Consider the following 72,089-nt stretch of genomic DNA (forward strand, 5'->3'; position numbering starts at 1 on the left):
AGTTGTGCCAATGTCTCATCAACTGCTGGCAGTATGTGTCTCTCCCTGCAGACACTGTCATTAAGTCGGGTGAGGTCCACACATATGCGAGGTTTTTTGATTGGTTTGGGAACCACCACCATTCCTGCGCACCATTCTGTTGGCTCCTCCATTTTCCTTATAACTCCCATTGCTTCCATCCTGTCTAACTCATCTTTAACTTGGTCTTTCATAGGTAATGGGACTCTTTGGGAGCTGAGAGAGCATAAGGAACTGCTCCATCTTTTAGTTTTATCTTGTAGCTTCCTTGTAGCTTTCCAAGCCCTGAAAACACTTTTGGGAACATAGCTCTGTACTGATGGCTCTTCTCTTGTTTCTCCTCCTGAACTGAAGCTACCTGTTGAATCAGGTTCAACTTTATTAAAGCGGGGAGTCCCATTAGTGGCATCACTAGGTTTGCCACCACATATACATTTTCCCTTGCTTCTTTTCTTTCAGTTTTAATGTGTGCTTTCATGATGCCCCAAACCTGTAATGGACAGTTATCTGGACCTTTAATCTTCTTGGGTGGTGTCATTAGCCTGCCATCACGTGCTCTAGAATACATGGAAGATGGAATAGCTGTGACTGAGGCTCCTGAGTCTAGTTTGAATGTTACCTTATCTCCATTCAAGCTGATTTCTTTTATCCATTCCTCTTCTGTTCCTTCTGTATTAACTGTCCCCATGAAGGCTATTTCACTTTCTGTGTCGCTATCCCTTATAGCTTCCACTCTTTGAGATGATCTGCAGACCACAGCGTTATGTCCCTTTTTCTTGCATTTACGACACTCAGCCTCTTTGGCTGGGCACTGTTTCCATGGGTGTTGTGGCATTTTACCACATCTCTTACATTTCTCAGCATAGTGTGGCTTATCTACAGTGATTGGCTTGGACCTAGACTGCTCTGGCCTGCGTGGGGGAGCTTGCCTATAATGTGTTCTGCCTCTGTTTGTATTTATGGCATCCACATTAGCACCTTTGATTCTGTGTGTGTCCCTCTTAACAGTTGATGTTGTTTCCTTACATCTTCCTGTTGCCTGACCTGCGTTATAGTTTTTGCCAGACCACTATGCGGTCTCTTATCATTTCGTCCTTTAAGGCACCGAATTTGCAGTGTTCTGCCAGTTTATGCACATCTGTGATGAAGTTCTCCGCTGACTCGCCTTGTAGTTGTTGTCTGCTATTGAACTTAGCGCGTTCATATATCATGTTGTGCTTACCAACAAAGTGCTCACCAAAGGCTTTTGTCACCTCTGCATAAGCTGCCTTCTGTTGGTCCGTCAGTGGTAGTGTACTGAGAATGTCGTCGCTCTTGTCGCCCATTACATACAGGGGGGAGTTGACTTGGTAATCATCTGCTTTTCCAGTTAGCCCTGATGCCAGTCTAAACCTCTCGAACCGTCTTATCCACTGCGGCCATGAGCTGGGCTCATCAAAATTGAAGTTACCAGGAGGTGCGATGGAGAATATTTGATCCGCCATCTCCCCGTCCCTCTCCGGGCTCCGGTGCAGGTCGCTGCTCACACTCGTGTGCTGTTTAGCTTTAGCTTAGCCTCCGCGTCGGCCAGGTAAACAATGCCTGCCTCTACCGGACTATCTCAGACTTACTCCACTCAACTAACACTGCCTAGTACCTACTTTATACTCACAGTAGGTTCGCCTCATTCAGACACCATGTAGAAGGGTTTATATTCATATGGACACACTCGGGAGACTTCCTGTGAGTTAGCCTTTTCTCGGCATCTTTATTCTCTCTGCCCGGTAAACCCACACACTCTTCTTCTCCTTGTCAACACCCTGCAAGCCAACTCCAAGGCGCCACCTAACGGGCACATGAGGTATAATACTGAACATCTGTACAGTAACCAAAGAGGTTACTGTCTGCTGAAAGACACAAGATAAACTGCAGGAAAAGGAGACTGATCAGGAAAGTAGATCTAGGATAAACCACATACGGCATGCCTGAGGACTCCGAGAGTGACTCAATGATTAAGTTTGTGGAAGACCTGTTAACCACGCAGCGCCCTCTGCCCGATGGCATATCCCTCCAAATACAATGCGCTCACAGAGCTCTGTCCAACTTCTTTGCGTTTGTGGCCTTCTTGACTTTTCTTTTCTTGCTCTGTTTGGCAGCACAAGTTGCTGTAGGTACAGCTGATAATGAAAAGTGTGGCTGTACTTTTTCTGCCATTCTTGTCTGTAAACAATGAGCTCATTCTGCCACAGTTGCTGCATAACACTGGTAGACTCTGGTCAGGTGGGGCAGGTAAGGACAGATTGATGGACAAGTAGGCTGCACATACAATATTTTCGGGCCGTTTAAATTGATTGGATGAAGTTATTACCGCACTATCGCTTCCACAGAACATGAATTTTCCCAAAGCATATTACATTTTGATTGATGTGTGGATGCTAAGAGACTTTACACAAATATAATAAAAAAGAGAATAATTCTCTTTCCAACCTCTCATTCCAAGAATTAAAAATACATTTGATATGTGGCTCTTGAGAGATTATCGTGTTTAATTTTAGTGTTAGATGTTCCTCAATCATTTACACATAAATATAGGAGGGGGGTTTGAAATATTTAACTTTATGTATAGTGAATCTAGAATATATGAACGTTTTGCTGTATTTGTATTCTAAAAGGTTGCTAGAAGCAGTTCTTCCACAACAATTAAAGAAGTATATTTTCAGGAGTATTTAGTGTCTATAAGTCAAGTTGCAGCAGCTTAAACATCTACGTCTATCTTGTCCACAGCTTTTACCAAGTTGTGGTAACATTTCTGTTGCTATATTTCATAGATTTGGCTACCTACAACTTTTAGTATTTCTTCACCAGACTTTTGAATCTTAGAGGTGTGGAGAAGGTTATAAGATAATAATTTCTCAGAACCATTGCTTGAAAGAACATCATGTACCATGGAGGGAAAATAATTTTGAGTCTGTTTTGTAATTACAGTTCAAAGTTTACACACAAACACGTCTGTTGGAGGTCTTGCTTGCCAGATTGCCCCCCACATACACTCATTGTAATGGTGTGAAGGAAGCATACTAACATCCCTGCTGCAATGTCTACAAAAGGTGAAGGTCTAAAAAAATGAATATTTGTTCTAAGGCTAGATCAACTGGAAAGTTCCAGGGGTTGGGAGTGGGGTTGCCATGGCAGATAGCCAGGCTCTTCTCAGGAAACCGAGGCAGGCAGGGAGGGGTTCCTCTACCCTTATCCTGTCCTACGCTCTAACGACTCTGATTGACGTCATCAATCAGCTTGAACAAACCCCACAACACTTATGCCCCTCCTGCTGAATACAGACTCCTCAGATTGATGGTTGTGCTTGCAAAGTCCATTTCCTCAGCTGTGAGTGGTCAACTGAATGTGACTGAAATACACAAGTTCATTGGGAGAAGAGAGGGAAAGTGCAAGATCCTGGTGTTTCCATCTTTATTCAAGCTAATATTGTAGTTACACTGTGTCTGACTGTCAAGAACTAGACAAGTTATTATATACAGCTGTTGTAAAAATGAAAGTCATAGGAGTCCAGGTCTGCTCCAAATGTTTTGTTGAATTATCCAGTGAACACAAGTTACACAAGTTTACACTCTGATGTTGGAGATCAAAGAGCTTACAGTGGCCTGACAGGCCCTTGAACAGAGATTGCCCAAACTCAATGGATTACGTTTTTTGGCTGTGTCTACACTAATATGTTTTCATCGTAAAACAGCATTTTAAAACAAAAATTATATCTGTCCACAATTAGTTCACAATATCAGAACTAACCATCCACACTAACCCGCATATCACATGACCATACGCAACCAGCTTTGACAGCAAGGTCAGCAATGCCTGGAATTTGTTATCTATGTTAAGGTGATAAAGTTATGATGTATCAGGGAAGGACATGGGACTAACGAGACCCAATCGGGTATCGAACATGGGTATCTGGGCCCCACAAAGTAAAACTTGTATTTTAAAACAGCCCAAATTTGTTTGGATGTAGCCTGTGGCTGACGCCAGCACTGAAAGAACTGGATTTAAGCTGCAGTCAGCTACTTTTATAGATAACTGTCTTTTGATGATTGCTGAAAAATCTAATGCATAATTCTTTTCTTTAAAAATTGTTAGATTGTGTGTAAAATGGAAGGAGGTGAGATGAAAGGAGATGAAATGTGATTTAAAAATTCACAGACTTGCAGGTACTTTTCAGAAGGTCCCTAACATAATCTGGCCATTTTCCTGCTTGCTGTCAAGTTGTGCAGGATTTTCAGAAAGCCAGGTTCACTATTGGATTATGAGCTTATGAGCTTGAACGTGTCATCAGTCCAAATTGCATCAAATTCACCTTCTCCTCAGCCATCCTTCTCTATTGTTACCAGGCTGCATGTGTGATGATACACACACACACACTGATTTTATTTCTCCTTGTAATAAGAAAACTATCCAGTCTGATCCCAATGTTGCCAAGACACATAGTTATAATGTCAAGCACTTTCAAGCACTTTTCAGACCTTGAAAACACAACATTGAAATTCAAGCACTTTCAAGGATTTCAAGCACCCGTACGAACCCTGTCTAAATATATTTCAAAAAAGCAAGCAACAGTGGCATCATCCTTAAGTGTCATAGATCCATGGACACATTCAAATCTACACCTTTCTAAAGTGGAGATGTTGAGACTGACAGTACCTATTGTGCCTCAGATCACCCACCTTCTGTCCCACTAATCCGATGTTAATTAGAGTCCAGGATGAAAGTGAGGAGTCCCAGTCAGATTCAGTACAGTTCCAGGAAGTCAGGCAGGCTGATTTGGATGTTTGGGAACAAGTGACCCCTGAAGCCCCCTTGCTAATGTGCTAAAGCGTATTGGTCATCCTCCAGCCAACGGCCATGGGTAGAGGAAGAGGCTTAACCGGGCACCCCACCAAGCCCTGTGTGAGCTTTGTGTAATGGAAAATATACAGGGCCACTGGGCACACGGCCATATTATAGTGAAGGAAGGATGCTGCAGATGCAGGAAGGGCAGAGCATCAACTGTGTTCAAAGTCAATCCCTGATTTCTGCTGTTCCGTCTATCATTTTACTGTTACTGATACACCCAGAAAGCTTGATGATAAAAAAACATTTTACTTTATACATTCAATTTAAAGTTCACCTCCATTATTGACCAGGAGGCAGTGTGTGTGTAGTAATTAATGTGCACGCTCCACATCACTCTCCAGACCCACCAGAAACCCTAAACAGGAGAAGTGAGTTTAAATAAATCTGACCATTAAGTGTTTATGTGCTTCTCCCCCAGCCCTTCCTCACCCTAGTCCCATGTCTTCTTGTGTTTGTGCCTGGTATTGTTCTCAGAACAGACCCAGTGTGAGCCAGAACTGCCCCCACTGAACACAGATACCATAACCAAAAGTCAACCAAAGCAGTAATACATGTGAGAGACACTTTACAGAATACAATTGGCAATTTAGTTTTAAGTAAGCTGATGTGTGATGCAGGGGTTCACTACCTGTAAGATGGTGGTTCTATACCAGAGAATTTATCAGGGCTACAAACTACTCGTGTATACGAATATGACTGTATACTTAGCTCCAGTAAAAGCATGTTGTTTGTTTCACTTAGTAAGTGGCCCGCCTCACCTATTTATCTTCCTCAGTGGACTAACTAACTAATCAGCACTGATAAGATAAACAAACAAAACACTGATTAAATCACTTTCCTTTTTTAGCTTTATTCCAAGTGAATAAAGTGGATGAAACATGGATATGAACACCCTGCTAAAGACACAGGAAGAGAGAGTACTCAACATATTTCTTAAATATGTAAAATTATTCTTTTGAAGCAATATTTAATTTCTTTCACTTTCAGAATTGTACAGAATTCTGTCAGTGTCCATTTTAAAGTTAGGAAAAGGACCATTAAAGTGCACTCAGATGCTGGCTCGGCTGAACACGTTGACATTTAGGTGAGTCTGGCTCTGACACCAACCTAGCTCTGAGGTTTGATGCTCGACAGGCAGCCTAGGATTATTTATGCTGAACCAACTGGGCCTATCAATCAACAGAACAACACAATTCACATTAACAGGGAGCTTCTTTAGTGAGGAAGTCACAGCCTACCTAAGCTAACGCCACCTTTTACAGCCACACAAGGATGATTCGTTATTAAAATCACCGGTTTTGTCATTAACTGTTTACCCTTGGTTTATCCACTTTCCTTCCATTTGTTCCACTATGACATTAATGGAATAAAAACTGAAGAACATTGTGTTGGGCTAAATCAACAGCTCAGTTATCGTATTACAGAAGTAATGCAAATGATACCCAGCAAGCTAACATACCTTAACTGCCCTTAGCTCACTAGCTAAATCTTCAGGTATCAAACAACACAGGCAGGCTGATTTAATATCGCCAATTACAGAAGCATAATTCTGATTGTTGTTTTCTCTAAACTACCTTAATCATATCTTTGGCATTGATGCACTTGTTATCTAACAACAGTAACTATTAGCTGTTGCATGGTCTGTAGATGCAAATAACAGGGGTACACCTGTTGTACAGGAAATGCATTAATTACTGCAGTAAGTCTCCAATCTGGAAAAGAGGAACAATCCATGTCATACCCTGACCTCGAAACAGTGTGCCTGCACTGCATTCTGGTCTTTGGAGGACATTAATCTGCTATTGATATTAGGGGTGTCAACGTCTACACGTGTAAACGGGTACACGCATAACAAATCATAACCGTTTAGAAAAATCAATAACCGTTTACACGTCTTTTTTTTCCTCCTCCTCGTTCATTTCAGGGTTTCCCCTACATGTAATTGACTGTAGCGCACCGCCACGGAAAAATAAAAGCCGCCACACCTTAAAAATTCAGGCATAAATAAATCCAGTGGAAATATTTTACCGTCGTCTTCCACCGCAGTCTCTGACGTTAACTAGCATGTTGGATATTTAGCTTGATAATTGGCTAGAGGATTAAAATGTTCACTTAGAGCAGAGTCCTGCACGGGTCACCGCATCTGACCCGTTTTCCGACAGTAGCACAGATTATATTCCGTAACAGAGCCGACCCGCTATAAATTGATACCGATGCCTGAAGGAAAATTGGACGGACGCAATTTTTAAAAGTGAAAGTAAGATAATGTTACCTGAAAGCTTCAGATAATAACATTAACTAACTATACACTTAAATGTTCCCACTAGTGCAGTTATCCGCATACATAATAGATGAATGGGGCACAATGTTACGGTGATATACAAAAAATAAATAAATAAATAAAACCCGCAGCCAGTGTCGCGTCACGTCACTTATAGTTGACCGGTGGACGCGATGGCGGCGGTCAACAAGTGGAGCACTGTGTGTTTTTTGAACAAACTGTCAGTGGAAATCAAGTTGAGTGTAGGCTATGTCAGGCAAAGTTGGCTTACAAACAACAGCACGGGATCCATGCTAAACCACCTGCGATGGAAACACCCGAACAAGTTGGAGGGAGAGACTGCTGCTGGCATCGGTGCTACCACAACTGCGATAGAAAGAGATCATAAATCTCCGACGTGTAACCTGGTACACGTCGGTTAGAAGCCCCGTTTACACGTGTAGAAAAAAATGTAAACGTTGACACCCCTAATTGATATCACGCATGGATAAGGTGAAGGCTCCATAATAGATCCTTGCTCTTTGTCATTCAGAGGGATTTACAACAATGCTCAATGTTAGATTTGATTAACATTTTCTGCTCTCAATGTGGATGGGAAAATCCTGGGTCGACATCAGGCCACAGGAAGGTAGGTTCACTGCCAAGCAATGAATCATTTGACTTTCATTAACAGCCATTTTGAACAATGTTTACATGTTTTAGGGCCATTGCGTATCCAGTTCCAGTTACTCATCATGTAAACTTGAAGACCAAACTCCTATAGGGCAACATGGTTATAAAATACTTTGGCAGATAGACAACTTTGTTCAATTTGCTCTTTATGATCCTGTCTACAAACTTATCACAAGCCTTGGTAAATACAAATATAAGACTGATTGTTTCTAAACAAATAAGCAGCAAATATTGTGACAATAAACATAAAATAGAGCAGTCAGAGCTCATTGTCCAACTTTAAGAGTTCAGTGTAAACTTCATAGCTTGCTGTTGTGCAGCATACTACTGGACTTTCTTCAGATGGACTTGTTGCAGATTGCATTATTTAGGTCCAAAGCCCACTGGGCAAAATCAATCACACTGTCCTCTGTGGCAGCCAAACACTGGCTGACCTGAACAAACAGTTCCACTCAAAGGACAAACTCAGCCAATGAGACTTGGAATGACAGCCAAATGACGTGTCATAATGGACCAGCAGACCACACGCTGCTTACAGTAGTTCTTGTGAAGCTTAAGATCGAGTTCACATATTATATTTCCCTCTGGTACAGTGCATCATCTCTTCTTCTTCTGTTGTCGCAGCATCTTTCTCCTCTTCATAATCATGGCGTGCAGCTTCTCAAGACCTTCCTGTAGTCCCTCACCGATAATGGCACAAGCAGGCTGAAGGTGCCAGGGTGTGGCAGTGCTCAGCTCTCCCAGAGCCAACATGCTCTCCATCTCAGCCAAACTGAGGGAATTCCTCAGGTCCTGTTTGTTAGCCACCACCAGAACTGGCACGCCCTGGTTCTCTGCCAGCCGTGTGATCTTGTGCAGCTCTGTTTTGGCTTCCTCAATGCGCTCAGCGTCCACCGAGTCCACTACGAACACAATGCCATCAGCACAACGCGTGTATGAGCGCCACAGAGGTCGCAGCTTCTCCTGACCTCCTACATCCCAGAAGTGGAAGGACGCATACCGTCGGCTACCTGCAAGTGACACTTTGATCTTCTCCGTGTTAAAACCTTTAGTTGGGACAGTGTTCACAAACTCATTGAAACGCAGGCGGTACAGCACAGTGGTCTTCCCTGCACAGTCCAGTCCCAGAATGACGATGTGGAGCGCCTGTAAGGATGGCAGGAATGGGAAGTGCAAGTGATGATCTGATAATCCGTTCCCCATCTTGGTATAAAGAGCAGGGAGATTTGTCACCAAATAATGACCAGGCTTCTCTTATTCCACAGGGACTGCAGCGGGAGCCTGGGGAGGGAAGGGAATGTGTCAAGACCGTATGCATAATGACACAATGCACACAAACACCTAGTACTATTGCATTACCACACCCAACAAGTGCATATCCTACACTCACATTATCCTGGCACTGATAGATGAATGATAAATAACACAGTAGGGTGGATAGCAGCCCATTTGCACCACACCAGCCAACGATTCATATGCTAATTCCTATTCAGTACGTGAATCTGTATACAACAGGATGAGAGGTTTTGTATTTTTACCAAATCCCAGATTCGACCATCATCCAGTGCTCAGTAACATGGGTAGATAAGAGGAGGGCTATTTATTTATTTTCTTTTTAACGACGGAGCAGACTGACATGGAGATATAACAAAAAAGGCGTTGCTCGGCAACATAGCCTTCTCGCATGCTCAAAGGACACGGGGAATTTCAATTCCAAAAATCTGAAAAAGAATAAAACCTTGCTTATTAGCGATATACAAGAGTCATAAAATATAATCCCTCTGTTGTTACAAATCATACAGATGTTATGTTGTATTCGGCATACATATGGCCCCCGTTAATGCACTCAATTGAAATAAATTCATGGGTTTTGTAATTGGTTTACAGCCACTGCTCCGCTCCAGCCCACGGCGAATTATTGAGGAGTGGGGACACCATACACACGTGAATTGTCAAAGTGGTCATTTAATTGAAATCCACAGTAAATCTGCGTATAAGATCTGACCCGAATTGCAGAGCAATCAATGGCATGCAAGAAACATCAATACTTTTTTTCAAATATGATGGGTAAAAGCTAGCGTTATACCCGTGGAGAGTCAGCCGCGTTTATCTGCAAGTTTTTTAAATGGAGTCTGGCACGTACTTTTCTCCAAGTCCTATGCTAGACCGGACAAGGCTGGGCTCGCAGCTATGATGCCAACAAGTGTTGAAAAATCATAAAAGTTAAACTGGTTTTATTTGGCCTAGTGTGGCTGACAGGGCCTGCGTATAATATCACGTTAATGAAACGCAACGTTAGCCAACATGGCACAGGCTAGTGGTTGACCGTACTTATTTCTTTCAGACAAATGTATTTTTGCGCCATATAACGTTAAATGTAATTTTGACAGCAGTTATAATGCTGTGTTCTACACTGATACAGGTAGGAAACTTACCTTCGCAACAAAGGTTAGTCCATTACAAACTGCCTGTATGTCCGGCAGGGTTGTGCTCTCCTTTCTCTCCTTAATCATGTTCTCACTCATTAATACATCTGTCGAGCGGACTCCCTGTGTATTCCTCAGCGGCGTCAAGTACGACAGGGTAAACAACACAATTTCCGCTAAAAATTTCAAAATAAAGCCCCTTGCTGTGTTAACCGAGGCTGCATACAAATGTTCGGACTTCATCGCACTTCCAGACTCGCGCTACCCAAACATACACTTACACAAAAAACACAACCCACAGTTCAACAAGGGCTCTCAAGCGGACTCGCTTAGACTTCAAGAGAGTCCAAGTCCAAGACTTCACCGGACTTCATTCATTTAATATTCAACAGTTCATATATTTCATACCACGGAAACAAAAATGCCATTATCTATATATACCTATTTAAATCATAACAGAACTTAAACTTGTCGAGCGTTTTAAATAATCAATAAAGTGAAACTGTAAATGGCACTGCTCTGTTAGCGGAGAGACGCATTGTATCGTGTATTCTTGTAGTGAAGGCCACTATTTGTGTACTTGTTAATGGTGGTTTGATTTCATATAGCCAGTAATCGAATCAATCCTGTCATATGGTGGACAGGACTTTTATTCTGAAGGAGAGATGATAATTCTTCGTTTTTTACGCGGGTGACTTGACGCAGCCCTATTTCGCGGTGAACAACGCCTGCCGCGGTCACGCGCACACGTGAAGGTGCACAAACAGACGCTCACACACGTCACCTGCTCCTGTCACTCCAACAGTTAGCCCTCCAAAAAAGTACACATTGAATCGAGGCTACAATCCTTTTTTGTTTTTCTTACATTTGTCTTTTTTTTTTTTTTTTAGATGTTTGACTAGTAGCCCTGTTAGATCCTTTCTGTATACCTGGAACACAGGTTCAATAATTAAACATATGGCAAGTGAACCACTTGCAGGTCCTAAGTACTGTATCATAGGCAGCTGGACTTGTTTCTGTTTCTGTAAGACATTTCACCTCTCATCCAAGAGGCTTCCCCTGTTGTAACTTTCTGGAGGGGAGTTGGCAGGCTTTTAAACTCTGTGTGGGAGTGTACTTTCAGAGTCCTTAGGGTCACCTATTGGTCATTGACCCAACCAGCCTTTCATGTGGGTTGCTAGTAGCCCAGGTTGTAAATGGTTGTTAAACTGTCTGGGGAGAGAACTCAGTAGCCTACTGCATTGCAGGTGGATGATTAGAAATGCTGTAGGCCACCTCCTCTGTTCAAAAGCTCGATCTCTGCTCTCTTGACTTTTTCTTCCCCCTTTCCTCTACCTATGAGCTAAAAACCGCTTGAACAGCGCCAACTAGCTGACACACCTGATAGATGAATATTAGAACATTAACATTACTGTAAACACTCAAGATTTCAGCAATTACATACTAAATTTACAGCATTTTGGTAACATATTCTGTTTTCACTTACAAAAGAAGCACCCTCTCACTTCAAAATAGCTGAACTTCCCACAAATGCAAAGAGATTAAGGTGCTATAAAAGTAGAAAGAATACTAAGGGCTCTATCTTAACGATCTGAAATGCAAGTATCAAACGCAAAACGCAAGTAGCTTTGTGGGCGGATCTCAGGCGCTGTTGCTATTATGCCGGCGGGATAAATGACTCTTGCGCCCGACGCAAATCTAAAATGAGTCTGAAGTAGGCTAACTACATTAGTCATAGGTGTGGTTTGGGCGTAACGTGCAATAAACCAATCAGAGCGTCATCTCACATTCCCTTTAAAAGCAGGCGCGCTTGTTCCATGGCGGATTGCTATTATAATGGCGATTTTGCCAGGCGCACGCCAGGAGCGGTTCACAGCCGAGGAGACTGACGTTCTCGTCAGGGCTGTAAAAGACCGAGAAGTGGCATTGTATGGGGATGGGAGAAATCCATCCAAATTAGCTTTGGTTAAACGGGCGTGGGAGGAAATTGCCACAATTGTTTCTAAGGCTGGCAACCCCATGACATAGAACAGGTGTTATGCCGAGAAGTGCCTGTACGCCGGGATCTGCATGCCGGTCGCAGCATGAGGGAGATGCAGTATTCGGCAGAGCTGGTGTTGAATTTGCCAAGATATGCATCCCTGGCTGTTTAAGACAGACACACTGCTACATGTATGGAGTCCATGTTCGTATGAATAAACACTCTTAATTACAATTTCTGTAACCTCATAACAGTGTTTATTCATATGAACATGGACTCCATACATGTAGCAGTGTATCTGTCTTAATCAGCCAGGGATGCATATCTTGGCAAGTTCAACACCAGCTCTGCCGAATACTGCACCCCCCTCATGCTGCGAGCGGCATGCAGATCCCGGCGTGCAGGCACTTCTCGGCATAACACCGGCCTCGGGAGCAGTGCGCACGGGCCGAGCAGTGCGCAACGGCCAGCTGATGAGGGAGCAGCGCAAACACCAAGGTGCAGAGGATCCAGACCCACTACACGCCGTGGCAGCATTGTCAGACCGGACCGCACTGTCCGGGATGCGGCAAGGTATTAACGCCCGTCTTGACCGGGTGGCGATTTTGCTGCGGCCTCTCAGGTGCATCGCCTCAAGTCTCCAAACGCACCACCTGCTCCTGTTGTGCCCCTTCCTCCTCCTCCCCCAACTCCATCTCCGTCCACCTGCTCCACTAGGAGCACATTGCGCATTGCCACTCCCGGACCCCCACGGCTACGGCGGGCGCGTCGCATATCAGAATTAGTTCTTCTGTTTAAATCTTTTCAACTTTTTTTGTATGGTTTGCAAAACCGGGAACTGCTTCCTTGTAGATGAGAGAAGCAAAGTGTATGCACGTTGAGCACACGCTACATTATGGCCAAGCATGCGCCCTTAAAATAGCATCTGAATAAGCGCCACTGACTTTAGACTATTTTTTTCTGGTCTGTTGCGGAATTGTTTTCTGAAACAGCAAAATAGCACCAGGGAACGTTTGCGCCGGAACACGCCTCCTCTTTTCGCTGAACCGCCCCCAGGAGCGCAAGTTCATTCCCTAATTTAAGGACGTGCGTCTGTGGAGGGAAAATTCCAATAGAGCTGTTAAGCTCTGCTGGGGAGATGATGTCAACCTTTATTCAAAACACACCATACAACCAAGTAGTTTTAGCAATTGGCCACATTTTAGGACATTTAATTATGACCCAGAAGAGATACAAAGGACATGGCCTTGGTGTCCTCAAAGGTAGCTATGGGCCAGGGACCTTATTCACAAAGACTTTTATCTTAATGTTAGGAGTACTCCTAAATCGGCCATGTCTGCCTAATAACAAATTATATATCAGCTATAGTGCTTTTCATAATAATGGTAGTACAACAAGAATAAGGTTTGTAGTGGGAGACTACTTTCCTTATCCGTCCATTTATTCCACTATCAGACCCTGTGAATCTCCTCTGATCAAGTCCAAGATCAGAGGAGAAACAGCTCTGAGTCTAAGTCCAAATCAGAGGTGGAAACTGCTCAGAGACTAAGTCCCAAAATTGCTCAGAGACTAAGTCCAAATCAGAGGCGAGGCAGCAGGTCTTCAGTCAAAAAGGTGTTTATTCCAAGAGAAGTTATAAATCCATTAGGTACCCCGGGGCAACTGAGAAATCTCCCCGGATCACGCCCTTTTATACCTGGGGTCAATGTCACCAACGCCCTTCTTGGACCACCCCCCTCGTCATGATCACGCAAGACTATCATCTGCATTTTTTAATGTGTTCCTTAATGCCTACAAATTGTCGAACCCATGTCCCTATTTGTGGCCTTGAGTGCTCCCTCACTCCAGCCTTGTTATTATAAAGGGAGCATCTGAACTTGGTCTTACATCAGGCTCATATTCACTGTTAGCACACAACTGCAAGGTGTATTTCTCAAATCAATTTATATGCATGATCATGACCCAGTTTATATTTGCCACTACAGATTGTGTACATTGATGCATTATTTTTCCAATAAAAAAGCCCAGCACAGATAATCATGTTCTAAAACTTTAATTGTAACACCAAAACAATCACTATGAATGAAAATGACCAACAAAAGGTTTAAAATGACATTAGAGGTAGGAGTCTAAAATAGCTTTTCAAATTTTAGATATTAATAGGGATTGTTAACCAAGTCAAGGGTGTATGTCAGACAAAAAAGCTAATTATACTTGTGCTTTACTTTATATTGCATTCAATACAAATGTAACTCTTGTAGCTTAGCAAAGTTTGTATGAAGATCTTCAAAACACAATTTCTAAGTATTTACAGGATGTGGACATAAATCATTCACATTTCTAGATATGTCAGATGTTTTTTTTAGTTAAAAATAGGTTTATACAACAGGATCATTTTCCAGTAGAGGTTTGAAAAAATATACAGCTTTTCAGAGTAACATCAGATGTGAAATGTGTGACAAGATATTCCTATTCATATTTTTAAGGTAGAAACCTTAAAAACACCATTCCCAAGGACAGACCAACACAGGTAAAAGAATGTGAAAGTGATTGGATAGCATGACGTGCAAATCAACATGAACATTCATAACAGCAATTAAATTACAGGGTGCCCTAAAATTTAAGATAAACTCTTGTCAGTAGGACAGGTAGAGCAGAATATAATGACACATTCAAAAAATGTTAGAAAGTTAGAATTCTGATTTCATAAATTTTACCACAGCAACTACAACTAATAATGATAACTATAAAATTATAATTAAACAGCCCTTTATGATTTATTGACCTGAAGACTTCAGTGGTCTGATTTTCTGTCACCATGTGTGCATTGTTTCTAACATGTGACATATACAACACTCTAAATATTTATTTAATTTCAAATGCTGCACAGCCTTAAATAACACTGAAAACCAAAATGATAAAAAACATTTGAAATGCAAATCATAATTTGTTGGAGGTGCACCAGGACTTCATGAGTAGTTAATGCACCGCTTTCGATAATTGATTAATCACAAATGTCAAATATTTGCCGGTTGTTGCCATGTAATTGTGAGGATTGGCAATTTGTCTAACAGATTAATCATTAATTTAAACTATTGTCAGTTGTAGCCCTACACCAGTCCGCCATTTTAGAAAATACACTTGTTTGCCATCTTACTCTGACTTGGGGAAACTGCTAGCCTAGCATTCTGTGATAAGTTACAAAACCTATGCTAATCAAAGAGTAACTATCTAATAATTGTGCTTAAACTACCAACTAGTGGCAATGTCATGCTCTTGGCACACTCTGTGCAGCATTGATGTTGTATATCTTCTCTATCTACAGTGGAGTTCATACCTGCTCACAGCAGAAAGTGACAATGAAATTCATCCTCATGACATAGGTGGTGCTAGAAGCATAGTGACTGGTGGTTACCTGCTGGGGTAGTTGAAATACAAGCTAGCAAGGTAACTGCATGCCAACAAACAAAGACATTCTAATAAGTCTTAAGAGCTCTATAGCCATATGGAATGTGTTCATGCCTATCTCACTATAGTCTATAAACCATGCCTCGTTTGTGGAAGAGTTTTTACTTCTTTATATCCAAGTGCATGAAGCCACACAGGCTATGAAAACTTCCCTGCTCTCCATTTCCTTAAAGATCAACCTTTGTAACATAGGTTGCCATTATTCAGTTGTGCAAAAACATTTGACAAACTTCATCAAGTTGGACTGATTCAAAAGCTTTGCATAAAAAGTGCAAAATGCACATTTGTCCGGGTTCCATTGAAATTAAATTATTTTACTCTGAAATATCTTTGTTTTTTAAACCCTGATGTGACTGTCCGTTAAGTCTTTGAATAGCAGACATTATTTTTACAAAAATCTCAAATAAGTAATCATAAAAGAAATCTAGAAAACAAAAAAAGCGTGTTTTCCAAAACGTCTAAAGTTAGATCACAGGGCCTTGGTTTTTGGAAACAAAACTAAAACCGGGGGGGGGGGGGGGGGGTGAGAATAAATGGCACTATAGAGGCTATAAAGTGAGCACCTGACAACAACATACTTTAGTGGTTATGACAACAGATTGCACACTTCATAATAGCAGACAGTGCAGTCAGAAAGAAACACTATAAGCAACATAAGCTTATCTCAGAATCAGACACAGCGGTAGAGCAGAAAACTCTTAAGCATGTAACAACCCCACATTTTGTTGATTCTGTGCCACAACAAACTGTGTCGGAGGAACAGGCTTCAGAAAGCTTGGGGTTACCAATGGAGTGTGCATTTTAAACAGACATAAAGGGCACTATGGTTTGGTAGGTGGTCAAATCCCATCAAGTTTTTCTTTTTTTATTCCCCCACATTGCTTAGGTGTTAAATTGACAAATCATAAATCATAGATCAGAGATAAAGAATAAACACAAGAAAGCCAAGATATAATTTACAGTATCGTCACGATAACTGAAATGAATCAATAATATTCAACAAAATCCATACAAAATCATATCAAGGCAGGCCTGGTGCCAAGATGAAGTGACTGAGGGTGCTTTTTTGTTATAATATAAAATTAATCAATTTACTCTTGCAGTGAAAACAAAGAATTACAGCCAAAAAACTTGGCTGTAACTGTACAATTATGTTTTCGTAATGTCATAGCTAAGTGTCTCAGGGAAAAAAGACCACAAATATAGCCACATGGTAGAAGTTATTCTTATTCTTAAACCAAACCAAGAATCTTTGCCATTTAAATCTAACAAAGTATTTCTGCTGCTGAAACCCAACCAAACTGCAACAGAAAACTCATGGTGATCCATACACGCTTGACTTGTGGACCCTGACTCCTGTCTTCCAGCCACTTCTGATTCACTGCAGACTTGCTTTTTGGTGGTTTTTGGTTGGCTCTTGACCATCCTGACCAGTTTTCTCTCAGCAGCAGGTGATGGTTGTGTTTTCTGATCGTGGCAGTGACACAACTGTGCCATGTACTTTATACTTAAAACCAGTTGTTTGCACAGTGCTTTGAAATGGCTCCAAGTGACTTTCCTGACTTGCTCAAATCATAATGCGCCCTTTCAGATTAATGCTGAGCTCTTAAGACTTTCCTATTGTAGTGTTTGTGACTGAGTCTATTGGATATATCAAACAAGCCCTATTAAAATGGGCCCAGAGAAGTCATCAGCTGTTATCAGAATCACTCAGAAGACGAGGCCATGCTACAAAGAACATGTGACTCATGCAATTTTCTACATCACCAACGTTGGTCATTCGACTTTTGAGCTAGTAGACTTTGATCACATTTTCAGAACACCATAATATATTCAGATTTCAAACTTCATGATTGATTTTTGTGACAAAGAAGTATGTGTTCCACTCATTCCATCAAAGAAAAACGAGAGTTGACGAAATCGTTGTAACTGAAGACTGCCGTTATATATATATATATATATTTTTTTTTTTTCCAACCTTATATGCTTTTTTTTTTTTAAACACAGTTCAATACACTGAAAGTAGCAGGACTGTAGCAAGAAGCAGGTCACATACCTCATCAAACAACATCCAGAAAATCCAAGTCTTAATTAATAGCACTCGAAAGTACACACGTTTTTTCTGGAGCTGACAATTGAAGTTGCTGAGGAGTCAGACATCTCGCTTCTTTTTCATCTCTGTTGAGAGGTGCACATGCACAGTACTGATCAGATAGCTGACAAGCTCATGTAGTGACACAGAGGCCAGTGACACTAAAACAGTGGTTACTTTTTAATATCCTTTACTTCAGTCCCCTTTAAATACTCAACGCAGACTAAACGATGTATGAGCTGCTTAAACAGAAACAGATGGGAAAGTATTAACAAGCAGGCGTGCTTAACTTCAACAAAGTTATCAAGCATACCAAGGGGTCAAAACTTGCATGTTTTGGCAGGCGTTGTGTTTCCATCACAACTGAGTAGGGCTGGAGCCAATAAACACCTGTGACTACTGCAGAGCTGTTTGACGTGGGAGTAAATGCCAATTGAACAATTAACATAAAAGACAAAAAGCATATATTAGAGGGAGTCGTCCATTGTGAAAGGGGTGAGTTTTAAAGTGTGGCTGTGGCATAGACTCTTTAGAATTAAATTTGAGCAACACATCAAGATCATTTACTATCTTAACAAAATCAGACAATTCAGTGATGGTCTCAACACGCAGTCTCTTACTTTGAGATAAACGGCATGGTATGTGATTGTGAGATATGGATAAATTATGTCTAGCATTTTGAAGTAACGACATGAAAAGTCATAGTTCCGCATTTCCATATAGATCTGTTTCTGATCTTGGTGTTGATTTCTTTGATATTGAAGGGAACACTGTGGTATTGTGACAACAGCAGTTTGTAAGAGACTGCAGGTGGAGGCAAAAGGAAAACGCAGTGGGCCAGCCTCCAGGCCTGAGTTAGGGCTTGTCCCGGGGACAGTGGTGGGGTCACTCAGCAGCATGTGGGATGCTGAAAAAGCAGCGCTTTGATAGATGTGGTGTTTCCACCACAGTCTACATACTGATACATCTCCTGAGACACTTGCTCTGCATGACCAAAGTACGTTGTGGTGACGGTCACTCTGCAGAGGGTAGAGAGGGACAGGCTGAGGCCACAAACACACACTACACAAAGTAAGCTCACATTTTTAGATTAAGATGACAATAAATGAAAGAGCATTAATACAACTTACTGCATCATGACAACAATATTGTGGACCTTGATGGTTTGCAGAGTACAGTAGTCACTGGAAAATAAATCAAGTGTTAGCAAATATGAACTTACCAAAAAAATAAATAATTGCCAGTGTTTAAATATATAAAGTAATCCCTTTTTAGTCTGATAACTCTACAGTCTGGACAGGGGTTGATGAAAGTAATGATTAAAAAAAAGTTGAAACACCTCATGTAGGGTGGCAATCTCACATTCACTGTAAGGGGTGTTGGTAACATTTTATTTGATGGAGTGTTCGGTGTCTGTCTTGAACATTAGATAGCTTTTATGAATGTTTGTGACTTGGAAATAAATACAATACAATATAAAAATACCACAGCATTGTGATGCATGTCAACATACAGGTGGTATCTGATTTGTTTATCTGTAATGTTCAGCATTTGATTCCATTTTCATTGTAAACCGTCTGCTCCTGTGTAGGGAGATCTATGATCAGCTGATGAGAAAATGCATAGACAACTGTTTTGAAAAGCTGATATGTAATAGAGATACTGTTTCCAAATGATCTCAAAATCTCCACAACATCCCTACTTTTAGGGATAAATATCACCTTGGCCTGTTTGACAAATGTTTATCCTGATTACTGATGATGCTAGACTAAACTAGTCATCCAATAAATTATTAACAGATTAAATAATAATGAATTCAATAATTACATTAAGACACAGTATCATAACATACTACAGTAAAATACTTGTTTTTAATGTAGTGTTTTGTAAAACTAGAATAACTGCACAGAGGTTGTATGCCTCTGCGCACAAGTCAAATTGCTGTTCAAGAGCTGTATACTAAAGGCCAGAACATTTTCTTACTGAATTGAATGCAGTGCATGTAACCTTTTTGGATATGAAATTTGGATATCCATCTGCATGTCCAATCTTACTGTACTTTATTTATGAATTCTTCAGTAATGGCAAAAAGGTGTTGTGAGAGGTCACAATAACCTAGACCTCCGACCTTTGGTCACCGAATTCTAATCAGTGCATCCTTGAGTCATAGTGAACATTTGTACCGGATTTGAAAAAAATTCCCTCAAGGCATTTCTGAGATATCGCGTCAACAAGAATCTGGGACTATGAGGTCACAATGACCTTTGAACCAAAATGTAATCAGTTCACCCTCAAGTCACAGTAGAAACATGTATGTATGGAAGGATGCATGGAGCCAAAAAAAAAGAAAAAAGAAAGGAAATGATTGAACAAATTAAAATTGTTAAAAAAGTTCAAGATTTGATCTTGAATTATAAAAAATAATCAAAAACATAAAAATAAAAAAAATTTAAATTAAAAATAAGTCTAGGAAAAGGTTAATTTCAATTTAAACACAATTTATATTCAAGGTCTTATTTTTTCTGTTGCAGATTGAATATTTAAGATTCAGATGTTATTTTATTCGCATTCAAATCTGGCTGTTAAACCTGGCATACTTCACTGCTCTTATATATTGAGAATTGCCAAGAGTGGTCTAAATCAGCTTGTTGAATCTAACTTTGTTCTGAGCATTATTTAATTCACTGCTAATCAGGTGAATACATTTCCTGAAGGGAACGTAATTGGGGAAGGCCCTTTATTGTATTACTGTCACTCACAATCCAACGGCCCTCTCAGTTGATGCCATGCCCCCAATGCCAGAGCAGGGCCAAAACTCTGAAACTATAAAAAATAATATCTGAATCTGAAAACATACAATCCAGCAGCAACTGGAAAAATCAGACCTCAAAATATGAAATGATATATAAGAAAAAGTTTCAATTTCAAATCCAAAAGAATATCAGAATTGAAATCAACATTTTTCATCGACTTATTTTTATTTTGAATGTATTCTTATAATTCAAGATCAAATTTTATTTTTTCAATAAAAAATGTTTTTCCAATTAACAAAACGTATGTTCTTGATCTGGCTCCAGACGGATGGACGGATGGAAAACCCCAAAACATATCGCCTTGGGCCACAGCTGTTGCTGTTGCAGAGGCATAATAAGTAATTCCTGAAAATTTTTTTTATCTATGTTATCTGGAATCTCAAATCTTAATTCTCTATGTGTGATGAAGAGGTTCATGTAAACAGCTCAACTTGATAAAACATTTGGCAGATGTGTATAAATGGATCAAATCATGTCTAAACATGGCCAGTGGTCCATATTCTGGTTAAGTTTATACAACACTTACTACATGTAGTTCATCTCATCAGCGAGGGTGGTGGGAACCATGTAATCAATCTGAAAACAGAAATGGAGACAACAATATACAGTCAGAGTTGTACCCACACAGAGGACTAGTTAACTGAACAGACACTGAACTTTACCTGTTTCATGTCCAGAGGACTGATGGCAGTGGTGTTATTGATGCGAGATTTACCGATCACTGTCTTGGCAAATTGCACCTGAGCTGTGATGTTGGCCACCTCCACTGAGTAGTAGTTATTGTTGGTGATATTGAGAGTGTTCTAGAGGAGAAGCAGAAAGTGGGACAGTTAATTGTATACTTCTAGCAGTGGACATGCATTTCCTTACCTCAATACACCCCAAAAGAAACACTTTGTTTAAATTGTTTTATCATGGGTGAATGTTTGTGGCTGAGACAAATGCGGGTGGAGGCCATAAGTCCTCTAAATCTCCATTTGCAACTCTGTATTTCCTGGGACACACGCACTTCTCAGTGATCAAATCAAATGTTATTACCGGCACCTAGAATTCGATACCGTTACCCAGCGGTAGCATTTTTTTGGTACTTCAATCTCTCTGTGATTAAATAAAAAAGCTTGATTTCAGTTCTAACCATGGGAAAAAGTTAAATCAAATATTTCTAGAGCTAATATATCATAAGTCATATTATAACACATATAAAACTGGTGAACATACAATTTTTTTAAGAAAACAGCTACATTTAGCTGTTCCTGTTGCCATAAGAAAATAATAAATAATATCTGATGTTACTCATGTCTGATGGCCACAAGTGACGTACATAAGTGACAGTTGCTACCTGGAGTAGGCCTGGGCGATACAGCTGAAAAGTCTATCATGATAGTGAAGTTTCAATTATTCGATATCGTTAATTATTGATAATTTTTTTATGATCTGTCATTTATGAAGACATGTCGAAAAAATGTTGAATAAACCAATTTATTTGCAATTTAGCCACATTGCCAATGCAAATAAGTAATACTTGTTATGTTAACTATGCTGGGGCCGATACGGGCAGTTTTTCACTGATCGAGATCAGCAAAGCCCTATTTTATTTTATTTTTTACATCAGAACATCAGAGAATGTCTGCAGTGTGGAAATAACATAAATTAGAAAGCAGTCCAACGGCGACAGTTAATATGTAATATGACATGTAATATCTGCAATACGTGTCTGCAATAGGGGGTGACAAAAGAGCCGCATTTAATACTACACATTTGATACGGCACATAAAAAAACAAACACTCAAAGATTACAACGAGTTCACTCAAGCAATACAGGCAAAGGCACCAAAGCAGCAAACACTCGCAGATACTTTCAAAAGGAAAGAGAAATATCCTCGAGACAGCGATGTGGCCAAAAACATTACCGAGAAGGTAACTGAATAAATCTCTCAGCTCATCTCTGTGGTAGAGGACCAGGGTTTTCTTTGTCACCTGGAGTTTTTGAATCCCCGGTATGCCCTACCATCTCAGCATTACATTACAATGATTCCACTTTCGAGTTACAACGTGCCGGTATGCGCACTGTACTAGTTTCGTGGGTCTCATACAGCAGAGCATGTAAAACAGACAGTCGAGGAGATGCTGAACACGACGGGTCCACGTCATTTTACGTGGCAACCTAAGGAATATGAAAAAAGCAATAGATGATCTGTATTATGTTATTTACTGTCAGTTGAGTTAGTGACAAATGTGCTAGTTTACTGAATAATTGTTTAATAGCCAAATTATGTTTCTGTAAATGTACATTTATGTTTGATCGCTTATAGCCTTTGAAAGTAAGCTATGCGTTTGTTATATTTATTTTAATGTCTGTTGTACATTAGAATTCTATTTTTGCATTAGAGTTGTACCAAACACCCTTTATGATTTTGTGTAATTTTATTTCATCTAGTTCTCATAGCATGCTTGACAACACGGATGTGCAAAATAAATGCCTGTGACCAAAAGGACACTTTGATTTCGGCTAGATGGGGGCTATACTGGACACTTCTAATTAAATCACAGTTAAATCAAAAATTTGATTAGTTGCATTCTGTAAACTCTCAGGTAATTGCCCTTCCCCTCTGAGCCCTAACTTAGGCCCTTAAAGCTAAACATTTTCTGATTGATGATCATCAGCAATGTTAGCTTTCTGAGGTTATTAATCATTTATCCACAAGGGGGCAGTACAGACCAGTTTGGAGATTATGTTCTGAAGCATACAGGGTTTGTAATAATGGAGACAACAGAGGGACGTCTGCTTTGATAGATTCTCACGCTTGGGAAAAAGCTTAGAATATAATTTCCTAAGCATACTTTTATACCATCCTTTTCTAGTTATGGCGCTCTCTGTGTCTCCACCATGCATAACTGATATGTGTTCGTGTTATATGACACATTCAAGCTACCCTTTTTCCTGAACAGACACATGTATACTGTTATTCTGCTTTTATTTTGTTTCTGACCAAGAGCTCACCGTGATGTTGAGATAGACGCTGCGCTTTTCTTGGTCGTAGCTGACAAAAACTGACTTCACCCCGACGTAGGACACATCAATGGAGCGAGGGAAGAGGAAGAAGACAGCCAGACTGGACAGTAACAGGCAGACCACCACTGATGCGGATACGTACAACTTCCTAAAAAAGGACACAAGACAATCTTACACAGATGTCATTTCACATTTTACCCGTACTATCAATGTCACATTACCCTATAGAAGAAAATGATTATTTGCAACATGAATCACAGTATTGTGAAAAGTTCTAATGATAGACCATTCAAACAGTGGAATTAGCCTGTTATGATTAAAAGTTACCTACCAAGAATGCATTTTTTGGTGGATTTGATTGGCTAATGCACTTGCTTTGCTGGAGGATGTCATTTTCTGTTGCAGCAATGATTATTTTTTATTATTATTATTATTATTATTTGCTGAACAACACTTTTTCCCTGGATGCCTCTGCATTAACACAAAGGAGGCTTGATCTCTAAATAAAATGCAATTATTGAAGGAACATTTCAACAGAAGATACTTCCAAATTCACAGTATGAACCAACAATATTTGACTAGTGGTAGACAGGAAGTGAATTGAGCCACGTTATTATCACAAACTACCACACAACAGGATGGTTAAGAACCTCTGCTTGAAAGGCATTGTTCTGCATTTGGTGAAAGACTCCCATTAACCTCCTTCCTTTAAAAGTGAGAAAAATAAATGTATATGATTGGATCATCCAGGAACTGCCTACACAATCTGACAACATGAGGCCAGGCATTGTCTTGCACCATGAGGAACCCAGGACCCTCCGCACTAGCTTAAGGTCTGACCTGATTGTGCTGCAGGTACTGCCTCAGAACCTCACCTTGTTTCTATTCATGTATTGGGAAAGAACCCTCTCCTATCAAAATGCCCCATGTTGAGTTTTCTTGATTACTGTAACTGTCCATCAATCCTTTCTTCTGTGAAGTGTTTATTATAGTGTAGTTATTATAGATTAACTAATGACAATTCATTTTAATAAGAACTACAATAGAGCTGCAATGCTTGGTTGATTAAGTCTTGCGGCAACAGCCCTGCATGCAGATGCGGCGGTCAGTTGCTCTTTCAATCTTCGCTATATTTATGATCTATTTTTCTATGTTTTTGCCTCTATGCCTGCTTCGACTGAAGTATGCATTGCCTATGATAGAGATGCACTTATCAACATTGGAAAAGGAAGTGTGGGGTTTGGATTAAGTGCGGGAGACCACCCAAGGATCTCCACCAGCCGCCAAGCGGCCATCCAGAACAGCAGGACAAAACATCACCTAAAGCGCTTCGACCTCCCCATTAAGAGAGGAAAGAGAGGCAGCATCAGAGCTAGGATAACCAAACTCAGACCAAACGTTGGTCCTCTACCAAGCCTTCATTTGGCTAATGTCCAGTTGCAGGAGAATTAAGTGGATGGGGTGTGACACAGGCTCATTTAGAAATGGGAAATCAGAGACTACTGTGCACACATCTTCACAGAGACGTGGTTAACCCCCAACAACCTGGATCAAGCTACTGCACTGGATGGGCAGACCTTTTTCAGCATGACAACAAAACTGGATGGTTGTGTTTTTTAACAAATATTTTGGTCAGCAACAAAGCCCTTCCATGTCCTAACTTTGGCCAGTCGGGTCAGATTTCTCTGCTACTACTACTACTGCCTGCTTACTCTGGGTCAAACCATCAGTTAAAATGTGTTGAAGTGCAGATTGCTAAAGCTAAAGCAGCCTTACAGGACTAGTCTGAAAAAAACAGACTGTCAAAATGTTCAGAGATGCTGCCATTCAGGATAAAAGTCTTGAAGAATATACATCTTTAGTGACACCATATATCAACAAATGTGATGGTGACGTGGTGATCATAAAGACTGCAACCAGAAGGCCTTGATCAATGGAGATGTGAGGGCTCTTTTCAGAGCCAAAAAACTGCCTTTCAGTCAGGTGACAAGGACGCATACAACACTGCCAGAGCAAGAGTGAAAGCTGGAATCAAGGAGGGAAAGAGGAGACATCAGCAGAGACCTCGACAAAAACAGCAACATACTCAAAATGTCACAGGAGTGCCATTATCATGCGTGAGGCCATGTTGCTGGATATGCTGAACACATTTTATGCTTTGATCTCCAAAAGGAAGAGTCAGCTGTGAAGTCTACTCCGCTTCCAGAGGACTGGCCATTGTTATTAACCACAGCTGGTGTGAGAAAAATCCTGTTGAGACTGAATGTAAATGACATATTGCAAGACAATCATATAATAATACATAAGAAAACCTGTATAACTGAAGAATATAAAATGCCCGTAAAAAGGTAAATTGCAAGATTTCTCTAGAGATTCAATGCAATTTGGTGACAGTTTCACACAATTCGATACAAACTGAGATGAAACGCTGAACAAAAAGTGCATTAAGTCGAAGCATAGTGCCTCTCAAACACTTACTAACTTCTAATTATCCACATGTGAGCCCAATATTGTGTGTCATGCATCTATTAATGTAACTTTCTTAACATTGATGTCCACCATTATCCCACTGTAAACTTCCTCTTCTTTGGCCAGTTAACTTCTGTTCAAGTTTCCCTCATTCATCAGAATCAAAAGCATAATTTCCTTTATTTGTCCCGCAAACGGGGAAATTTCTTTATCACAGCAGACAAAGGACAGTGGTATTGTAATAAACAATAATAAAAGCAAAAGAATAAACAATACAATACAAAAGTCAATTAAAGCTGCAAGCCGGCCACGCGCGCGTCGGGGCATGCTTCCGTCCAGGCATGCTGCGGTTGAAGCCCCATTGCTTGATTATTGTTTACAGAGGCGGCCTGTGTTTGGGACAGTGCACGTGGGCGGTGAACATCAGCGTCTCCTCCCAACGTGTGTTTGTAACATAGTGTGTTGCCCCTGCCAGTATTAAGCGCTTTCAGGTGAAGTCAGAACAACTTCCTGCAATCCACAGAAATCCAAAATGGACTACAGGTGAATGATTTCTAAAACATTTAGTAATCAGATATGTTTTGACAATTGATTCTGCACTGTTACGTTGTGTGAAGTGTTACAGCCTTTTCTTTGCCTTTGTATGGAATTCAGGCATAGACACCTGGTTTTTGCAGGGAATAGATTGGAATTGGGACAGAGAAGGGGGGGTTGTGGCTTGCAGTAAACTTCCTCCGCCCTAAATTCGAAGCCGGGTCCACTGCGTATGTGGCATGCACTCTAACCACTCGACTACCGGCGCAACCAACACACTCTCTTCTGTTGTCACTGTGAAGGCAGGGAGGCAGCGCGTCATAGGGGAGGATGGAAGTGGAATGCCACAGATTTAGATAGGTAGTTGAGTGCAGCCAGATGTGATTCTTCCTTTTGGAAAGGGACAGCGGTCAAGTGACCAGGTTTGACAAGCGTCTGCAGTAGCTGTGTTTAACCAAAGAAATCACTCAGTTGTTTCAAATCGCAGGGGAAGCCACTGCGTTCATCGCGGAAAAGTTGGGCAGAATCACAACGACACACATCTTGTTGTGTGCCACATTGACAGGGCAAACACAACACGCGAATGGCATTCTTAGCAAATTGGCTTATTTGAAAATTGTGTGCTGTGGCTAACTACCACTGACTTATCCATTATGTGGCTCTAAACATTACCCTTCAATTATGCCATGTTGTAATGTGCAATTTGGACAAAACTACCTGCAAATGCCATGTACATGTGACTATGTTTGTCATCACTACACATAAATGAGTGTAAAATAATGCTTTACTTGCCTTCTTTAAAAAATGTATTTATGGCTGTGTATCAATGTCAAGCTTTTGATCTAATTTCTGCTTTGTTTTCTAGTTTTTATTCTATAAAGTGTGTGCTGCCACATTTTGAAGTTTCAAAAAAATCTGATAAATATGAGGCTGACTTCCTGGAATGGAATTATTCAGAGGTTATTCAGAGGTTCCTAACCAAATAGGATACATGTGACTTGAAAGAAAACAATGCCATCTAGTGGACGACTTGTATCACTTACACCATACATTGATGTGCTACCAATTAAAAATTGACAACTTCCTGTTGGACTGAGAGTTTGGGTCTAAATTAGTTTTTTGTGCCTCTTGTCATAACAAACATGCATGCTAGATTTCATTCATTCATGTAGGAAGCCTAAATTGACTGAGATAAAACTTACTTCCTGTGTCCAGTGGGTGGCGCTATTGATATGACACAGTATTGATGCACAGATCTATTCAGGGCGACTCCCTCTACATTCCTGAGAGATTTGGCTGAGATTGGAAATTGTATGAAGAAGTTATGAGGACTTGATGCTTCATGAGGAAGGATTTTAATGGCGGGCACTGCCACGGCCAGAAGGTATGACGTATGATAAAGATTTTCCTAGCGTGTCATTGGCATGGTTTGAGGAGTATACTGATTGACTGTGAAGTCTGTGGTGTCCAATCTGTAGGAGGAAGACGTGAAAGTATGATGTACGGCAATATTTCCAAATGGCCACCAAATTCAAAATGGTGGACTTTGTATGGATGTGTAGATGTGTTCAGGGCGAGACTCTCTACATGTATGAGGAATTTGGTGGAGATAGGGCATTGCATGTGGAAGTTATAAGGACTTGATGCTTGACATCGAAGGAAAAAAATGGCGTCCGCCGTCACGCCCACCAGGTATGATACAGCTGAAAGATTTCCATAACTTTTGTTCTTCAAGGCATGAAGATGATACTGACTGAATGTGAAGATGGTGGTGTTTAAGCTCTAGGACAAGATAGTTTTCAAAGTAGGCATGAATTTGTCAAAAACGCCGCCACACATCAAAATGGCCGACTTCCTGTTGGAGTGACGGTATCAGTCCCACGACTTTTTTGTGCGTCTGCTCATCATGAATCTGCGTAATGAATTTCGTTCATCTATGCACATGTGGAAGGCAGGCAAGAACAATAGGGGGCGCTACAGAGCCTGCAGGTCACGCCTACGCCCAATGACATTAAATTATACAAAAAATTGTATAATTTAACAGACCTGCCAACCTTGTCAAAATATTTTGAGTACCACTTGTGTTGTGCAGCTTTTTTTCGCAGACTTTTGCAACTCCATTGCTTTGCATGCAGTAATTTCCCCATTCACTGGCTGGAAATCGGTTATAAAAAACAATAAAACCTATATTTTAAATGTTTTTTGCCCTCCACAGTCTGCAAAACACACACACACACACACACACACACACACACTTGTTCATAGTTCTTATTTTGATTAGTTAAGTGATAGACATTTTTTACAATTTGACCTGACTCCAGAATATCTTGTGCACTGCACTGGACATTTTAATATTGAACAGTAAAACTAAAGAGTTGCACTTGCTTTCTTTATATGATATGTGTGATTATACAAGCTGATAGCCACAAGTTAACTGCATTGAATTATTTCAATACTTATTTAATCAAAAAATTATTTTAATTAAAAAATGGTAATAATTTATTTTGTATATTGCAATAGGTGTTTTTGTTTTCAGGAATGTAATAATTAAATTGGCTTACAGCACGTATGCACACATCACCAGGGCTATTTTATATATTACCTGCAGCTCCCTGGTGGCTTATGTCCACATCATAATTGCACACTGTACAAAATGCCTGATGAGGAACTTTAGAGGGTTGCAAGCATGGCCATTGTTCTTGATATTTATTCAAAAACTTCTGGGGGACATGGACCCTCTTCTGTTTGGCAGGTCTGCTGCCCTGTCCCTTCCTGTCTTCGTCCCCCTCATCTGCCATGGCAGTGGTTGCAAAACTTGCTGTAAAAGATTTGTTGGCTACATATTTAAACTGTATAAATAATCACATTCCTCCTTATATACAGGCCTACTCTATCTGCAATGGATATATAAAAAGGCTAAAGTACACACACACGCACGCACCGCTGCCTCTTATTCCTCTTTTTTCTTTGACGATGTATTGGGGTCATTAGGGGAACATGATCGATAGATTTGCTAAGAAAAAACACCTCGCAAATCTTTTTTTTTTTTCGTTTTTTCACTTAGACTTCGGCACGAATGTTTCCACAGTGAAAGTAACGTTACGCGTAACGGTTCACATTTACCAAAAGCTGGCAGGTCCGCTGACACACACACACACACACACACACACACACACACACACACAGTTTACCTTTTTAAGCGCCAACTGCAGCGAGTGGGGAACGGAGGACGGAGAGGGAGGCAGAGGGCAGGATGACTCGGAGGCAGGGAGGAGGGGGGCGGGGATGTTACGCTATAGGTTCGGTAGACTCGTTATTCTCCGCTTTTCTACAATGATTGGCTGAAACTGCTTCACCACGCAGCTGCATCGTGTTGTCAGACATGAGTACCGCACGTGCACATTTGCCACAGAACTCACATGTCCGCAGCTTTTTGCGTAGTTTAGAAGGGCGACTCGTACCAGCGTAGTTAGATGTCAAATTGCGTACTTGCTACGCAAAATGCGTACAGGTTGGCAGGTCTGATTTAATGTCATTGGGCGTGGGCGTGACCGATACCGTCACTCCAACAAAGTGACGGTAAAATTTTATGTGGTAAAAGGTTTCCATGCAATAAAAAAAAAAATTCAAAACACAAACAAATTAGCATGTTAGCTAAACTTGGGAGTTTAACCCACCTTCCCACATCTCACATGTCTTTGTTTAACAGTGTTTCTGAAGGATATACAAAGATAAAGTACTCACGTCCTTCTGGGTCGCAGCCTTTGGTCACTGTATGGAATCAATGCCACAAGTTGATTTTCTTGTCCTGAAACAGGCCAAAATCAATGATGAGTCACTGTCAGCTCCTTAGTAAACTATGTTTGTGATGCAACTAAAGCCTATTCCATCATCCCCCTGGTTAGCTTTGGGATTATAACTGGATAATGCAAAATCATGTGGCTATGGAAAAAAGACAACTTTTCAGTCTTCAGTCTGCTTGCTTAAGAGCACCTCTAGGAATCCTTCCGGTGCCCTGACATGTGGGACATGTCACACTGTCCCGTCCTGTGAATTCCACATAGGGAAACTGTGCAACGTCTCCACCCTTCCCGTCCTCATTCTGAGTGTCCTTCAGAGGAGAGGTCATACTGTCTGGACCATTATCCTCTGTCTGTTTAGTGAGCTGGGAAAAAGACTTCCCCATAGTCACACCTGGAAAACACAAAAACAGTATATGATCCACATTGTGTCAGCTAGCAAGCTGTTCAAACCTGAGCTCAGTGATTGGCTCAGGTAATCAACAGGGACCAATGGAAAGCAGTGATGAATGAGTGAACAATAGCTGCTAAGATTAGATATTTTTAATTTTTTTATTATTGATCACTAAGTCGATTTCTAAGGATACAAATCCAGAACTCTCTGGTTCCAGCTTCTCAAATGTGAGAATTCACTTTTTTTTTTTTTTTTGTCTTATAGTAAATCTAAAATTTGGGCTCTGTGGGATGGCTGGTCAAACAAAACCTCTGACATCATCTTGTTCTCTGCAATCGATGAGTCATTTTCCTCCACCGGTTTGAATTTGAGTTTGAATCCCGTAAAATATATGGGTTTATTCCTTCTTTTTTTATAGGGGCTGAATGATTCTGTTATGTGATAAATCTTTACTCTGACAGGTTTTTAAAGACAAACAGGTGTATTAGAAACATAGAGACACACAGGGCAACGTTCTCTTTTCCTGTGTCCATCTGCTGTAACGACAAGCCCCCGTCCAATCAGCGACTATTATACGAAACACGTTTCCTCCAACAAGACTCAAAAGAGAATTGGGTGTGTTTTGTAATGGAAATGTAAAAAAAAAGGCGTTAACGAGGACAGCTACGTCCTCTCTTCCAGTTTTCAACATCTGCTGTAGCAACGACAACCAGAGACGCATTCAGATGAACGTCGCCAGTTAACGCGGTCGCGTGTTAATCCGAAACAGAGGCCAACAACGGTCAGCCATAACTTCCTGCCGACAGTCTCTGGTTGTCAAACAAAGTTAATCATCATGTGTTGTATCTCACGGGAGTGCCTTGTGCCAAGCGGCTGTTGTCAACAGCTCAATGACGGCCGGTCTACTAGGTGTAACGTTAGTATTAAGCAAGTTAACGCTAACGCTAATTTAGCAAACATTGGCTTCAGGCCTATTAACTTGAAGTTGGATCTAGTATCTTAAGAATCCATATAGGCAGTTATCATTATTAATACATTCGCATAAGAGTCTTTGTCAATGTCGATGGTGAAATTAAACAATACAAGACAGTTAAGAGGGAAGCTGTCAAGATGCCTCCTTGAAAGAAAACCGTACAAGACTGACTGTCAACATTTAGCTAACTAGCGAACAGCTAATAAACTGTCAAAAATGAACATAAGCCATTGACAGTATTAGCTAGGGTTATTCGGTGACTAGTTTAATATCACGCACTTACTAGCGATCGGTAGTGCAGGTGCGAAATGCTGCAATAACCTGTACGTTGAATGGAATATGGTCAGAGAGAGTTACCTGAATGCGACTTTGTTTACAAATGTAACGTTACTGCTAGTCGGTCATACAGTTTTGTTTATCCAATAAACTCGGGCATGTTTCTTCTTCTTCTTCTTTTACTGGCTTTTATTGGCGGTTGGCAACCAGCTTTTAGGTGCATTTACCGCCACCTACTGGACTGGAGTGTGGAATATGAGATGGTCAGAACTAGAAAATAATAAAGAAAGAGAAGAGACAAAAAGAAATTAACTGTTATTCCCTATAGTCTATATCCTATACCTGTGTCCTTTAGGTATTTCATTAAAACACTCATCCCCTTTTTTGATGTACTCCCTAATAAATTCCTTAAGGTCAATTCCAGCTTTTCTTCTGTCAGCATTTGGAGAACTTCCTGTCGTTCCTCCCTGTACTTACTACACTCCAGCAATACATGTTAGACTGTTTCTGGTTGTGTACATTGTGAACACAAACCTGTTGGATGTTTCCCTATTTTACTGAGTGTGTGTTTGAGTCCTGTGTGTCCTATTCTGAGTCGAGTTAAGATAATTTCTTCCCTCCGGTTATTTCACTATTTTTGACTTGTGGTTGTATACTGTAAAGATGTCTTCCTGTGTTCATATTATCCCAACTTTCCTGCCAGATTTTGTACATGTGTTTACCGATCATAGATTTGATTTCTGCCCTGCTTAGTGGTATTTCGATGTTTATTGTGTTTGTGTTGCGCTTGTTTGGCCAATATATCTGCTTCTTCATTTCCTTCGACTCCTACGTGGGCAGGAACCCAGAGGAAAGAAACATCCACACTTTTATTGTGTAATCTGTATATTTGATTTGATATTTCCAGTAAAAGATCTTGCCTGCATGAATTCCCTGATTGAATACTTGTAAGTGTTGAGATACTATCTGTTGCTATTGTTACTTTGTGTTGACTACTATCCTCCACCCACTGCAATGCTAATATTATCCCCATCATTTCAACTGCATACACTGAGAGATGATCTGATGTCCTGTTTTTGATGCCTATATTAAATTTTGGGATGTAAACTGCTGTTCCTGTATGTCCTGTTTGCGGGTCTTTTGATCCATCTGTGAAGATGAACACTTCATCAGGGTATTGCTGATTTATATAGTTTTGTACCATTGTCCATGTCGGTATTTTTTTGGTATTGTTTTTATTTTATTTGTACTGTTGCTGAAGTTTGGTGCTGTTCTGAGCATTATTTGTGGCTTTTTGGTGGCGGTTTATATTTGTAAATTAGCGGTCTGCTAACTTGATCTCTCGAGAGGGAGTCTAACACAGTTTCACGGTGATTTAGACCATGGATTTAATTCACACCGAAATATCCCTTTAACCTTATTTTTTGAGCCATTTCTTTGCCAACCCACCCAAAACTTCTAACTTTAATTTCCCTTGGTTCCCAACACTCCTGCAGGGTAGCCTTTGTTGAATGCAATGCCCCATGTCCCTCCAAATTGACCCAATATGCCAGCATGATCTGGTCCCTTCTAATTCTCAGCGGCATTTCGCCCACTTCTACCTGAAGTGCTGATATTGGAGATGTTTTAAATGCTCCTGTACCTGTACGAATGGCTTGTGATTGTTCCCTGTCCAGTTTCTTTAAATTTGTTTCTGAAGCAGACATATATGCTAAATACCCATAATCTAGTATTGATCTCATGAGGGCCCTATATATATTTACCAGAGATCTTCTGTTTGTTCCCCAGTCTAGACCTGCTAGACATCTTAATAAGTTATTGAACTTTTTGCATTTGTTAATCATTTTTTGATTTGTTGACCCCAGGTGAGTTTTTCATCAAATATAATTCCCAAAAATCTGATCTCTCTGACCTGCTCCAGTACCTGCCCATATAATTTTAGTGGAACTTGCTTATGCTGGCGTGCGCAGACTTTTTGAAGGGCAGGGGCGAAAAGAAGGGCGATTTAGCGCGCGTTTTGGCTCCCAAGAAGGCACTTTAGTGCATGTTTTGGCTCCAAAGAGGGCAGTTTATCATGTTTTAACCAGGCAAGGGGGCACTTTAGCGCGCGTTTTGGCTCCCAGGAGGGCACTATAGCACACGTTTTGGCTCCCAGGAGAACAATTTAGCGCACGTTTTGGCTCCCAGGAGGGCAGTTTATCATGTTTTAACCAGCCAAGGGGGCAGTTTAGTGTGTTTTGCCAAGAGGGCACTTTTGCTCATGCTTTTTTGGCTCCCAGGAGGGCACTTTAGCGCACGTTTTGGCTCCCAAGAGGGCACTTTAGCGCGTGTTTTGGCTCCCAAGAGGGCAGTTTATCATGTTTTAACCAGCCAAGGGGGCAGTTTAGCGCGTGTTTTGGCTCCCAAGAGGGCAGTTTATCATGTTTTAACCAGCCAAGGGGGCAGTTTAGTGTGTTTTGCCATCCAAGAGTGCAGTTTGGCACGCTTTTTTGGCTCCCAGGAGGGCACTTTAGCAGACGTTTTGGCTCCTAGGAGGGCACTTTAGCGCACGTTTTGGCTCCCAAGAGGGCACTTTAGCGCTTGTTTTGGCTCCCAAGAGGGCAGTTTATCATGTTTTAACCAGCCAAGGGGGCAGTTTAGTGTGTTTTGCCAAGAGGGCACTTTTGCTCATGCTTTTTTGGCTCCCAGGAGGGCACTTTAGCGCACGTTTTGGCTCCCAAGAGGGAACTTTAGCGCTTGTTTTGGCTCCCAAGAGGGCAGTTTATCATGTTTTAACCAGCCAAGGGGGCAGTTTAGTGTGTTTTGCCAAGAGGGCACTTTTGCTAATGATTTTTTGGCTCCCAGGAGGGCACTTTAGCGCACGTTTTGGCTCCCAAGAGGGCACTTTAGCGCGTGTTTTGGCTCCCAAGAGGGCAGTTTATCATGTTTTAACCAGCGAAGGGGGCAGTTTAGCGCGTGTTTTGGCTCCCAAGAGGGCAGTTTATCATGTTTTAACGAGCCAAGGGGGCAGTTTAGTGTGTTTTGCCATCCAAGAGTGCAGTTTGGCACGCTTTTTTGGCTCTCAGGAGGGCACTTTAGCACAGGTTTTGGCTCCCAAGAGGGCACTTTAGTGCGTGTTTTGGCTCCCAAGAGGGCAGTTTATCATGTTTTAACCAGCCAAGGGGGCAGTTTAGTGTGTTTTGCCAAGAGGGCACTTTTGCTCATGCTTTTTTGGCTCCCAGGAGGGCACTTTAGCGCACGTTTTGGCTCCCAAGAGGGAACTTTAGCGCTTGTTTTGGCTCCCAAGAGGGCAGTTTATCATGTTTTAACCAGCCAAGGGGGCAGTTTGGTGTGTTTTGCCAAGAGGGCACTTTTGCTAATGCTTTTTTGGCTCCCAGGAGGGCACTTTAGCGCACGTTTTAGCTCCCAAGAGGACACTTTAGCGCGTGTTTTGGCTCCCAAGAGGGCAGTTTATCATGTTTTAACCAGCGAAGGGGGCAGTTTAGCGCATGTTTTGGCTCCCAAGAGGGCAGTTTATCATGTTTTAACCAGCCAAGGGGGCAGTTTAGTGTGTTTTGCCATCCAAGAGTGCAGTTTGGCACGCTTTTTTGGCTCTCAGGAGGGCACTTTAGCACACGTTTTGGCTCCCAAGAGGGCACTTTAGTGCGTGTTTTGGCTCCCAAGAGGGCAGTTTATCATGTTTTAACCAGCCATGGGGGCAGTTGAGTGTGTTTTGCCAACCAAGAGGGCACTTTGGCACGCTTTTTTGGCTCTCAGGAGGGCACTTTAGCGCACGTTTTGGCTCCCAAGAGGGCACTTTAGCACTTGTTTTGGCTCCCAAGAGGGCAGTTTATCATCATTTTAACCAGCCAAGGGGGCAGTTTAGTGTTTTTTGCCAACCAAGAGGGCACTTTGGCACGCTTTTTTGGCTCCCAAGAGGGCACTTTAGCACGTGTTTTGGCTCCCAAGAGGGCACTTTAGCGCGTGTTTTGGCTCCCAAGAGGGCAGTTTATCATGTTGTAACCAGCCAAGGGGGCAGTTTAGTGTGTTTTGCCAACAAAGAGGGCACTTTGGCACGCTTTTTTGGCTCCCAGGAGGGCACTTTAGCGCATGTTTTGGCTCCCAAGAGGGCACTTTAGTGCGTGTTTTGGTTCCCAAGAGGGCATTTTATCATGTTTTAACCAGCCATGGGGGCAGTTTAGTGTGTTTTGCCAACCAAGAAGGCACTTTGGCACGCTTTTTTGGCTCCCAAGAGGGCAGTTTATCATGTTTTAACCAGCGAAGGGGGCAGTTTAGCGCATGTTTTGGCTCCCAAGAGGGCAGTTTATCATGTTTTAACCAGCCAAGGGGGCAGTTTAGTGTGTTTTGCCATCCAAGAGTGCAGTTTGGCACGCTTTTTTGGCTCTCAGGAGGGCACTTTAGCACACGTTTTGGCTCCCAAGAGGGCACTTTAGTGCGTGTTTTGGCTCCCAAGAGGGCAGTTTATCATGTTTTAACCAGCCATGGGGGCAGTTGAGTGTGTTTTGCCAACCAAGAGGGCACTTTGGCACGCTTTTTTGGCTCTCAGGAGGGCACTTTAGCGCACGTTTTGGCTCCCAAGAGGGCACTTTAGCACTTGTTTTGGCTCCCAAGAGGGCAGTTTATCATGTTTTAACCAGCCAAGGGGGCAGTTTAGTGTTTTTTGCCAACCAAGAGGGCACTTTGGCACGCTTTTTTGGCTCCCAAGAGGGCACTTTAGCACGTGTTTTGGCTCCCAAGAGGGCACTTTAGTGCGTGTTTTGGTTCCCAAGAGGGCATTTTATCATGTTTTAACCAGCCATGGGGGCAGTTTAGTGTGTTTTGCCAACCAAGAAGGCACTTTGGCACGCTTTTTTGGCTCCCAGGAGGGCACTTTAGCACAAGTTTTGGCTCCTAGGAGGGCACTTTAGCGCATGTTTTGGCTCCCAAGAGGGCACTTTAGTGCGTGTTTCGGCTCCCAAGAGGGCAGTTTATCATGTTTTACCCAGCCAAGGGGGCAGTTTAGTGTGTTTTGCCAACCAAGAGGGCACTTTGGCACGCTTTTTTGGCTCCCAGGAGGGCACTTTAGCGCATGTTTTGGCTCCCAAGAGGGCACTTTAGTGCGTGTTTTGGTTCCCAAGAGGGCATTTTATCATGTTTTAACCAGCCATGGGGGCAGTTTAGTGTGTTTTGCCAACCAAGAAGGCACTTTGGCACGCTTTTTTGGCTCCCAGGAGGGCACTTTAGCACAAGTTTTGGCTCCTAGGAGGGCACTTTAGCGCATGTTTTGGCTCCCAAGAGGGCACTTTAGTGCGTGTTTCGGCTCCCAAGAGGGCAGTTTATCATGTTTTACCCAGCCAAGGGGGCAGTTTAGTGTGTTTTGCCAACCAAGAGGGCACTTTAGCGCATGCTTTTTTGGCTCCCAGGAGGGCACTTTAGCAGACGTTTTGGCTCCCTAGAGGGCACTTTAATGCATGTTTTGGCTCCCAAGAGGTTAGTTTATCATGTTTTAACCAGCCAAGGGGGCAGTTTAGTGTGTTTTGCCAACCAAGAGGGCACTTTGGCACGCTTTTTTGGCTGCCAGGAGGGCAATTTATCATGTTTTAACCAGCCAAGGGGGCAGTTATTGTGTTTTGCCAACCAAGAGGGCACTTTATCGCATGCTTTTTTGGCTCCCAGGAGGGCACCTTAGCGCACGTTTTGGCTCCCAAGAGGGCAGTTTAGCGCGTGTTTTGGCTCCCAAGGGGGCAGTTTATCATGTTTTACCCAGCCAAGGGGGCAGTTTAGTGTGTTTTGCCAACCAAGAGGGCACTTTGGCACGCTTTTTTGGCTCCCAGGAGGGCACTTTAGCACACGTTTTGGCTCCTAGGAGGGCACTTTAGCACACGTTTTGGCTCCCAAGAGGGCACTTTAGTGCGTGTTTTGGCTCCCAAGAGGGCAGTTTCCTCCACTTTCCTTATTGCCTAAGTGCTCCATCATTTGCATACAGGGATTTCCCTACTGTGCTTTCCACTCCCTCAAAGATGTCATTTATCATTATGTCAAATAATATTGGACTGCATACACTCCCTTGTGGAGTTCCATTTTCAACAATGTACATTTTTGAGTGCTCAACACCAACCCTCACCTGTATTTGTCTCCCTAACAAGAACCCCAAAACCCAATTAAACATTTTTCCTCCTATACCTAACTTCTCTAGTTTAATGAGTAGTCCCTCCTTCCATAGCATATCATATTCTTTCACTACATCAAAAAATACTGCAACTACCATCTCTTTGTTTGCTTGTGCTTTCCTAATTTCTGACTCAACAAAGTACTGAGTCCATTGTGTTCCTTCCCTTACGAAATCCACCTTGATGTGCTGATATTAGATTTTTGCTCTCTACATGATGTGTTAGCCTCTGTGTTACCCTCCTCTCCATGGTCTTCCCTAGCTGTGATGTTAAAGCTATGGGTCTGTAACTTGTTGGGTCAGATGGAACTTTAACAGGTTTAAGTATTGGTACCATGACTAATTGCTTCCAAGCAGATGGAATTTGGCCTGTTTCCCATATTAAGTTGAATATCTTCAATATTGCTGTGAGCCAACTGTCCTTCATATTTGCCAGCATTTTATAGCAGATGCCATCTTTCCCTGGTGATGTTTGCCTTGCATTTGTTATTGCCCTCCTTAGTTCTAGCATAGTAAGTGGTAAGTCCAGATCCCGCCCTGTGTTGGCCCGTCTTTCTGTCACCCATGGATACTGCATGAGGGTATTTTCTCTACTCTGTTTTGCATCTGCTGATAGGTTACACTGCATGAAAAGTGGGATTTTCGTCAGTATGCTGCACTGTAGATTGACGTGGAATTTCAGGTTTGCTGCTACACGCGGCAATTTGCAGGCAACACTGAAAACTGACGTAAATTGTCGGAAATTGACGTGGGCCTTGCTTGGCAGTTGTCCCCCAATGACCCCCCTCCCCCTGAATCTAGGGGAGGCTTTAACATGTAAATGAAAATGCTGTGAGCTATACAAATGCAAATCAGGGTTGCAGGGGGAGTTTTACTCCAGGTGACCTTTTTCTAAGAGGTGTTAACTTCATTTTAGGAAAATCTCTGGTAGATCAGGCTCAGTATAGCCTAATTATAGACCCTTACATTTGAGCTTGAATGGATTTATTTAATGAAAGTATGCTAGATTAATTACTGTGTATGTCATTAGGAATGGCCAATGTTATGTCAAAAAGATTATTTATTCTTTTCTCTCTCTCTCTCTCTCTCCTGGGAACAAGTTAAAGATAAAACGCCAGTTGTTAAGAAGTTAAAATTTGCATGAAATATTTTGAGATAACCAAGATATTAAAATGTAAAAAAAAAAAAAAAGTATTTCTATAATTTCATGGGTTCTGAATGTTTTAAAAGCAGTTGAAAAGTAATTCTTACTGCGTGTGAGAGTTCATGACCTGTAAGAGTTTTTAAACTTCCGGGTTGACCGGAGCGTGAGTGACGAGGAAGAAGGAGCGGAGAGTTAATGGCGTCGAGCAGCAAACAGTGGACTGTGTGTGTCGTCAGTGTTGTGTTTTATCACTAACAGACTGTGAACTGTTGTCGGACGACGTGCTGTGAGTGTGTGAGTTGGACTCTCCATCGCAGTCGAAGTGTTTGTGTTTTAATGGTCACGAAGCAAGTTCGGCTAAGCTAGCTAGCAGGAGCTAAGCTAGCTAGCAGGAGCTAGGCTAGCGGCCCGGCCATTGTCGAGAGGACGTCTGCGCGGACGGGAGAAGCTTTGCCGGGTCGCCACAAAGAATGTCGCCGACGGACGGAGCTTCGCTGCCGCAGAGGGACACGGAGGTTTATCGCTGCGAGCATTTTGTTTTCACAGACTAACCTCGCCTCATAACAAGGCCGTGACCTCCTGTTAGCTCGGAGCCACGTCTGCAAGTCCAGATTTACACGATGCCGATAATGACGCCATTGTGTGTAAGTAACTGTTACTGTTTTCTCCCTCGCTTAATTTTACTGTGACGTTTCTTTATTCATACCAGTCTTTTTAATTGTTTTCCAGCTGCCTGTAAGACATTACGAGACAGTACGCAGGACAACAAACAACCAGATCTTCCATCGCAGGCGGACGCTGTGAGGAGTTCAGCTCGGAGTCGATCGAGGACAAAGAGGGTAAGATTTATTAGATTAGATCCGTCTTTGGTCAATGTGACTATTATTCTAATAAATAATAGATGTGTTGTGTCCATACGCAGTGCATCGCGCAGTACTGATCGTCTTTATTGATTGTTTTTACAGCTGCTGGAAGCGATACAGAGTGCTAGGTGAGGATGAGGTGGACCTTTGGAAGTGCGCCGCCATGGACCTGATGTCAGAGGAGGAAGACGGCACAAGATGGCGGGTGTCTGGATGAATTGTGCGACCTCCGTCCTTTGGCTGCCGGGAGCTCACCGAGCTCTGCGCCACACTGCTGTCACATGAGGGGCGATTCCGAAGTACAGGGCAGCGCACCACAGACGCCTGCAAAAACAGACACTTCGCGGTGCTGTAGGATTTTGGGCTTCCCGTTTGTTGTGTGGGCAGATTATGCTTTGTACATGCTGTGTGTTTGTGCTAATAAAACTCTTTCTTTGAATAAACAACTCCTTCCTGGCAAATGTTCCTTTCCTCAGTAAATTCAGCATGTCATTGATGATATCATAAATATGAATGAATGAATAAATAAATCATATAAATATAAATATATAAACATAATATATATATATATTCCCACCGGGGTTTACATTTATAATGACCCAGGGTGACCAATCACGAGTGATTTTGCTTGTTTATGAGTAGTGGTTTCATCCAATACTGAGTGAGGATATTCAAGCCAGCCCACACATTCTCTGGCCAGGCGTGGTTTCGCTGCTATTCATATGCAAATTAGAGGCGTTCGCACCTCCGGGAGCTCCGCTGACGTCATGGTTCGTTTCCGACAATTTTCGGCACAGACAAACGCCACGTTCACAGCCTGGAAATTGTCGTTAACTGCCGAAAATTAGGGAGATTTCCGGGCGTTTACGGGGCCGAAAATCCCACTTTTCATGCAGTGTTATCTGAACCATGAATCTTCACAAATGTACTTGCCAAAAGTTCTGCTTTTTCCACATTGCTAATTGCTTTATTGTTACTGCTACTTAGTACTGGTATTGCTCTTGATTCCATTCATCTTCCTAATCATTCCCCAAACCTCTGCCAATGCTGTCTCTCTCCAAATTTTATTACAGTATTTCCTCCAACATGCATGCTTTGCTGTTTTTACTGTTTTGCGGACTACTGCTTGAGCTCTTTTGTACTGAACCAAGTTGTGTTGCTTTTTCAGTTGCTTAAATGCTCTATTCCTCCCTTTGATAGCCATTTCACAATTTTAATCCCACCATGGCACACTCTTTCTGCTATTCTTTCCTGTACTTTTTGGAATTGTTTCCTGTGCCGCTTGGATAATAGCTGCGCTTAAATTTTGGTTTATCTTGTTAACATCTGTGATTCTTTCTTTCATTATTTCCTCGTATTTGATTTCACTCTTCTCTGCAAATGCCTTCCAATCTGCCTTCTCTAATTTCCACCTTGTGATCCTTAGTTCTTTATTCCTTTGCACCTTTATTCCAACTTCAGTTACTATTGGGTAGTGATCACTACCAAGTGAAGAAAGGTTCTTTACTTCCCACCCACTTATACCTGCAATATCATCGGATACCATTGTTAGATCTATTACACTTTCTGTGTTGTTCGCACTATTATATCTTTTGCCTTTACCACTATAAATACACACCAGACCATTATCTTCAATAAATTCCTCTACTACCAACCCATTTACATCAGTGCTTTTGCTACCCCAGAGTGTACTATGTGCATTGAAGTCCCCACACCATACAATTTTCCCTCGTGACTGCCCACCTATATCATTTAATATACCTGGTGTTAATTTATTACAAGGGCTATAGTAGTTAATTATTGTGACACTATCATTTCCTGTCCAGGTTTTGATACATATTGATTCCTGCTCCTTTCCCATGCTGCTCAGACTATAATTTACACTTTACACACTTTGTATAAATGTAGCAACCCCTCCACCTTTACCCCCTTCTCTATCATTCCTTATGGTAGTATAACCCTGTATAATAAAATCCAATTGCGGTTTTAACCAAGTTTCCTGTACACAGATTATATGAGGTTTGTTTTTTAGTTCAAATATATATCTCTTAAATTCTTGTCCATTGGCTATAAGGCTTCTGGCATTCCATTGCAGAATAGTTATGACCATGATGAACCAGCCCATTCCTGTGAATTAGGAGGCCCTCCACTTAGCATCTCCTCTACTGCTTCCCAGTGCAACCCTTTCAGTCCAAGATATTTCTCAGCTGACCTCACAATGATTTTATTTTTTTTGTTTTCCTTTCTGTCTGCGCAGAGCAATTTATTACATCAACCAGAAAGAGTATGAACTTGTTTTTCCCCACAATCAGCGTATCCTCTTTAACTTTGTCACACCCTTTACATGGCTCTATATGTTTTTCCTCTGCACTCACTCTCATCTCCTTGCCTGATGCCTGCATCTGCATATGTAATCCCCTGCGTGGTCTTAATCCGCTGTACCTCCGTTGCTTTTTTATTGGCTTCGCATCCGCGATATGCCGAGCTATGCTCTCCCCCACAATTGCAACATTTCAGTTCAGCTCCCGCTTCGCATTTCCCATATTCATGCTCTCCTGCGCATCTTCCACACCTCTGTTTGCCTTTACAGATTGCTGCTACATGGCCATATTTTTGACATTTATAGCATCTCAATGGCGGAGGGACATAGGGTCTGACTTCATAGCTGATGTATCCTATGAATACTCTGTCCGGTAGCTTCGTCTCATCAATCTTTATCATAACAGACAAACTATCACATTTTTCCCCATTTCTAGTTGTTTTTAGACTTTTTGCCTCAATCACTTTTGCTCCCATCACATTTTCTTTCACTTGTTGTTCGGTGATAGCTGTCGGTATTCCCGAAATGACTCCCTGTACGATCTTTTTGCCCTCAAACAGTGAGCATTGTACTTTCTTTCCCTCAATTTTACTTATTCTGAATGCCTCCCCTTGTTGAGCACTATCCCTGCACACTACTAACAACGACCCATTCCGCAACACTTTTGCACTTTTAGTCTCACCCAGCATTCTGTTTATTATCTCTGTCAGATGAATTGGATTCCACTCACCAAACGATGCACCGTCTTTGGTAAGTTTAATGATCACTTTATACTCTTCTCCCTCTCTTATCATTGTTGCTGCCCTTTGTTCACTGTCAGTGTTTTCTGAGTTTGATCTAACTCGTTGATTCCTTTTTTTCCGTTTACGTCTACTACTGTTTGATTCCATCGTACTCCAAACCCCATTTCTCCCGCCATCAAACTCAATCCCCATCTCACTTCCTGATCCGTCACTTCCTTCTGCCATCTCTTGCCCATTCACAGTCCAGCTCGTGCCACTACCACCTCCGCCTCCAACAGCCACCATACAACAGGTCCCAACTCGGGAATGCGCGGATGGTTCGTCTTTTTCTTCTTGGGCTGCACCCGAATGTTCGGATTTCACTGCACTTGTAGACTTGCAGACTTTGCGGACACGTTTGTGGGAAGACTTGAGGGTAGTTGCAGCCCACTATTTATCAAGTTTGCAAGGGCTCTCCAGTGGACTGTGTGCACACTGCCAGAGAGTCTGCTAGAGGAGCAGACAAAACCGTTCTTCAGTGATTTAATTATCCACAATTCAAATCTATACGGGCGTGATGTTGTAGAACTTATTATGGATGTGTAACGCAATTACTTTGTTTAAACGTTATTTAAATCGTCTAGGCCAGAAATAATACGGAATCACACCATGATAGAGAAATATGTAAAAAGTAGAGGTAACCAAATGGGTTTTATTTTGATTGTTTTTCGGGTTGTCTATCAGTGTGAACACGTCACGGGTACGTAGGACTCTACGAGAAGTCTACGAGGGCTGAGTACGCAAGTTCTTCTTCTTCTTCTTCTTATCCTCTAATTTAATGGCGAATCGCAAACCAACATGTACAAGTGCTTACCGCCGCCTACTGTACTGGAATGTGTAGCCTCAGGGCTTAATGTACTTAGGTAACATTCTACAAGTGAATGATTGATAATTATTGTAGCCTTGAAATAATCACTTTCTTCAGCACCACCTTCATGTTAATTGATTTCTGAATTCTGTATAAGTGTCTTCCCTTTCCATCTGCATCCCACTTCTTCTGCAACGAATCCCCCACTACCTTCCTTTATTAATAATTTGGCCTCGCCTGGCCTCCCTTTCATTATATAATCTTCATTCACTTTTAATCTTTTAGCAACGTCAACTGCTTTCTCATTACCCTCTACACCAACATGAGCAGGAACCCAACATAACTGCACATTAATTCCAAGTCTTTGTAGTCTCAGCATTATCATATATATTTCAATTAATGCAGGAGTGTCAGACTCATTTTATTTCAGAACCACACACAGCCCAAGTTGATTTCAAGTGGGCCGACCCAGTAAAATCATAGCATAATAAACTATAAATAAAGACAACTTCAAAATGTTCCCTTTGTTTTAGTGCAAAAATGTACAATTACGTTCCGAAAATGTTCACATTTAAAGAACAATCTTTTTACAAAACATTATTGACAACCTGAAAGAATAAGTGCAATTTCAAAAATATTATGCCTCAGTTTATTATTTACACATGTGCATTACAACTTGCAGATCACAGTGTACAAAGGCACAAAACATTTAGTCACAGGTATCTGGAACTGAACAATATAGAATTTTACTCTATGATCAAAATAACCGTCAAGATCTAGAATTTATTTCATATTAACAGCTCAGTTGTTCTGGGAGTCCCAGAAGTGAAAAAGTCATTACCAAAATCAGCATCCTTATAATGCAAACAGAAATCCCCAGAAATCCCAAATGTATATTGAATAACTGAATGAAGTTCTCCAACTGTTCCAGGGATTCGAGAGGCTAATGTCAGTTTCTGGACATCATGGTCTGAAAATATCATTCGGAGATGGGCTGGTTGTTACATTAATCAATCTGTAATACACAAAATGTTTCAATAAGTTCCATAACTACAAAAGTCAGGAAAAATAGTTTTCCCAAGAGCTGTATAAGCTTTGCACAGTGCCAGGCCAACACAGCTTTTATTTTTTGTTTATTTATTCCTTTAAATTAAAACATTAAGGCCACATAACCAATAACACAGATCAACCATCATAACAGTTTCTGTTCCTGTACTGTATTTGTGTCTTGTACATCTTTTTGTATCAGCTCATCACAGTAAAAACAATCCTTTGGTTATTAGAGTACCCTGTAAAGTGTTTCCCCAAAACTGGGCTACTGTATTTTGTTCCAGCCATCACATGTCAAGATTATGTTGGCAATCTATGCAACAGAAATGTAGCATTTCAGTGTTACAATGCTTTCTACACCAAACCTGTAAGGGGTTAAAGGGAACATTTCGGACAGCTCTGCAGGCTCTAGCACTTTCACTGTGCATGTTTTCTCAAGGTTTCTGAGTTGCTCCACTGACCAAGCACTCAAGCATTTCACAATGAATATAAGAGTTCCCTTCACAACAACAATTTGGATCAACTCTCCAAAATCTGCCAGACCACCTGTCGAGCCATTAGCCAAAATCATTCCAATGGCATACTTTGTGCCACTTTAACACACATTGTTGGCTATTTGGATACGTGTCTCACCAGGGAATTTAGCTTGCAGTGCTCCCTGGATATCTATCTTCTCTTAGCACAGTTACATCTACAGTAGACGGTTGCGTGACCTGTAAAATAGATTTCACGACACTGGGATCATGCTCGTTATATGCAACCATTAGCTGATGCTTCATGGAAAGTGACAGCAGAATATTTCGAAAGCTGTGGGTGTGCCTGACAACACGCTCAAAAAAGCTGTGTTTGGCTTCAAACCGCATAGTCCACGGTAACACTAGTGGACCATAAGCCCTGATCAGCTGCAGATAACCTCATGGACAATCATATCCCGGATGAGCCCCCTATTGTTACAACCAGGGCCAAGAGGAAACCCTGGCGCAACATGTAAATGAGACTCCCCTATTCCTGTCCCCCAAGCACCACCAGCAGCAAAGCATTTTTGAAAGTTTTATTCAAAAACACATCTCGCACACAATCAAACATGCTTGCAATCTGGCTGACAGAGGATAACCCACAGGAGCTGTGGGAAGAGCTGGCCTTTAAACTCCTGGCTTCTAGGCTCGAACTAATCAGCTCCATGGACAGCATACAATCAAACATACCTGCAACCAATAACACACACACTCAGGTAACAGAGAGGGTTATTCAAGTAGAGAGACAAACACATACAACAGAAATGTTTATACAAGCTCTGGGGTCGTAACAAATTTGATAAAAATATCCTAACCAATGTGTTGCAGACAAAGTATAACATCTTTGCAGTACTTACAGGCATGTAATCCAAACTTCATCAAGCAACAGAAAGTAATGAACTGCATGCATGTTACGGCCACCATGCTGCTAGATCAGTGGTTCTCAACCGGTGGTGCCCGCCCCCCTGGGGGGGCGCGGACACTCTCCCGGGGGGGCGCGAGGGGTCTACAGGATGGGAGGGGAAAAAAAAATCTGAAAAAAATAAAAAAATAAAAAATCACGAAAATTTCCCCCTATGTCGAAATGCAAGTGGTTGGACGATTATAACACACAAACAAATCATCCTTCTGACGACTTTTTTGTCAAAAGCGACTACCAACAAATCTAGCGACTTTTACTGGTGTTATCGGAGACTTTTGTGGTGTTTGGAGACTCTGACTTGACAGCACGTATCACTCTGCAGTTACTGTGCTCAACGAGCAGCGGGTGCTGCCGTAAGTCCCTCCCCCGTCCAAAAGCACTCACAGGCGGTCAGTCTCTCAGTAGCCTCGCGCAGCAGTCCAGCCTGCAGTCAGAGCAGAGAGGAGACACACACCACTCCGTGTCCAGGCTGCAGCAAATGAATCGCAGATGCGCATGGCCACCGCCGTTCCGGCGTACAGAGCGAGGTCTAAATGTGCCGTATATTACCAAATAATAGCCGGGTTTCAATTAACCGCAGGGTCCCCTTTAAACGCCGGGTGCAGGTGTATATTTTGATAAATAACCGCAGGGGAAACACCTGGAAAACACCCGACGTCACGTCTCTTTAGGAGTGGCAGCGCAGCTTTCTGTGTGAATTACATGAATTAAACAATTACTGCGCTGCCTCTCCTAAATAAATGCCGAGTCTAATTCATTTATTTTTTTTAGATCAAGGAAGAAGACGTGACCACTGACACTGCAAATTTTTCTTCTTCGCCTTTTTCACGTGTTGTACTGCTTTCTGTCAGTCAGTATCACATTGATGATCGCCATGGCTCCGGTGCAGCAAAACAATAAAAAGTACGACTTGAAATTCAAACTTTCTGTCGTAAAATATGCAGAGGAAAACTCGGGAGAAGCAGCCTCTAGACGTTTCTCTGTCGACCCCAAGAGAGTGAGAGATGGGCGAAAAAATCAAACTGAGCTTCAGCGTCTGTCCGAGGAGGACAGCAACAGGACCAGGCTGCCTGGAAGAAGTCAAGCGAGGAGGTTGACATAAACATGCGGGAATGAGTTATCAGCAAACGGGCACGCCACGAGAGAGTGTCCCGCAAAATGATCAGGGCGAAACAAATGTACGCCACCGTGAGTGACAGCAGAGATGAGGAGTTTGCAGCGAGTGCTGGTTGGCTGAATCGTTTCCGTTTTCCGCAACAACTTCACTTGCCGAAGGATGCCAGAGAATTCACAGAGAAGCTGGCGAAGTTTGTGACATTTTCATCGCGGATCTTTGAGAGGAAGGAATTAAACGCCTGTCCCAAATTTGCCGCCTGGTCCCAAATAAATGCCTGTTTTGTTAAGTGATTGAAACAAATAAACACCCCGACTATTATTTAGTATTTTACGGTATGATAGCTCGCCCGGCCGGGGAGAGGGACATGCATCACAGTGCTCAGCTGCAGACACAGCAGAGAGGTGAAGAGACGTGACTCATCATGACTGACAGGCATCGAGAGAGAGAGAGAGAGAGAGAGAGAGAGAGAGAGAGAGAGAGGAGAGAGAGAGAGAGAGAGAGAGAGAGAGAGAGAGAGAGAGAGAGAGAGAGAGAGAGAGAGAGAGAGAGAGAGAGAGAGAGAGAGGAGGGGGGGCCCAACTGCAATGAACCAGCTTTGGGGGGGCCCAGCTTGCAAAAGATTGAGAACCCCTGTGCTAGATAAAGGGTTTATGTTTATACTTGTCCACAAGGGGGTGCCAAACCACCCCAAAGGACACCAACACATTAATTGTCGCAAAACAAGATTGTTTAATGAAGTTTCTGTTTAGAATTCCCTGAGCTACACACACACACACACAAATGAATAAATAATCTTTTTTTTCCAGATGGCAGCAGGGTGAACAGACTGTTGCTGGGGTGGATATTGTCTTTCAGTATCCTTTGGGCTCTGAGCAGACACCTCACTTCACTGATGTTGCTAATGCTTTGGGATAGCATGAACAGTGTGAACAGGAGGGAGCTAAGCACACAGCCGTGGGGGACTGAGGTGTTGAGCACTAATGTAGAGGAGGTGCAACTGCAAATCCATTCAAATGGCGGAATGTTGTTACATTTTCCAATCATTTACATGGGTGAGCCTGTATTGAATGTTGGGCTGAAATCAACAAACGGCAATCTGATGTAGCTGTTGTTACTTTCAAGGTGTGTACATTTTCTACTAAATCATCAAGGGCTGTAGCTACCAATGTTGACACCAAAGTCTTGCCCTCAGTGTTAATGGGGGTTTATAACCACATGAGGAGGCACAGACATTCTGTAATGTTACTCACAAATTACACACAGATTTATTTAAACTGATTTTCAGAGTGAGTTGATTCAAAGTATACTTCTTTCTTTACAAGAAAAATTCTGTCAGATGGCAGAAAGCTTAAAAACAGCATTCATTACAAATATCTATCTATAAATGCACGGAATCTCTGTCTCTGTGTGTGTGTGTCTGTGTCTGTTGGTCAAATATCTCTGCGGATCAGGATCACACTGACCCGAGACTTTCAACATGGCTGCTGCGTGGTTCAGTGGTGTGTATCTAAGCATTTGTTTGGACTGCAATGATACCGTGAATAAATTATTTCATAAATGCTTTACAATTTCCGCCGAGCATTGTCCACCAGAGCCACCACAGTCACGTGCGCACCAGAGCCAATCACTGCACACCAGAGCCACCACAGTCACGTGCGCACCAGAGCCAATCACTGCCCACAGAGCCACCACAGTCACGTGCGCACCAGAGCCAATCACTGCACACCGTGGCCACGTGCGCACCAGAGCCAATCACTGCAGAGCTCAAGCCCACGACGTACCTGAAGAAACAAGCGGATTTATACCTGCAGCGGCGCGAGCTGGACCGGGATTTTGCCGGCGGTTCGGTCCCGTTCTGTGCATCTAAACTGACTGCTGTGGATTAATGAGATTAAACGAGTCCGGACCGAGTCTGTTCGGGTCTGAGGAGATCCGGAGACGCGCGGACAACAAAGTGGAATCGGAATCTGTGGATGTTCATGTGTAGCTAGAGGCTAGCTAGCTGCTAGCCGCTAGCTACACGGCCCACCTCCCGAGGCGACGGACCAGATCCACCGGCACGTCCAAAACCGGACCTAGGGTAAATAATGTCCGCCACGCTTTTTCGCGAACATTGCCGTCACGTTTGCTTTGTGTCTGGTGCAGGAAGAAACGGTAAAAACGGGCTTTTGTCATGAAAGTGTCCAAGCAGCAAGTTTGGTTGTTGAGGAACAGGAAGTTGTGGGAGGGACCTAGGCGGATGATTGACATGCAACGACGGTCGGTGTGTAGACAGCGATATTGAGAGTTGAGAGATTTGTGACATTTAGCGTGTTTGGAGTGTGTAGTTAGTGTGTTATGTAGTGCTTGGTGTAGTGTGTTTAGTGTGTAGTGGAGTCGTTTTTTTGTTTAATGAGTCAGAATGAGGAGAAGCTGAATGTGGAGCAGGCAGTCCAGCTATTTATTCAGCTGGAAGGAGCACAGGCAGACCTGAGCATTGCCTGCATTTAAATGTAAATAGTTACATATAACTTTGTACATTTTTTAAATGTATGCACAAATTTGGCAAACAACAATTTATATTTGCATTATAAGTTTAAAAAAAAAATGGTTTGTTAAACATATTTGTGGTTTTCACAGTAAAAAAAATCTAACTTTTTCTACTCGGATTTTATGTTTTTTTTTGGTGATTTTAGGTCCATTGTGTTAATACAGTATGTCAAAATGAAAAAAGATCTGTACAGTCACACATGTGAGGTTGTGCTGAAAATAATGACACCAAGTAAATAGTTTTTAAGGTGAAATATAATGGCAAAATCAAAAATAGTCAAAAACAGCCAATTATACCCTGGAATATCGGATTTCACAACAAACCTAAATATCCCTGACGTCCCACCTTCAAACACAGCCTCATTTGGCCATCCATGAAAAAGCTGCTTAACCTCCCACTTTTTTATAGGAATACACTTTTCTTACAGGCACTGCACTAGTATTAGGGATGCACAGAAACTTTAAAAAAAAACAAACAAGTACGAGTACAGTTATTTTCATTTGTGTACTTGCCGAATACTGATATTTCTACTACAAAAATAACTATTAGGTTACAAATGCACCGACTTGGAAGACAGGATGTATATTCTTCTCTGCTTGTTCCAAAAAATGATAATACATTGAATAAAAATAAACATAAATAATTTCCTGTGTCAACAAAAAGCCTCCACATTGGTACTGTCTTCACATTTGACTAAATGAAAATTGACAAAATATCAATGAAATTTTGCAAATTAGATAATGAACTATTTATAAATTGAACTATTTGGCACAGTTTCCAGCTTTGAAATAAACAAAATATGAATGTAAGTACTGTAGAGTCTCAATGTTTCAATCAAACAAAATATCAAACTATATAATGGTATCGTCTCTGAACTAAACATTTTTTGGGAAAGCGAGAGGCAGGTTCTATTTGATGAACAGTATCACCTCTGCATATTCAGCTGTGAGCAGCCTGTTTCTGCTTTCATTCACAATATGTGACACTGAGCTGAACACCCTTGCACTGTTAACACTACTGCATGGTGCTGAAAGGTAGGCAACCGCACTTTGTTAACCACCCAGTATTGCTGTAGTTTGTCTTAGCGAGAAATTGTGGTCTCTCCAGGATATGTCTCTAATTGGCAGTTCAACCCACTGCAGCTATGCCCAGTGATGTTGATGCTTGCTTATCTGCGATTTCATCAAATATACTGTCCAGACTGCTATTGGCCTGGTCACTGCATGGTTTTCTCGCAGGTGGTTCATACAGGTCATAATCCTCCTGCTTGTCCTCTTCTCCAGGCAACCTCAGCAGCTCAAGCATCAGCATCTCTTTGGCACACACTCTCTCACACACAGAGACACATACAGTCACGCAGAGACACACACAGTTACATAGTCACACTCACAGCCACACAGAGACACACACAGCCACACAGCCACACACAGTCACACAGAGACACACACAGTCACACAGAGACACACACACAGTCACACACAGAGTCACAGACACACACACGCACACACAGACTCACCTGGGACCGAGTATTGTTGCATTGCTGTACAGTGGGTTTTCCTCCACATCAGAAAATCGCTTCAAGCTGATGGCTGCAGCTAAGGTTTCTTTCATGGTTTTGATCCCATGGTCTTCATCAGTCTCCTTTGTTAGAAATCTGTGCAGCACAGTAACCGCTGGAATGACGTCTGCGACCATGACATCTGAAGAGCTAACTTTTCGTGTTAACTCCTTGAACAGACCCAGAACAGTTGGCGTCTTCCCCAGCAGTGTCCACTGGTGAGCCGTGAGAGTATCAGGGAGCCCATATTTGGACATGAATATTACCAGGGCCTGTATCATTTAAAGCAAAACTCTCGCCAAAATGCAACCTAGCAGCATTGAGAACATTGTTTGTGTACACAGAGTTTGCTAAAAGGAAAGTTTTTGGACAACTCACGTTAGCAGATGTTTCCTCCGCTCGCTGCAGTCCTGCCAGTGAGAAGTGTCGATCTCTGAATATGACGTGACATGGAGGACAGTTAAGGTGGAACGCTCCTAAAGCTTAGTTCCATATAAATGCACGGATAATTCATTGTTTTGTCGTTAGCGGAAAACAATATTGACCTTGAAGTTGAAAAAGGAGCCTTATATAAGAAACAATACTAAAATAAAAAGCCGGAAAAATCACGTGAGATATCGCATGGATAGTTATTGCCGAAGACCTTAACCTTAACCCCCACCTTAACTGTCCTCAAAGTTACGTTGCATTCTCAGATCAACACTTCTCAGCTGAGCGGAACAAGCTTCTGCTAAGGTGAGTTGTTAGAAAAACTTTCTTTTTAGCAAACTCTGTGAACACAAACAATGTCCTCAATGCTCGTGTTCATGTATAGAGACCCTGGTGATAGTCCAAGCAAAGTGTCATGTTGTGTCAGGCCTTCTTATTGTTTTAAAAATAGTGATTTTGATGCTAGCGTAAGAGTGCCCCAGCACTCCATTGAAAATGAGCTTGCCCAAAAATTTTACTACGGTAAATCTTGAAAAGTGCCTCTTTCGTCTCAATTATGCTTTTACACGAAGGTTTGACTCTTATACAGTCACAAAAAAAGCATAGGTTGCATTTTGGTGAGAGTTTTGCTTTAAAACATATTATTCCTGCGGGTTGCACATCTTGCTGGAATCATTTGGCAGGCTGGTTGATCTGTAATTGAATATCTTCGAGGTGGGAGTAGGCTAGTGCTGAATGTTTAAATGTCCAACTATTTTGAGCCCAGTTGCCACAGCATCAGCTACACTCCTCTGTGACAATAGGCCCTTGTGAACCTTCAGCTGGAAAGTGTGAGTGGTACACGGTAGGATGGGGAGTTCAGCATCACTCATGGCCTTTATCATATTTTTTGCGTTGTCCCGAAACACAATGTGGACAGCCTTTTTTGGAATGCCCCAGGTCTGAAGCATGCTATCGAAAGCACCCACTATGGCTTGGCTAGTGTGCGAGCACCGGACCGGCTTTCCATGTAGTATGACTTGATGAGGCGTGAACTCATCATCAGTCCACTGTGCCGTTAAACTGAGCAGAGACATTGGACAGACACTGCTAGTCCAAATGTCTGTTGTAAAACTGAAGGCTAAAACTCCATGCACCAGGGCACTAACATGTTGTATTACCCCGTCATACACTTTTGGCAATATAGCATCAGTGATGTGGTGGCGACTATGGATTTCATATAGTGGTTCTAGTGTGCTAAGAAGAAGATGAAATCCAATATCTTCTACAATCAACAGTGGCTGATCATCCAGAGCAACATAATGAGTTAGAGCCTCTGTATTTTAACTTCCCGTGGGTTGTCTCTTGCATTTTCTCTCGCTTTTGCAAAACCTGAGTTAATTTTGGCTGTTGTGGTCTTGCGGTCTTATACTCAGCTTTATGATGCATCTTCAGATGTTTTGTCAAATTACTGGTAATAAAAGACATGTTTACCTTTCCACCCCACCAGGGGCGTAGGAATGAGTATAATATCTGCTAATGGTTTGAACAGAATTATGTCATAAATTAACTACACTGAAGAATACTGATCAATATTTGAATTCAAATTTTCTGAATAAATTTTCTTTTCTTAGTTGTATCTTATGCCTAAATGAACAGACACTGATACAGGCAAAGGTTAAGGTGAAAGGTAAAAACAGCATCAAGAATTTTAACATATAAACCAACTTGTTTTTTACTCTCAACTGTGATATCCTTCTATAATTTCACTAACTAACTGGCCTGTGAAGGTAAAGGTAAACGAAAAAGATATTAGAATAGATGTAATGAACTGATACATATCAAATTTTTTCAGTGTTAAATATATGCCATGGCACACAAAAGGTTGAAAAACACTGGCCTAGGCAAAAGAGCCAAAAAATGTTTTCCTCCTTAGCCACAAATTGCTTGCAAATTGACTTCTTGTCGAGTTTATCCTGATGGACATGACAGACAGCAACATGTTGATCTGTTGGTCTGTTTTGAGTCATTGTGGACCGGAGCCAAGTTTTGAGCCTGCGGAGGACACTAAAACTTCTCTCTGCCTCAGAGGATGAAACAGGGACTACCAAAAGCAACCTGACCAGGTTTTCCACTTGCCCAAATAGTTTACGTACCTCTACAGGCAATCCACAAATGATCCCTGCAGCCTCTGCACTGTTGCTAAATGAGCAGATGGGAAAGCTAGTGCAATATTAAAATCACGTTTTTTATATTATTATTTAAATTAAACCGTGTTCACTTCTTATCATGTTTAACCCTCTGGACTCTATGCTGGCCATTTGTGTCCACCTCACTTCCTTTTTGTTGATCATTTTAGCTGTGTTAATGCATATGGAATGATATTTCCCAAGGATCTGGATTTTTGGCTGATCTTTCAATTTTCAAAACCTGCTCTTTAAATATGTCAATATTATACTGTGTATCTACAATTGTACCTTATGGCTCTATTGTGGACACTTTTGGCCAATTGAAACCCATCCTAAGGATGTCAGGTAATGATGTGTGTTTGTGCATGAAAAAAAATAATTTAGTCTTAGCAAGATAAAGTGACATAAATTACAGTGTATCAGACCATACAAGTTTTGGTGAATTACTCTTGGTACAGGTTATCGAGCTTTGAGTTTCCAAGGCAAACCTGGCTGTGATGCACAGGTTGAAAACACCTGTAACTTTGATCTTTTCATAAAAAAATGCCACACACAACTACACAATAGCCTTTACATTCTCAAATAGCTGCTCTCCAAAAAAAAGGATCACAGGTCATCTTGACCTCTGGCTTCTGGGGAAACAAAAACAAAGTCTGACACTGTTTATAAATCTGTCCTGGAGTTTTTGCAGGTGCAGTCAGTACTAATGCTATAAGTGAGCCTATCAGCTCCCAGATCCTTCTTTATCTGGCAAGATGGCGAGAAGGTCATATGCCCTGACTGAAGCATTTGAGTATGTGATTGGCTCAGAGAGTAAAGATGGAGAGAAATCCTCTGCGGTTGAGGAGGAGAAATCTTCTACCCAAGATGAGGACACGTCCTCTCCTGAAGATGATGGGACACCTTCCTCAGAGGATGACAGCAACACCACTGATGACAACTTCTAGCCAGTGCCTGGTTCCTCTTCCTCAGGGGAAGAGGACGGTACAGACACAGCGATGGAGGCCGATCAGCTGATGGCAGAGACAGAGGAGCTGGCGGGTCAGTGGATGTCTCGTCATGGAAAAATAATGTGGTTTCCCACTGCTGAAGAGACCCTGCACCACAATCCAGTATCCACTGGTTTCACCCCAGGGCCCACCCTGTATGCAGTTGCCCATATCAGCAACCTGAGGTCTGCCTTTGACCATTTTATTACAGAGGAGATCATGCAGCTGCTGTGCACCAACACAAACCTGCATGGGAGGCGAAGGTGTGAGGATTGGAAGAATGTGGATGAAGTGGAGATGAGAGTCTACATTGGGATTCTGATTCTGGCTGGCGTCTACCGCTCAAGACATGAAGCAACACGTGGCATGTGGGATGCCAAGACAGGATGGGCCACGTTTTGTGACCTTTTGAAAGGCAGGGGCGAAAGGCAAAAAAAGGGCACATACAGCAAGTTCTTGCGACTGAAGAGGGCACAGTAGCGCGCGTTTTGGCTCCGAGGAGGGCACTTTAGTGCCTGATTTTGTCACCCAAGAGGGCAGTTTATCATGTTTTAACCAGCCAAGGGGGCAGTTTGTTGTGTTTTGCCAATCAAGAGGGCACTTTAACGCACTTTCTGGTTCCCAAGAGGGCGCTTCAGCACGCGTTTTGGCTGCCAAGATGGTGCTTCAGCGCGCGTTTTGGCTCCCAAGAGGGCACTTTAGCAAGTATTTTGGCACCCAAGAGGGCACTTTAGTGTGCATTTTCCAACAATTAGGCCACTGCCCACCCCCCCATGCACACCACTGACATCTACAATATATTCCCAACAAGCCTGCACAGTATGGCATTAAAATCTGGTTCACCTGTGATGTGGCAACCTCCTATGCCTGAAGCATGGAGATTTACATGGGAAAACGACCCAGTTAATTCTGGAATTGATTAAAATTTTGGTTTTCATGATCAGGACTGATGTCAAATTTGAAAAAAGGAGCAAATATTTTCAGTATATAGTAGGGGTGTCAACGTTTACATTTTTTTCTACACGTGTAAACGGGGCTTCTAACCGACGTGTACCCGGTTACACGTCGGAGATTTATGATCTCTTTCTATCACAGTTGTGGTAGCACAGATGCCAGCAGCAGTCTCTCCCTCCAACTTTGTTCGGGTGTTTCGATCGCAGGTGGTTTAGCATGGATCCCGTGCTGTTGTTGTAAGCCAACTTTGCCTGACATAGCCTACACTCAACTTGATTTCCACTGGCAGTTTGTTCAAAAAACACACAGTGCTCCACTTGTTGACCGCCGCCATCGCGTCCACCGGTCAACTATAAGTGACGTGACGCGACACTGGCTGCGGGTTTTATTTATTTATTTATTTTTTGTATATCACCATAACATTGTGCCCCATTCATCTATTATGTATGCGGATAACTGCACTAGTGGGAACATTTAAGTGTATAGTTAGTTAATGTTATTATCTGAAGCTTTCAGGTAACATTATCTTACTTTCACTTTTAAAAATTGCGTCCGTCCAATTTTCCTTCAGGCATCGGTATCAATTTATAGCGGGTCGGCTCTGTTACGGAATATAATCTGTGCTACTGTCGGAAAACGGGTCAGATGCGGTGACCCGTGCAGGACTCTGCTCTAAGTGAACATTTTAATCCTCTAGCCAATTATCAAGCTAAATATCCAACATGCTAGTTAACGTCAGAGACTGCGGTGGAAGACGACGGTAAAATATTTCCACTGGATTTATTTATGCCTGAATTTTTAAGGTGTGGCGGCTTTTATTTTTCCGTGGCGGTGCGCTACAGTCAATTACATGTAGGGGAAACCCTGAAATGAACGAGGAGGAGGAAAAAAAAGACGTGTAAACGGTTATTGATTTTTCTAAACGGTTATGATTTGTTATGCGTGTACCCGTTTACACGTGTAGACGTTGACACCCCTAGTATATAGTGTTTGTATATAGCATTTTGTAAGCAAACAGGAGGTAGACACTTTTGGCCATGCATAAGCTAAGAGGGAGTTTTTATGTTTTTTCTGCCACTGCACAAAAAACTAATGAAGCATAAAAATCATTGATACTGCTTATTATTGACACACATTAAGCTGCAATGATGGTTAAAGAATAATACAGGTAGCATGTATTATTTTGCAAAAACATGGTGATTTAATGCTATTCTCCCTTATAAATTATCAGCAGTATGTTATCTAATAGGCATTTAAAGGGTTAAAATTCAGAATTTAAATGAAATTTTAGTTTTCATGACCAGGACTGATGCAAATTTAAAAAACTGGGAAAAAAAAGTGGAATTTTTTTTTATATATGTATTAGTTTTATAGGATTTTAGAAATGTAAACAGGAGGTGGACACTTTTGGCCACGAACAAGCTGAGAGGGAGTTTTTATGTTTTTCTGCCACTGCACAAAAAACTAATGAAGCATAAAAATCATTGATACTGCTTATTATTGACACACATTAAGCTGCAATGATGGTTTAAGAATAATACAGGTAGCATGTATTATTTTGTAAAAACATGCTGATTTAATGCTATTCTCCCTTACAAATCATCAGCATTATGTTATCTATTAGGCATTTAAAGGGTTAAAATTCTGAATTTGAATGAAATTTTAGTTTTCATGACAAGGACTGATGCAAATTTAAAAAACTGGTAAAAAAAATTGGAATTTTTTCAATATCTAATTAGTTTTATAGCATTTTGAAAATGTAGGAGCCAGACAGGAGGTGGACACTTTTGGCCACGAACAAGCTGAGAGGGAGTTTTTTCTACTTTGCCTTCCCTGCACAAAAATAACAATGCATAATAATCAATGTTGGTGTTAATCAGTTACATATCTCAGACTGTCACTGCATGAAAAGTGGGATTTTCGTCAGTATGCAGCACTGTAGATTGACGTGGAATTTCAGGTTTGCGGCAATTTGCAGGCAACACTGAAAACTGCCGTGAATTGACGTAAATTGACGTGGGCCTTGCTTGGCAGTTGTCCCCCCATGACCCCCCTCCCCCTGATTCTAGGGGAGGCTTTAACATGTAAATGAAAATGCTGTGAGCTATACAAATGCAAATCAGGGTAGCAGGGGGAGTTTTACCCCAGGTGATCTTTTTCTAAAAGGTGTTAACTTCATTTTAAGAAATCTCTGTTATAAATAGATGAGGCTCAGTATTGCCTAATTATAGACCCTTATATTTCATCTTGAATTGATTTATTTAATGAAAGTATGCTAGATTCATTACTGTGTATGTCATTAGCAATGGCCAATGTTATGTAAAAAAGATTATTTATTCTTTCTCTCTCTCTCTCCTGGGAACTGTTAAAGATAAAACGCCAGTTGTTAAGAAGTTAAAATTTGCATGAAATATTTTGAGATAACCAAGATATTAAAATAAAAAAAAAAAAAAAAAAGTATTTCTATAATTTCATGGGTTCTGAATGTTTTAAAAGCAGTTGAAAAGTAATTCTTATTACGTGTGAGAGTTCATGACCTGTAAGAGTTTTTAGACTTCCGGGTTGACCGGAGCGTGAGTGACGAGGAAGAAGGAGCGGAGAGTTAATGGCGTCGAGCCGCTGACAGAGGACTGTGTGTGTCGTCAGTGTCGTGTTTTATCACTAACAGACTGTGATCTGTTGTCGGACGACGTGCTGTGAGTGTGTGAGTTGGACTCTCCATCGCAGTCGAAGTGTTAGTGTTTTAATGGACACGAAGTAAGTTCGGCTAAGCTAGCTAGCAGGAGCTAGGCTGAGACGGGTCTGTCTGCAGCCTGCAAGAGAGGGGCGTAACGTGTAGTGGGCGTAACGTGTAGTAGGCGTAACGTGTAGTTGTGTAAATCACGTTGAACCACGCGAGATGTAGAATGAGACCCGCCAAAAGCAAAAACAGAACAAGGAAATGCACAAGAGATGTCTCAAAAACGAAAAATTGCGGATCGTATCCAGACAAGTAAGTGTCCTTATGTTTTATTTAATTCATGTAACACACGTATACAATTGCTGCACATAGTTATGTTATTACCCGGGGCGATGAACTAAGCAAGTAAGCTATACATTTTATCCACAGTATTAAATATTATTGGGCAGACAGAACGAGGCTAGCCCGTTGCTGTGGAAACTGAACCAAACAAGGTAACGTTAGCAAGATAGCTTCAGAGGGGGTTACTTAAGTAGAATTACTTTACTGATCCCAGGCTGGGAACTTATTTACTTGCCCGTTTGGTAAATTACATGCAACGTATATGTATGTATTTCTATCCTAAACGATCCTAAAAGGTTGACCCAAGTAGATAAATCTAAGCTAGAAATTGTGGCTGATGTAATGTAGCCAGAAATAACTTGAAAATTGTGACTCCGCTGTACCATTAACCCGCTAATTCAAAAACATTACTTTTAGCGTGGTCTAGTGCAGCAACTTAAAATTAGTAATGACATTAAACCGGTAACTTTGATAAGGATCACCAGCTCGACTTTGACATTCATGTGCAATATTAGCATTATGGAGAGCTTGACCACAAGCATTTGTGTTGTGCCGTGATTAGTTTGTTTGAGGTTTTTGTTCAAATTTACAGTCAAACACAAACCTACACAGTTTCAGGCTATCATAACCGGGGATCTTCTGTCAGCATGGGAGAACAGGAAGGAGAGGCCCACCCTTTATTTTGAGGATGAACAACTTGACCAAGTTGTCTCCTTCCTGTTCTTGGTCATAAGGGAAACGCCAAGGGCGAGACAGCTGACAGATTAGGTTGCTTTCATTTTTATGTCCTTTTGCCAGAAGTATGACATGATTGTTTTGTTTACATACATTTATTAATTTTGGCACTGTGCTTCCTATTGTACATACTGGTTTTTCATATCACATCTCACACTTAATAGATAAATGATAGATGAAAAAAACTTGAAATGGAACAATACAGATGTGTAATATTAAAACCTTCCTCCTTTTTTAATGCTTGTGGGGTGCTTGACAAACTCAAAATTGTTCAGAGCATTCAGACCCCGTGGTGTAGAATATTCCTTTTTTTTTTACTTTTGTCAAATCTTACATAGCCTATTGCAATCTAAGAGTGTCATAAGGATGTGATATCAAACTAGACATAACATTGTTAAAGGCTACATTCAGTTGTGACTGTTTGTTAATTTAACAAATGTCAATAATCCTGTCCAGGTGACAGTCTACACCCTGGTTGAAAAGTACACCTTGACAGTGCCAGAGGCTGTGGCCAGGTTCAGAAGGGGCCCACAATATGAACCATGGTAAGATTAATATATAAAGAATTGATGATAGACATGTTTCAATGTGTAATGAAATATACCCATTCTCATCTACAATAAAGTATATTGCAACACCTACTTGAAACCTTTCATTTAATGTTTGTTCTTTTTTGACAGTGAATTGGAAATGATGCAAGCTGACTTGATGAAACATTTATCAGAGGATGCAACAGAGAAGCTACAAGCCTATAAAGATAGAATGCGAAGAGCCCTCTGAGGCATTTCTTAGCCAGCTATAAGATGTAATATCTTCACAGATTGACTTTTTTTTTTCTTTTGACCCTCCAATTAAATGTGTCACGGCCCTACTGGGGCCTCTAACCATTCTCCTCTGTGTAATGCAAAACTGTAGTAAATGGTGCATTTGTTGGGGACTGTTTTCTGCAATGGAGTAATACACATTTGGTGCACAAGTGAATATTTACAGCAGTATGTGTGTGTGTTTGTGTGTATGTGTGTTTTAGACTAGAGCAGTGCACACATACAAATTGTAGAGTATGTATCAAATGTGAGCATGTGTGCATACATAAACTTATCTTTTATACAGGATATTGTTATCATTTTGTGTTGTATATGCAGTTGGTCTGTTTCATTTCATAGTTCCATCAGCATCATTTGGCTCCATAAAACTTGAGACAAAATGCTGAAAGGCATTACAGTGTGCATCACTGCCTGAGTTGGATGTAAAGAAAAAAAGAGCTAATCCTTGCCTTTGAACAGCCATGTTATTAACTGCTTTATAAGTGTCCAGTGTCCTTTGTTAAGGTCAAATCACACAACGCTTAACAAGTATTTCCTAACAGGAGAAGCATTTATATTAACACAAGTCCAAGCACTACCATGTTCGCAAGCAGATGTTTGTCAGCAGACCATGTTCTCTCTGTCATGGCAGTCAAAGAACTAATAAAAAGCTGATTTATAAACATTGAAATCACTTGTGCATTGTGTGTGTGTCCAAGCCTGTGTGTGCGTGCCTGCAATCACAAGAGTGCGCTTGTGTCTAGGATGGGGGCACAAAAAGAATATTTGCACCAGGGCCTATCACCATGATGTTAGGCTGCTACTGCAGACAATGTAAATAATGTTGCTTCAGAAAGTCGGAGTGTGGCCGAAGTGAAAAAAAGTGGTCAGACATAAAAGTAGAAGCAAAAAAGCGCCTGTCATCACACAAGCAGAGCGTCTGTGTCACGGGCGGGGGAGCGGCCACCGGAGCTCACCCCGTTGGGTGAAAAACTGGTGGGGATCATTGGGGAATCCCTCCTGAGTGGAGCTGTGACGGAGGTGGAGGGGGACACCGATGCCCCTCGTGTCATCCAGCGGCTGTGTCCTTACAGATGCAGTCCAGCAAATGCAGAGAAACACCATCACTACAATAAATGATGTTGCCAGGGAACTGCGGGAGATAAAAAATGTCCTTTCCGAGTTAAACACCACCATGAAGGAATTTATTAAATGATTGTTTCGTGTTTGTTTCCATATCTGTATTTTCACAAGCGACGCATCACATCCAAACGCTGACGCACGGCAGCGTTTGGATGTGATGCACAGTATTATTTTATTAACTTATTTTAATGTCTTATTTTGTCTTTAACATGTCCGAATAAACAAAAAAATAAAAAAAATAAATAAAAACGGGTCCGGGTCGGGGCCAAGACGATCAGCGTCGGGGGGCAAGGCCACATCCTTCAGCTGTGCCACGTTATGTTGCACAGCACACCCTCTCACTATAGTGCAGACCTATTCGGACTTATAGGACAAGGCCAAGAAGAATGGCTACAAAAAGTCATTCATACCATCAGTTGCCCTCTGCAATAAGGAACTGTTCAAATAAATGCACACACACATGCTTAACACATACGATGTTAATTCACACGTTGTTTTAAACACAGGAATGTTTAGCTATCTTACTCACATCCACACAAGCAATGACATTGATATATTTATTTATTGAATCCATTTACTCATGAATTCTGGTCTCTGAGAGTGTCTTAAGTGTGGTGTTTCCATCTCATCATAATATCCTGCCTTTTTACTCGTTTGCCACTAAAACAAATAAACAATAGAAAGAATACATCTATTATAGGGCAAAGATTGCGTATACATTGACGTTTGTGCCACTGGACAGTGGTCAAACCCTAGTAGTACCTATTTAGGATCATATCCCTTTAAGAACCGTGCATAGTGGGCGTAACTTGTAGCAGTGACGTAACTACACGTTACGCCCACTTCAGGTTACGCCCCTCTCTTGCAGGCTGCAGACGGATACAGTTGGGGGGGCTAGGCTAGCGGCCCTGGCCATTGTCGAGAGGACGTCTGCGCGGACGGGAGAAGCTTTGCCGGGTCGCCACGAAGAATGTTGCCGACGGACGGAGCTTCGCTGCCGCAGAGGGACACGGAGGTTTATCGCTGCGGGCATTTTGTTTTCACAGACTAACCTCGCCTCATAACAAGGCCGCGACCTCCTGTTAGCTCGGAGCCACGTCTGCAGGTCCAGATTTACACGATGCCGATAATGACGCCATTGTGTGTAAGTAACTGTTACTGTTTTCTCCCTCGTTTAATTTTACTGTGACTTACGTTTCTTTATTCATACCACTCTCTTTTAATTGTTTTCCAGCTGCCTGTAAGACATTACGTGACAGTACGCAGGACAACAAACCACCAGATCTTGCATCGCAGGCTGACGCTGTGAGGAGTTCAGCTCGGAGTCGATCGAGGACAAAGAGGGTAAGATTTATTAGATTAGATCCGTCTTTGGTCAATGTGACTATTATTCTATTAAATAATAGATGTGTTGTATCCATACGCAGTGCATTGCGCAGTACTGATCGTCTTTATTGATTGTTTTTACAGCTGCTGGAAGCAAGCCAAAGTGTGCTAGCTGAGGACGAGGTGGACCTTTGGAAGTGCGCCGCCATGGACCTGATGTCTGAGGACGAAGATGGCACAAGATGGCGGGGTGTCTGAATGAATTGTGCGACCTCCGTCCTTTCGCAGCCGGAAGCTCACCGAGCTCTGTGCCACACATGAGAGGCGAATCAGAAGTAGCAGCGCACCACAGACGTCTGCAGAAACAGACACTTCGCAGTGCTGTAGGATTGGGCTTCCCGTTTTTTGTGTGGGCAGATTATGCTTTGTACATGCTGTGTGATTGTATTTGTGCTAATAAAACTCTTTGAATAAACAACTCCTTCCTGGCAAATGTTCCTTTCCTCATTAAATTCATTCATGTCATTGATGATATCATAAATATAAATGAATGAATAAATCATATGAATAAATCATATATATATATATATATATATATATATATATATATATATATATATATATATATATATATATATATATATATATATATATATATATATATATATATATATATATATATATATATATATATATATATATATATATATATATGATTCCCACCGGGGTTTACATTTATAATGACCCAGGGTGACCAATCACGAGTGATTTTGCTTGTTTATGAGTAGTGGTTTCATCCAATACTGAGTGAGGATATTCAAGCCAGCCCACACATTCTCTGGCCAGGCGTGGTTTCGCTGCTATTCATATGCAAATTGGAGGCGTTCGCACCTCCGGGAGCTCCACTGACGTCATGGTTCGTTTCCGACAATTTTCGGCACAGACAAACGCCACGTTCACAGCCTGTAAATTGACGTTAACTGCCGAAAATTAGGGAGATTTTCGGGCGTTTACGGGGCCGAAAATCCCACTTTTCATGCAGTGTGTGTTATTGATAATATAAGATAAACCGGTAGCACTGAGACGATAGGCAGTGATCATTTTTGTGGTAGTTTTCCAACAAGCGCATTGTGCAAACAAATTGGCATTTGAGGGGTTAAAAATGAATTAATTTTTTGTACTTATGACAAGAACTGATATTAATTAAACATTTTATGCAGTAAAAGCATCAAAAAACATACACAATCCCAAAAATTACAGACTCAATCTGTTGGTGGCCATTTTTGGCCACGAACAAGCTGAGAGGGTAGTAAAAACGAACAAGGCCAGAGGGTTAAACCTTCCTCTCATGATCCACAAACTAAAATCATCTCACCCTTCATAATAGCACCTACCTGCAACTCTGCAGTGCTGGCTCTCCCTGCATCACCCTCACCAGTGTTAGTTTCCAGCTGAACTTCATCTGATCTCTGATATGAAAGTAGTGGAGATGAATAAGGTATAGAAAAATACTGATGGGAATGTCAAGAACAAGCGAAAAACACACAGACAGACTAACTCCTTTCTAGTTGTGAGACATGTGTATGTGTAATATAATTATCCTCCTGGACAAAATTGTTACCAACTCACATTTCCTTTCTTTCTTTTCTTCCGCATGAAAAAGAAATCACTTAAACCGAGCTCCTGCTGTCTTTTCATCTTAATACTTCTGTTGCCAGCTGCAGACTCCCGCTTCCCAAATAGTCGGAGTTGTGAGGGGGCGGGGCGGGCCGGTGACAAGACGCTGTCAAAATAAAAGCAAGTGAGTTAAAGATTTCAAAATAAAATACTTTTCTCTTCCGTGGTATAATTTTGGGTGGAACAAATGTGCCTGTCTCCAATATTGGAGGGGACATGTAAATCCGAAATGACAACTAGAAATGACAAGCCGCCCTCTGATCGCAGTCTTCAGTTTCATGCAATGTAATGCTTAATGCATTAAAGTGGTATTCAGTGAGTTAATGTTGTGGTATCGGTGAATTTTTGCGAGTATGAGTATATGAGCGCAGTATCGGCCCGATACCCAATGCCAGTATCGGTATCGGTTCACCCCTTAAATACACTTAATTATACATATAGACATTGAATAGACAATACCTTCACCATTATTGAAATTTGGTTTTGTCTTAACTTGCCAATTAATTATTTAGCCTAGTCATCTCAGAAGATAATGCGAAATGGCCATTATAATTAAGCAGAACGACGATGTCTTGTAATTTCAAAAATATTAAGTTTACAATAAAATAAAATAGGGAAAATATGAGAAGCTGGAACCAGACAGTGTCATTTTCATTTTTTTTTTTTTTATTACTGAATGTGATAATTGGAAGTATGTACAGAACATGTATCCACAGACTACATGTCCTGTTTGACCTCCTCACTGCGGTTTGAGTGACTCTTCTGATTCTAAGTGTCTCTGATGAGCTCCAGCCTGCAGTTCAAATCAGCAGCTGCCTTATTATCTTCTGATTTGTCAAAATGCTAAAATTGCAGCCCTTGTCATTTCCATTGATCATACAAGAAGGCAGTGCTTGTGTCAGAGAGTATCTGAGTAAATCAGCAGATCCCTGAGTGCTGTCTGAGTGTCTGCACACTGAGTGGGACTGACAGAAAGCAATGTGACAGCATTTATTTCTTCACCTTCACTTACAGGATCAAGGTCATGATGCCCTTTTTCTCCAGCACAGAGAAAAGCCTGTGCAGATGTGTGTGTGGTTTATCATGCAAGTATGTAGCTTTTTATCAATGCACTTTTTGCATGGATTATGCAAGTAAGAGGAAATTTATGACAGCCACTAACCAAGTGCTAGGAAATGTCATGTCTTTGTCTACAGTACCACTAAAAACTGCATCCCAGCATGCACACCAACAGATCATCTGCTCACACACATCTAGTATATTTACGTGAACTGAAATGTTTCCATTTCACCTGAGCGCCATGACTTTGGACTGTGGCAGAACACCCCAACATGTAAAGGAAACCCACACAAACTCCTGGAGAAGATGCCAACACAGATAGTCTAACCTGGATAAAACCAAATCATGGTCAAGTTTGCTGCTGTTCTCTCAGAGATGTCTTTAAAGCATGTGTAATGCCCATTTTAGTGTTGCACGGTAAACTGATACTAGAAAGGTACCGCAGTACCCAGCCGTTAAAAACAATACTTTTTCGCGTTTTATTAGTATCTTTATGAACTTGGTGCGACAGCGGGGCAGCGTGTCTGTGTGCAGCTTCTCTCTGCTTCCTCACTGCCTGCAGCCAGAGTGGGCGTGGTTTCACAGTGACGGACAGTCACGCAGCAGAGCGAGAAAGGCATGGCTGAAAGTGGCATGAGTGCTCCTTCCGACAGTCCTAGGCTTGTTGAAGAAGCAGACTGTAGTGGAAATTCTCCTTTGTGAGGTAGAGAGTTGCTAAGTCTCCGAAGAACTTCAGACTTCAGCGTATGAATCAGATGTCATTTAATAAACACGCAGCGTGGAGGGAAGGCAAAAGCATTCTCTCACGAACTCTAAATTGTTATCCCTTAAGTACAGAAACAGAGAGGAGGTTACCTTCATTTACAACAGTCATAAAACATCTTCTTTATAGATAAATGACTCTTTGATATTTTGGTGTGTCCTGTCTTCCCAGGACAGTGACCCTTTGATGTAACAGATGGGACAGTAAATGTCATCTTATCTAAACTTTGTGTACATTCCAATGTGGGGATGTGCCCCCTCCTGTGGCTCATTGACACCTCAGGCAGTGTGACAATCTCTCTCCCCCTCCTGTCCTTAAAGCACATAAGATAACAAAAGAAGGCTTATGTAATTTTCTCACATTCCTCCCTTTTGACACAAAAGTGTCAATACAACATTTTGAGAAATTACATTGAAAGTTTCAAAAATTAGGAAAAGAAATGTTTAACAACTACAAAATGTTTACAGCTGACAGTTTTCTACTGTGAATACAAAAAACAAAATACAACCACACAAAAAGAAAAAAATTCCATCAAAATAATTATCTTAAAGAACAGAATTATACCGACTCATCATTTGAATCATCATATGGGTTTCCAGGGGCCCATTCCATCATTGAATTTACATCTTGCTCAGTATCGTGGATTGGTATTTTTACATATACTGTCTTTTCTCCTCCGACAACGCCGCTTATCCATCTATATATAAGGGCTCGCATACATGTCAGTGCACAAGTACAGAAACATAAACCAATACCAAACACAATCAAAACAGGGATTAAAACATGAATGATGAGAGCACCCCAGGGGCCAATGTGGTTGTTTAACCATTTGTTGAAACTAAAACCTGCTGATTCAGAAGGACCAAATGCATCTCGAATCTTTTCGAGTGCTGTGATTACACTTGTTATGTTTTCAGAATTATCAGGGATGAGTGTGACACATGCTTCTCCAGTTAAATTTAGTGTCATGCATAGACCTCCTGTTTTTGCCAAAATATAATCAAGGGCCATCTCATGTTTTAACAGAGTTAATCTGTGGGATTTGTCATTTGCATTTAGGTGCTTGAAACCTTTTATTGTTTCATTTGCAAAAGCAGACATTGAATAAGTTATATTATCGATGTGATCAGCCAGGAATGTTACACCATACCATGGGAGTAATCCAAGACCCCATTTTTCACCTAAAGAAATACGCCAGTGATAAGCTGCAAGGGTAGAAAACTGTGCCAATTCGCGTTTGTGAATGTGACTATTCTCTAATTGTTGTCTCAAATTTATAGGAAGTAATGCTAAATTTGTAATGGTGAGATTAACAAAATAACAACATCCAGACCATCCTGGAGGTAGAAAAAATTAATGCCTCATTTCCGCACAACCAATAAAAATTTCCAATCGGTGGGATGCCTTTATGTGCAGGAGCTTGAAGAAATGTATTAATTACCACTGTTTCTCCATTTCTGAAAGTAATGTTAGTGTGACCAATTTTCAAAGTTTTTGTGGTTAGACTAGCAACAGGATTTGGGCAATGTGACACTCCCATAAATTGACCATTACCATTTGCACATACACAAATTGGGTGAGAAATACTTTGGTCTATAGGGATTTCAGTTGATTCGGCATAAGTAGATTTTGAAGGGATAGTTTGTGGGAGCATATGATCACAGAACCATGATATACAAGACAAATACACGTTTGTTTGATCTGTTGTATGATTATGTAGTTTTCTGTTTGCATTATACCATACTTTGTGGGAGAACTTGTAATGCATCCGTGTGTTCTTGTCTATTTTTTGTTGGTTAGCATACTATTGGACTAAACTAACTACTGGATCTAGACAAGGACAGTGTTTTACCTCAAGCTGGAAAAGAGAATGCAAATGGGGGAATTGCTGGAGGACTTTGAATGGCTAAAACAGTCATGTTGGCACTGTACATTCTCTCTTTCATCCACCTGAAAAAGGAGTACCAACTATTTTTTTCGTTATAATCATTAAGTAGTTCATCAGCATCAAAACCCCATGGTTTCCAATCATTTTTTTCAAACAGTTCTCTTTTTCTCCTGATCACCTGCTCTGTGGCAGGTGAATAAGTTGGTGGTTTGAAACTTTGCTCCGTTGAAAAACAGGATTTGGGTAATGGCCATTGTGGTGACCAAAACAAACGATGAAGACCACAGTCATAATCGTCCAACGGTGTCCCCTCTCAGCACTCTGCAGGTTAGGTTGTTGTCCTTCCTTCAGTGGCATGGCTCGGAAAAGGCTTGCACTGGGATGCATGGATCCAGGTGTCCCTCTCAGCTATCCGGACAGCAGTGGGCGTTGTTAGCAGCATCTGATGTGGTCCTGTCCACCGTGGTTGACTCCAGTGCTTCCTCCTCAGGTTCTTTTATCACTGTCTAGTCTCCAGGCTGGATATTGTGGAGTTTGCACCAACGTAGGCTCCAGAAGGACCGCTTTCACCTATGAAAGATTATCTTCAAAAAACATGGTTACATGCACAACAATATCTTAAATTATCAGCATCCAATCCGGTGAGGGTTAACCTGTTTTGAGGAAACGGGGTGTTAATAATTTTCAAAGGACAGCCAGTGATTATCTCGTAAGGAGACAGTCTAGTCATCTTATGTAGGCAGCCTCTCATAAAAATCAATGCAAGGTAAAAAACTAATCCATGACATATCTGTTTCTGCCATCAATTCAGTCAATTTTGTTTTTAAGGTCTAGTTAGCGGGTTCCACTACACCTCCACTAGCTAACACAATGTGATATTAGGTTTATGTGCAGGTTGTTTTTTTTTGAGAGGTTTTGAATAAAATTATTTACTTTTATTTATTATTTTTTATTATTACTCATTACTATTATTATTTATTTGTAAGTGTGATCCATTATTACTTGTTAATTATTTATTCTTATTTATTTTTATAATTTTTTTTTAATTCTTTAGGGGAGGACCCTATGGGGAATTATTTCCCTCAGCAATTATTTAGCAATTTAGATCGCTGTTACATATTTACATGAAGAGCATTCAATCCCTTTTGAAAAAATGTTTTTCACAATAATGTGACAATATTTAGACCTATTACATGGAGTAAATTGACTAAAATCCATTATTTAATGCTCAAAAAATATCTTAATGTTTAGGATGGGCTGACAGAGGCTATGCCTCTGCCGACATTTTAAGTTTAACAAATGACACAATTTTTAACAAAGTTTTTAACAAAAAGTTGAAAAATCCTGGCATATGCCATAATCTATTTACAATATTCTACATCCTCCCTTTTGATACATGGTCAAGACCATGTGTCAAACTTTGCAAAGAAGGGAAGTATGGCTTTTGGCAGTACTGGGAGGCCGTTTACACCAACCCAGAGTTCAGATGGGAGTTCCATAAACTTTTTTCTATTTCCATAGAATTTTTCCATAGAATTTTTTACAACAGCATCAGCTCCTGGTTGAAGCAGATAGACTTTATTAAGGGACAGATATGTTGGGACCCACAGATGAAGTCATTCATTGTGGATTTCAAAATGGACTCTGAAATGAACTCAGTGTCCCAGAATTCCCCATTCTTCACACCTAGGTGCAGAATTCAGGTTTGAGCTACTATTGGTCAGGGTGACAGACCCCCTGCTGATCAGGTAGTCAAAACCCCAGAGCATTCAATGTTCTCTCTCTCACTCAACGCGCTCTACTCCTTTAACTTTGGATCTTCAAGGGCTCCTCTCCACCTCCCCCCACGGGCTGCCTGCCTTCTAGATCCCTTCTTCTGGGCCCAACAAGCTGTGGGGAGCTGCAAGCTGCATTGGCAGCAGGCCCAAAGAACTTCTCCTCACTGCAGCGACACGAGGTCCTGCCAATCTGAGGATCTAAGGAACACCAAGCAGGTTAGCACCGAGCTGCTATCCTTACAAAGTAAAGGAGCGACCAGTTTCCTCCTCTGCCGACTTTCATCAAACCTTGCACAGCAAGAGCAGCTTGTTCAACCTTGGAGCCCCAACTTTCTCCTGCAACCGCCAGCACCTTCTCCTCAAAGACTGGTAACGTTGAACTGGGCTTAGATAGCAAACCATAGCACGGCTAAGCACAGGACTTTAAACTCTGGTTGATGTAATGTGTTCAATTGATGTGTTTGTTCAATGTTTTGGTGTTATGGTGACCTCGAGTCAAGTTATTGGTAGTTTGCTTTCCTAGACGGCTAATTCGACATTAGTTGAATTATGCTTCACACAGACTCAGGGTCTCTGCATGCACCTAACCATCTTCTATAACCTGGCACCACATCACACACACATACATACTCACAGACACACACATTCCTGGAGGCTAGAGCATATCACACCCACATGTGATATCATTGACCGCCATTGTTCCTTTGTTCTGCCAGGCACTCGCACACACACACACACACACACACACACACACACACACACACACACTGGTATAGTACATGTTAGTTAGATTGTGTGTTTCCATTTTGTGTTAAATAAAAGATCTTGAACCTTCTTGCTGTCTATTTAATATTGTACATGAGTGAATGTTGCCAACCTCTACACTGTCAAGAACTCCAAAATCCTTCAACCATTACTAGCTGTTATGGTGAATTTGGTTGTAGTTATTAAGTTAATTATTAACCAGAGTTATAAACAGTTCAGTACGTTTTTATGAGACTGATTTAGTAAAATTGCTATCTTTTTCCCTTCTTCAAGGGTGGTGCCCCGAGGTGATCTAATGCAAATTGGATCATATTATTTATCATAATTAAAATTATCCCAAATAAGCATTAATTATTATTGATAGCCAAATTTAACCTAAATCCCCCTTTTATTGTTGTTAAACACACCTTAACCGGGCCTTGTGTAAGGTGAGGCCCAACAGATAAAAGCATGTTTAGAGTGAGGGGGACAGGTGAAAAAGTAGCAGGAAGTCATTCCTGCCTGTGGTTATTAAAACCGTAACACTCCTTGCTTTGATGATAGTAATCATATGGCTATTTATAGAAAACAGAACAACCAAATTTTAATTAGTTATTCTCATTTTCATTTATAAATGCTAACAATTTCATTTTATATTGTATATATATTCCCAGATCGTCTACTTTGTTATTGTATTATTTTAGTGTTTATTTTATTTAATTTCATTGTATTGTCTATTTTACTGTTTTATTTATATCTTTAT

General features: G+C 41.5%; 2 protein-coding genes and 2 long non-coding RNA genes across 7 annotated transcripts; 1 reads left to right on the top strand and 3 right to left on the bottom strand.

The window, feature by feature from the left end:
* Positions 1–7,981: 7,981 nt before the first annotated feature.
* Positions 7,982–10,449, bottom strand: LOC115578339 (ADP-ribosylation factor-like protein 4A). Of its 2 annotated transcripts, none has more exons than XM_030411249.1 (2): positions 10,288–10,449; positions 7,982–9,133 (listed from the first exon to the last, which is right to left on the bottom strand). In XM_030411249.1, the coding sequence occupies exon 2, from the start codon at positions 9,053–9,055 to the stop codon at positions 8,450–8,452; it is 606 nt and encodes a 201-aa protein (XP_030267109.1). In that variant the 5' UTR covers positions 9,056–9,133; positions 10,288–10,449; the 3' UTR covers positions 7,982–8,449. The 2 variants fall into 2 exon arrangements, with proteins under 2 accessions (XP_030267109.1, XP_030267110.1); XM_030411250.1 differs by lacking the exon at positions 10,288–10,449 and adding an exon at positions 9,391–9,494.
* A 3,847-nt stretch (positions 10,450–14,296) lies between these two features.
* Positions 14,297–32,294, bottom strand: LOC115578926 (transmembrane protein 106B-like). 2 transcript variants are annotated; one of them, XM_030412281.1, is made up of 8 exons: positions 32,173–32,294; positions 30,642–30,842; positions 30,393–30,456; positions 23,634–23,793; positions 21,295–21,435; positions 21,159–21,208; positions 18,950–19,003; positions 14,297–18,838 (listed from the first exon to the last, which is right to left on the bottom strand). In XM_030412281.1, exons 2-8 carry the CDS (start codon positions 30,832–30,834, stop codon positions 18,709–18,711), a joined length of 792 nt encoding a protein of 263 aa, XP_030268141.1. In that variant the 5' UTR covers positions 30,835–30,842; positions 32,173–32,294; the 3' UTR covers positions 14,297–18,708. The 2 variants fall into 2 exon arrangements, with proteins under 2 accessions (XP_030268141.1, XP_030268142.1); XM_030412282.1 differs by having other exon boundaries at positions 32,099–32,251.
* Positions 32,295–46,243: 13,949 nt separating this feature from the next.
* LOC115578928 (uncharacterized) lies at positions 46,244–46,660 on the bottom strand. The gene is made up of 2 exons (XR_003983564.1): positions 46,579–46,660; positions 46,244–46,411 (listed from the first exon to the last, which is right to left on the bottom strand). It is a non-coding gene; the product is annotated as an uncharacterized LOC115578928 (long non-coding RNA).
* A 12,527-nt stretch (positions 46,661–59,187) lies between these two features.
* Positions 59,188–61,635, top strand: LOC115578927 (uncharacterized). Of its 2 annotated transcripts, none has more exons than XR_003983562.1 (3): positions 59,188–59,380; positions 60,602–60,690; positions 60,826–61,635. It is a non-coding gene; the product is annotated as an uncharacterized LOC115578927 (long non-coding RNA). The 2 variants fall into 2 exon arrangements; XR_003983563.1 differs by lacking the exon at positions 59,188–59,380 and adding an exon at positions 59,652–60,210.
* The last annotated feature ends 10,454 nt before the right edge of the window (positions 61,636–72,089 follow it).

This window comes from Sparus aurata, chromosome 3, assembly GCF_900880675.1.
Source record: "Sparus aurata chromosome 3, fSpaAur1.1, whole genome shotgun sequence".
In the NCBI taxonomy this organism is placed as follows: Eukaryota; Metazoa; Chordata; class Actinopteri; order Spariformes; family Sparidae; genus Sparus; species Sparus aurata.

Coding starts and splice junctions, on each gene's coding strand:
- LOC115578926 (XM_030412281.1), bottom strand. CDS start 30,834: ATGGGGAAGTCTTTTTCCCAGCTCACTAAACAGACAGAGGATAATGGT. Junction 21,209..21,294: donor GTCCTCTGGACATGAAACAG/GTAAAGTTCAGT, acceptor TTCTGTTTTCAG/ATTGATTACATGGTTCCCAC. Junction 19,004..21,158: donor GATGAGATGAACTACATGTA/GTAAGTGTTGTA, acceptor TTTATTTTCCAG/TGACTACTGTACTCTGCAAA.
- LOC115578339 (XM_030411249.1), bottom strand. CDS start 9,055: ATGGGGAACGGATTATCAGATCATCACTTGCACTTCCCATTCCTGCCA.